Here is a 72,089-nt window from a genome sequence, read left to right as displayed (position 1 = left end):
ATGACAGGCATCCCCAAGGCTATGTAAGAGCTGACTGGAAATGTTAGATTGAGGAGATTTAAGGAAGTGATAGTCTCAAATGGTATGCATTCACCTTTTGTGAAGCAGGTGTTAAATTCATGGTCAACTAGTAACAGAATTGTCCCACAAGACTGTAGAGATTTGGTTACAACAGTCTTGGAACCTGGTCCTTAATTACAGTGGAGGATCTGGCGGAAAGATGAGGCTAGGACCATTGAACAATGAAGTAGGTCTAGAGGTATTGAAATTTCCCAAGACCAACTTCTTGGGGAGGGCAATTATGCTGATGTATGAAGACAGTCTCTATATGATGACCACACTCTGGCTCTATGCCATGCAGCAGCTTTGAATGCTTTGGACAGAATTGAAGAAGTCAGAAAGAGAACTGAGTCATTTACTAAAGTTATACAGGGCCCAAAAGAAACCTTCACTGATTTTTTACAAAGACTGACTTCAGCTGTAAATAAAATGATACCAAAATCAGAAGCTATACAAATAATAATTGAATCTTTGGCTTTTGAAAATGCTAATTCACAGTGCAAAATGATAACTAGGCCTTTAAAGGCAACATCAGTGCCCATAGAGGAATGGATCTGAGATACAGTCAATATTGAATCTCATAATCATGATGATTCTTGGATAGGAGAGGTGATTTCCAGAGGCTTGAAAAAAAAATTCAGATGTTTTAAATTGTGGAAAACAAGGTCCCCAAAACCATATACCCTACCTATTGAGAAAGTGGGAATCATATTTTTAAAATTACTTCCTGCTGTCTGGGGGGTGATGGTATCTCTAGGGGACCCTGTAAAAACCAAAACAATGGTTAAGTCTTGGGAGAACTAGCTGCATCATTTGTTACAAGTTTATGAGTAATGGAAAAATTCTGACTGGAGTGGTGCTTGAGGTTGGACCATTTTAGCTAGCCACCTTGGAATTGTCCTGAGCAGTTTGTTAGTCCAAAGCTCGTCTTTGAGTGGTATTTATCAGCTTAATGGCATTATAACCATCCAGGTAGAATCATCATTGTGGGGCCCCATCATCTTGTTGGAAACTTCAGAGATTTTCTAAGGAAAGCTTATTGTTCACTATGGAAAACTTAAACATTACTAGTTTCAAAACAGAAAGTTTAAATTTTAAGATAGTACTACGCCTAAAGAAAAGTTTTAAAGAGTCAAAATAAATTTGAGGGGTAAGAGATTTATGACAATAATAATCCCTAGATGTTAGTTTTCTTCTGTCCCATACCAAGTGGCTCTTCTGATATGAGAAAGAGACTCTGAATTTTCTTTTAACAACATGCTTGGGTTTAGAGGAGAGAGCCACACTCCAACTCCAAAGCCAGCTTTAGTTTTGTTGTTGTTGTTGTTGTTTTGTTTTGTTTGTTAGTTTTTTTCAAGACAGGGTTTCTCTGTGTAGCTTTGGAGCCTATCTTGGACCTCGCTCTGTAGACCAGGCTGGCCTTGAACTCACAGAGATCCACCTGCCTTTGTCTCCCAAGTGCTGGGATTAAAAGTGTGCACCACCACTGCCCAGCCAGCTTTGGTTTTTAATTGAGTCAGAACTACAAACATTTTGAGAGGTATATGAGATTTTACCCTAATGAAAGTAATTATACCATCAGGCCAGATTATTTCTTTTCTTGGTAATTTTTTTCTGGACAGTTTTCCCTTCTTCTTTAGATGTCTATCTGTCCAAGTGTCTTTGACTCCTTTAAGATGGATATTTTTATTTTCCTGTAAAGACAAAAATGGAACCCTGCCCCAACCCTAATTTGGTGAGTTCTTCCTTTTGACATGTTGGATCACCACATCACTTGATGAACTATCACCTCTCATAATCAAGAGGTCTCTCCTGTTCAAATCTAATCTTTATTAATTTTGATGGTATCCATAGCTTTTCTTCTCTCATGGAAACAAAAGCAAAACCTCTTCCCCAATGTAACACATATCCTGGTTTCAATTCTGAGGTCAATACATTTTAAAAGTATACAGGCTGATTTAATCCAGTAGTTTTTGTTTTCTACTGTCCAATATCTCTCTGAAACTTTTGTTCCTTTTTCATTAGCATTTAGAAAATTTTAAGTTAATAAGGCATTATGCAATCTATCTTTGGGTGTCTTTTTACTCCTTTCTTTTTATTTAGCATTTCTTTTAAAATGTGATTTTAAAACTGCTTGTCCTGTTGGATTGTGTGGTATACCTGTAATATGCTTTATGTTGTAATATGCAAAGAATGTTCCATTTTACTAGAGACATATGCTGGAGCATTGTCAGTCTTAATTTGCATAGGTATTCCCATAATGGCCATGACTTCTAATAGATTTGAAATTACAGAATCAGCCTTTTCAGAACTCAAAGCAGTTGTCCATTGAAATCCACAATATGTATCTATGGTATGGTTTACATATTTTAATTTTCTAAATCCTGCCAATGAAACACATTCATTTACCAAATTTCTTTTGTTTGAGTAGTCCTTTGGGTTACTTCCTGCAGGTAGTGGAGTTTGGTTATAAAAGGAACAAATAGGACATTTTCTTATAATTTCTTTGGCTTGTTGTCAAATGATGGAAAAATCCTTTTGCAAACTCTTGATGTTGACATGGTGTTTTTTTATGAAATACTAAGGCCTCCAGCATATTTCCTACTAATAACTGATCAATTTCATCATTACCTTGTGCTAGAGGACCTGGCAGACCTGTATGGAATCTAATATGCATTATATATTTGGCATGATTCCTGTTTCTGACTATTTCCTGTAATTGTATAAATAACAAAGTTAATATGAATCATCAAGAATAAGTTCAGCAGTTTCAATATGTAAAATAACTCTTTCTGCATATTGAGAGTCAGTACCTATATTAAGAGGTTCTGAAAAATTGAATACCATGAGAATAGCATATAATTCTGACCTTTAGACAGAATAATAAGGGCTTTGAGTCAATGTATTCAAGTTCCCTAATTTATAACCTGCCTTTCTGGATTTATTTGCATCAATATAGAATATAGGGACTCCAGATATTGGTGTTCCCCATACAATGTGAGCAAGAACCCAATTTATTTTTTAAATGAATTGAAGTCTTTTGGGATACTTGTTGCTAATCTCTCCAAAGAAATTACTACAAGCTCTTTGCCAATGTTCATTTTCTGCTCATCAAGAAGAAATTTCTGCATCAGTAAAAGATACTACAATTTCTGTTGTGATCATTCCTGTCAATTGATTAAGTCTTAATTTTCCTTTTAGAATCAACTCAGAAACCTTTTCTATATAGTTCTTTAATTTTTGCTCTATTTGTGTGGTAAAAATACCCATTCTAAGATAGTATCTTCGTTCTGCATTAAAATTTGTGTAGGGGAATGCATAGAGGATAAAATAACCTGAAGGCAATCAAGCTCTGGATCCAAACAATTCCCATGTGCATCCTGTAATTTCTTTTCTACCAAAGCCAACTCTCACTCAGCTTCTGCTGATAATTCTCTTAGACTATTTAAGTCCTTGTCACCTTTTAAGGTTTGAAACAAATCGCTCAGTTCTTGAATTGTTAATCCAATTGTGGGCCATAGCCAAGGAATTTTGAAAGTCATTAAGAGTCTGAAATTGATCTCACCTGATTTGTACCTTTAGGAGTTGAAATGTTTGTAAATCTTTTTTATATCTTAGGTAATTAATAGAATCTCCTCTTTATATTTTCTTGGGAGCAATTTATAATCCCCAACAAGGCAAAATTTTCTTTACTTCTTCAAACATTTTCTCTAAAGTATCTACATTTGAATCAGCTAATAAAATATCATCCATATAGTGGTAAATTATAAATTGAGGAAACTGTACATGAATCATTTCCAGCAGCTGTCATATAAAATATTAGCATAGGATGGGGTTGTTTAACATCCATTGTAGGAGAACCTTCCATTGATATCTCTTAACAGGCTGAAAATTATAAGTAGGCACTGTGAAGGCAAATTTTTCTCTATCTTTTTCTTGTAAAGGTATAGTGAAGAAATAATCTTTTAAATCAATAACTCTAATAGACCGTCCTTTAGGTATTAGAGAAGGCAGGGGAATTCCAGGCTGTAAAGAGCCCATTGACTGAATCACCTTATTCTCCATTTTCCAGATTTCTTTTTAATAACAAATACAGGAGGATTCCAAGGACTGGTTGATTCTTCAATATGTTGAGCACTTTGCTGCTCCTGTACCAGCTGTTCTAAGGCCTGCAACTTTTCTAATGTGAAAGGCTATTGTTCCACCCAGACAAGTTTGCCAGTTAGCCATTTTAAAGGTAGGGCTGTTGGTACCTTTGAAATATCAACAGCTGTTGTGCCCAATTTTTGTACAACTTGAATGATCAGTGACTGTTCTTTATAATATCTTTTAATAGTTTTTCCAGAAACATACATTAGTTTATGGTTTGTTTCTGAGATTGGAAGAATGATAATCAGGGTATTCCATTTCTGTAGTAAATCATATCCCTGCAAATTCACTGCTATATTAACCACATATGGCTTTAATTTTCCTTCTTGTCCTTCTAGAACTATACATTTGACCATCTCATGCTTTGTTTTTACCTGAGATAGGGTTCTAGTCCCTAAAAGCTGTACATTTTCCTCCTGAAGTTGCCAATTTAGATGCCATGATTCTGGTGCAAGTATTGTTATATCTGCTCTTGTGTCTAAAGACTTTTGATTACAATGTCATTCATTCATATTTTTAGCTTTGTTCTTTGATCATTATACAAGTGTGCCAAAATATTTGCTTCATGGTTTCTCCTGAAATTTTTATTTTCTAAAACCATTTTACCATCCAGAACAATATGGTTTTTTACAATAGGCATTAGGTCCTTTAATTGTTCTGGGGAGGAGTTTCCCCCATGGTGACAGGGAATGATTGAACCAAAATTGACATGGGGGCCTGCAAAAGGCCCCTCAAGGCATTTCCCAAATAGTAAAGGGTTGCCTTGCCTGTCCCTTGTTGATTTGCATTCAATGGTCCAATGTCTGCCTTTGCCACATCTTCTGCATAATCCATGAGGCAGGGGCCTTCTGTTTGGATTATTCTGAGAAAAAACATTGTTTCTAGAAATACCCTGCCTACAATCCCTTTTTAAGTGACCTTGTTCACAACAATTAAAACATTTTACATTTTTATTTTTCCTTAAGCCATTGGAAATTACCTCTCCTATCCATGCATCATCATGGTTAAGAGACTCAATGTTGACTGTGTGTTGGATTCATTCTTCTATGGGTGCTGATCTGATCTTTAAAGGCTCACTTATCCTTCTGCTTTGTGAATTAGCATTTTCAAAAGCCAAAGATTGAATTACTATTCATCTAGCTTCTAGATCTGATATCATTATATTTACAGCTGAAGTCAGCCTTTGCAAAAATTCAGTGAAGGTTTCTTTGGAGCCTTGTATAACTTTAGTAAATGGCTCAGTACTCTTTTCTGTTTCTTGAATCTTGTCCCACTGTATGACATAAGGACAAGGTGTGTTGGTCAAATGTAGCCTGACTATCCATATCAGAATAATGACCCTCACCAAGGATTTGATCTTGGGAAATCTGATAACCTCTAACCCTACCATGCTGTTTGAGGGCCTCAAGCTTCTGCTTTCAACCAACTGCTCTATTCTAACCGAGGACCATATTCCAACACTGTTGCAAATAAATCTTTCCAGTCCTTTGGAGTAATTTTGTTCCAAGAGGACCATGTATTCAACATCTGCCTTACATAAGCTGAATGCATATCACAGTAAACTATTGTTTCCTTAATTCTCTTTAAATCCAACATTTCTATAGGATCCCATTTAAATTTTCTACATTCTTGGGGATACTTATCTATTGGTAGTCTCTCATGATAGTAATTAAATAAATCATGGTTGGTGTTTTAACAACCATAGGCCACTCTTCTCTAATTTCATAAGGTAATGATGAGGTTGGTTCTCCTCTGAATTCTTCTATCTGTGTCTGAACGCTTTTATTATTAGTTTTAATAAATTTTCTAAGGCTTGTAATTTACCAGTAGTGGCTTTTTCTAAGGTTAGTATATTTTGAGTAGTCAGCTGTTCTAAGGCTCACATTTTATCAGTCACTTTCTTGTTCTCTTCATTGATAAATACTTCTAAAGCCTTTATCTTATCAGCCCAAATTGTCTTATTCTCCTTACTAACTATTTGTAAGGCTTGCATACATTTTTTAAGGTATGTATCTTTTCAGTTAATCCCTCATATCTGACACTTTTATCAAGCAGTTTTTAAGGATAAGATATGAATTGCCAGACTAATAACAATTATGACCAAAATTGTATTGATCTCAGCTACGTTGTTTATCTCCTCAGTTAATTTTTCTAGAAACCCTTCCATTGTAGCAGTGAGCAGGGTCCTAATTGCCTGCATTGTAATATTTCCAGTCATTGACTTTGGAAAGGTTTTAAAATTGTCCTTTCCCCTTATTCCTTACCACCTTTTCAATTATTTATTAGTGTACCATTTAAAAGTTGTCAAGTGACTCAAGAGAATTGTTGTAGATGTAGTAATGATTTTTGACCAGCAGGTGGAGCAAGTGCTACACCAAAGCAGCTCAGACTGTGGATGCGGAGTGAATGCTCACCAACCAGAACTCACCCAGCGCTTGTGCCCAGCGAGCAGAGCCAATTCAGGAAGACACCTGGTGTCTATAAGCACCCAGACCTTGGAGCAGGCTGGTGCAAGGAGCGTCAGAGCTGCCAGCACACATGGGAATTACTGGAGTGTCGGGCTTGGGGATCGCAAAGGCTGAACTCGAGGGTAGTGGCACACAGCACAAATGTGCAAGGAGACAGACCTGAACCTGCCCAGGGAGACAGTACCTGTATGTGCCAAGCAGAACCTACTCTGGGATGGTAGCTGTGACCGAGAGTCTTTGCCCAGGGAGGCAGAAACTCAAAGCAGGGTATTCACCCTGAGAAGATTCCTCTAGACTGCGGAGTGGTTGTGCCTGACTGGGAGTGCTCCTGCATTTTTTGGCTACAAACACCCAGACCATGGAGCAAGTAATGCCCCCACAAGCAGGGATCGCTAAAGTGGGGGCATGTAGTGCATTCCTGGGGATAGGGTGGCCAGGCTGCATGGGTGGGCACAGGCTGCCATTGGACACCAGGTAAAGAAGTAAGTCAAGGGAATGCATCACCTTTTATTAATAGGCAAAATCTATGAGCAACAATTATAAGACTGAAACAAGATTCTGGGCCACATCCCCAGCTACTGTGCTGTTCCCGCGGGGGATCCAGTTCTCCATTACTACCACTGCCTCTTTTGCCTTCCCTACTGGAATGGGGAACCTCACCAAGCTGTGCTTTTTCCCATGGCTCATTGCCAGCTCCCCCACCTTCTAAGATAATGTGCTTCACCCTGCCCCAGCTTTTTATTTGGTATTCAGGTCATGTATCCTCCAATAAAAACTTCATCCTTTGAGTGAAGCCACTCCTTACAATTGGCTACTGGACCAGTGACAGAATTTCCCTAACAGGTAGGAAAAAAATTGCTTTCACAGTGCCTACTTATAATAATTCTCAGCCTGTTAAGAGATATTAATGGAAGGTTCTCCCACAAAGGATGTTAAACAGCCCCACCCTGTGCTGATATCTTGTATGATAGCTGTTGGAAATGATTCATGTACAGTTTCCTCAATTTATAATTTACATTATATGGATGACATTTTATTAGCTGATTCAAACGCAGATACCTTAGAGAAAATGTTTGAAGAAGTAAAAAAAAAAATTGCCTTGTTGGGGATTATAAATTGCTCCCAAGAAAATCAAAGAGGAGATTCTATTAATTATCTAGGATATAAAATAGGTTTACAAAAATTCAACCCCCAGGTACAAATCAGGTGAGATCAATTTCTGACTCTTAATGACTTTCAAAAATTGCTGGGAGACATTAACTGGCTACGGCCCACAAACAACTCAAGAACTGGGTTATTTGTTTCAAACCTTAAAAGGTGATAAGGACTTGAAAAGTCCAAGAGAATTATCAGCAGAAGCTGAGTGAGAATTGGCTTTAGTAGAAAAGAAATTACAGGATGCACATGTGGATCATTTGGATATAGAGCTTGATTGCATTATGGTTATCATACTTTCTATACATTCCCCTACACAAATTTTAATGCAGAGCGAAGATACTATCTTAGAATGGATATTTTTACCACACAGAGTGAAAAATTAAAGACCTATGTATAAAAGTTTTTTATGTTGACTTCTAAAAGAAAAATTGAGACTTTGTCAATTAGCAGGAATAGACCCAGCAGAAATTGTAGTATCTTTTACTAATGCTGAAATTTCTTCTTTATGGGTAGAAAATGAATGTTAGCAAAGAACTTGCAGTAATTTTTTGGTAGAGATTAACGACAAATATCCCAAAAGCAAGAGACTTCAATTTATAAAGAGAACTAATTGGATCGTTCCTCACATTGTATGGGGAACATCAATTTCTGGAGCCCCTACATTCTATACTGATGTGAACAAATCAGAAAAGGCAGGTTATAAATCAGGAAATTTGAATACAGTGGCTCAAAGCCCATATGATTCTGTCTAAAAGTCAGAATTATATCCTATTCTCATGGTATCATTAGATTTCCCAGAACCTCTTAATATAGTTACTGACTCCCAATATGCAGAAAGTTGTTTTATATATTAAAGCTGCTGAATTTATTCCAGATGATACAGAATTGACTTTGTTATTTATTCAGTTGCAAGAAATAATCAAAAATAGAAAGCATCCCTTATATATAATACATATTATATCTCATATGGGTCTACCAGGCCCTCTAGCACAAGGTAATGATGAAATTGATCAGTTATTAATAGGAAAGGTACTAGAACCCTCAGAATTTCATAAGAAACACCATGTCAATAGCAAGGCTTTGAAAAAAGAATTTCCATCACTTGGTAACAAGCCAAGGAAATTATAAGGAAATGTCCTACTTTTTCCTTGTATAACCAAACTTTACTACCTGCAGGAAGTACCCCAAAAGGCTACTCAAAAAAATGAAATTTGGCGAATGGATATGTTTCATTTTGCAGTCTGAAAAATTAAAATATATACACTACACCATAGATACATATTACAGATTTCAATAGGCAACAGCTTTGAATTCTGAAAAGGCTAATTCTGTAATCATACATTTATTACAAGTTATGGTTGGGGCAGGATTTTTTTTTTGTGTGTGTCTTTTCAGGAGAAAGAAGGCATCCAGCTGAGGAATCTGAAGACTAGTGGACAAATGAGACATCTGAAGGAAAAGGATGAATCATTCAGAGAAAATGTCCCAAGAAAAGAGTAAATTAGCCTATCACATTTACAACAAGATAAAATTTCATAAATCTTCCAAAATGTTTGTTTCTGCTGTTTTCTACAGACATGTAATGCAAACGGTATTTTTGTAGTCCCAATTCAATTAAATAATTAAAGCTAGCTTTGAAGTTGGAGCATGGCTTTCTCCTTCTCTAACCCTAAGCATGCTTGTTAAAAGGAAAATCCAAAAATCTGTCTTATGTCAGAAAAGCCACCTGATATGGGACAAAGAAAAAACAAATTAAGAGACTATTCTATTGCCACTAATCTCATAATCTTTGGGTTTTATTTTGACTTTTTAAAACCTTTGTTAAGGTATAAATATTATCTCAAAATTCATAAAATTAATATATATATTTTCAACTTTTTATCATCATATTAATGATCATATGGAGTACTAACTGACTCTAGAAAAGGGCTTCATCTAACTTCCTGTATATGATTTCAGGTTTAAATCTCCATCAGGTAACTAGGAATTAGTTTTGGTACTCTAGATGTACATTAACACATATTGATCCTTTAAGCTCTTTGAGATCTACTGTATATGACATATAAAATGTTTAAGTTTTCTGCAGTAACCCATGATCATGCCTAACAGTGACCTCTGAAGTCTCCAAAAGGAGGATGGAACCCCACAAAGATGATTTTACCAGGACTACGGTATAGCTGAAGTTTATCTGTGTCCTGCCTGGCCTGTGGTCAAGACAAAACTCTCACAGACAGTCCCGCAGCCTTTTATAAAATAATCACCACAGAGGCTTATATTAAGTAAAACTGCTTGGCCATTAGCTCAGGCCTACCACTGACTAGCTCTTACACTTAAATTCAGCCCATTTCTGTTAATCTATATGTTGCAACATGTTTCGTGGCTTTACTTGTGTGCCGTTACGTGCTGCTCCTTGGACGGTTGGCTGACATCTCCTGACTCAGCCTTCCTTCCCCAGAATTCTCCTTGTTCATGTATTCACCTATACTTCCTGCCTGGCTACTGGCCAATCAGCATTTTATTTACCAACCAATCAGAGCAACATATTCACAGCATATAGAACATCCCACAGCACCTCCCCTTTTTCTGTCTAATCAATAAGGAAGAGTTTAACTTTAACATAGTAAAATTACATATAACAAACATTTATAAAGCAAGAATTAGTTATAATATCTAGTCTATTTGTATTTGGCAAAATTAAAGAAAATATACTATCCCATATTTGTGAGTCTAAAGTTTTATATCTAATTTATCTTTTATAATAAACAAAGAAAACCATAATTATAACTATCTAGTCATCAACTACATCAAAGACCTCAGAAGGATATAATATTACCTAAGTAAACAGGGAGAACATTGTAAGTAGCTTCCAGAAATCTAGAATGACAGAGACAGCTGGGTGCCTGGACAGTCACCTAAAGTTCTGCAATGTTGGGGCATCCATTCTTCAGAGTACAGGCCTAGAGTCTCTCAGTCACTTTTCTCTGTGTCCTGCAGAACGTCTGCTTCTTCTGTGAAGCAGGTGCCTGAAGGACCATTTTGTCTTGCAAAGTTCACTGGTCACCTTCCTATGGGTCTTGCATGTCCACTTTATACAGCATATTATCAAGCAGTTGATGCAAGGGCACTTTTTTGCCCGGTGGCTAACTTTTGCCACAAAGAAAACAAACTCCATAATGAGTTTCTTCAATGCCCATTATCTTCTCTGAAGTAGATTGGTGCTGCCAGGAGCAGACGTGTCTCAATGTCCAAAAAGTCAAAGTTCTTAAAACATTTTAAATGACATATTCTGTAGGTCTTTGAAGTGTTTGAAGATTACCTACCTAACTGAAATATATCTATGTGTATCTAGAAAACTTAACTAACATGACTAGAAGTTTGAATATCATAGATGATTAACTATTAATCTGTATTTCTTAATTATCCATTACAATTTAAATGAATTACATAACATAATACCTTAAACAAGAGTAGAAATATACAAAGTATAGCAAAATTAACTTTAAATTTGTATCAATAAACTAAAATCTATAGCAATGTAAAATTTTTATTCTATATTTCTATATCATATCTCCCTTTCTTTTTAGAAAGTAATTGACTATGACTAATAACAATTTGTAACCAACAACCTAAATAAAGACAAACATCCATAATCCATTTTTGGGGAATGTTGGCATAGTTTTTCTAGACTACTTCCTGCTGATAGAGGGTGCTGGTAATTTTATGGGGGACATAAAGAAAATTTTAGGATTATGTTCAAGTCCTGACTGGAGTAGTCTGTAAGGCTATATTCTTTGAGCCAGTTGCCTTGAAGTTAATTTTGGATGTTGGATGATCTGGGCCATGATGTCATTGGAGACCTTTCAGGGGGTCTTGGCTGGTCAAACATGATGTATCTTAACAGATCCATAGCCTCTTGCTTCCTACGGAAACATATGTTGCTTTCCAAAGCAACATATCCTTAGATCAAAGTTTTGAAGTCAAGATTATATATATATATATATATATATATATATATATATATATATATATATATATATGCTTAATTTAGCAACCTTTACAAACAAATGTCTTTCTGCAGTTAAAAATATCAAATACAACACAATCCAGATTCTCTGTGTAATATTCATCTTTACATGGCTTATTTTTATACTACCTTTACTATCTCTTTAAAGATTTTATTTTTTAAAACTATTTCTTTATATAACTGTCTATGTTTATTTTCTTCTCTCTTGCAAGCCAATGTACATTTTTATACACATTGTAAACCATTTAAAGTCTTATTCTATCTGAATCTGCCTTGTGAATCTATTGCTTTAAACTGCAGTGGTTAGTACTGGAGCAGCAGCTTTGGCTGCTAGCTCTACCTACCTCAGCTTTCCAACATGGCAGTGGTACATTTACCACCAGCTCTGTGAGCCATGCGTATCATCAGCTCTTAGAAGCAGTGGGTCCATGCCTCCATTAAAGCAGTGTGTAGCCCAGAGACTTTTTTTTTTAATCTGTACTAGCAAAAACTATATCCACCACGCAGCTTACTGCGCAGCTTGAAAATGCCTCTGTGTACCATGGTGGAAATCCGTCATACACTCAAGCCCACATGCCACTGCAAACCTGCTATACTGTAGCACACAGCTTGCCTGAGAGACACAATCAGGAAGCTGTTTTTAGCTCCGTTTTAGAATTTCTTTTTTTTTTTTTTATAGCTTTCTCAGGTTTTAGGTGGAAACTCTTGCCCCAGGCTTTGGCGCCATTTATAGGTGAAGTTTTTCTGTGTCCCCCCGGCCCATGGTCGGGACAAAACTCTCACCCACAGTCCTGCAGCCTTTTATAAAATAATCACCACAGAGGCTTATATCAAGTAAAACTGCTTGGCCATTAGCTCAGGCCTACCACGGACTAGCTCTTACACTTAAACTAACCCATTTCTGTTAATCTATATGTCGCCACATGTTTCGTGGCTTTACCTGTGTGCCATTACATGCTACTCCTTGGACAGCAGGGTTGGCATCTCCTGACTCAACCTTCCTCTCCCTAGAATTCTCCTTGTTCAAGTATCCTGCCTATACTTCCTGCCTGGCTACTGGCCAATCAGCATTTTATTTACTAACCAATCAGAGCAACACATTCACAGCATATAGAACATCCCACAGCAGTATAGTAATGCCACTAAGTTGAGAAACATCACTCAAAGATCGGCTTTGGACTACAAACTGCTCAGGACAATTTCAAGGTGGCTGGATGAGATGGTCCAGCCTCGCAGACTATTCTAGCCAGAACTTGAGACAAGCCCTGCACTTTCCCATTACACAGAGAATGGACAACAAATGATACAGCTAGTTTTCCCTGGACTTGACAATTAAACCAATTTATTTCTGGGTCCCCTAAAGATGCTGTTACGCCTAGACAGTGGGAAGTAATTTTAAGAATGCAATGCCCACATTCCCAAGAGGTGGGGTGGGCGTTTTTTGGTCATTCCATGAGTTATGGATATTTGTCATTTGTAGCATGAATCTTAGAAGGTCTTATTAATAAGATCAAACCTGAGGCCAGTTATTAGGGTGAAGCTGGAAGATCAGAGAGACAGAACAAGCCACAGCTAACCTCACCTGGCCAACTTCTCAGCTGGTCTTGTTTCCTCAGACTGGAAGCCTCTGTGTCCTCATAGCCGAAAGGCTCTCAGCTGAACTGTACTGCTAGAAGCCTGAAAGCTTAACCAGCCAAATGCTTAACCAGCCAAATGCTGCTAGTTTCTGGTCCTCATGCCTTATATACCTTTTTGCTTTCTACCACCACTCCCTGGGATTAAAGGCTCACTTTCTGGGATTAATGGCACATGTCACCATGCCTGGCCATTTCCAATGTGGCCTTGAACTCACAGAGGTCCAGAGGGATTTCTACCTCTGGAGTGCTAGGATTAAAGGTGTGAGTGCCACCATTTTCTAGCCTTTGTATCTAGTGGCTGTTCTGTCTCTGACCCCAGATAAGTTTATTAGGGTGCACAATATTTTGGGGAACACAATACCACCACAGTCATTGTTTAGGCATTTGGTTAAAAGTTGTTTTTGGTAATGATCAGGAAAAAAAGCTCAACAAAGGAGATTAGATTCAGGGATCTTGTTCTGGAAAAAAAAGGGGGGAGGGGGATACAATAATGATAGAATAAAAGGGTAGATTATTGAATCTACTTTTAAACTAAAAAAGCAACTCCTTGTCTTAAATATTTTATATTGGTATGGATTTTTGTATATTGATACAAATTTGAGGTTATTTTTGTTAGAACTTACTGTACATACATTTCTATTCTTGTTCAAGGTATTGTACCTATAAAGCTCATTTAACAATGTAATGTAAATTTCTAGTTCTTGAAAATTATTATTACAAACTATTTAGGATAATAAAGAAATGTAGGTTAATAGTCACCTATTACAATCAAACTTGTAGTTATGTTAGGTATGTTTTCAAAGTCAAACAGATGTATTTTAGATAGACAGGTGGTCTTCAGACACTTCAGAGACCTACAAAATATGGCATTTAAGATGTTTTAATAACATAAGGTTCTTTTTTATTTTTCATGACAATGAGACATGTCTGCTCCAGTCAGCACCAATCTACTTCAGAGAAGATGATGGACATTGAAAAAATTTCATATGGAATTAACTTTCTTTGTGGCAAAATTTAGCCACTGGGCAAGAAACTGATCTTGCCCTGACTACTGACAGTATGCTGCCCAAATTGGACAAGAAGGACACAAAAGAAAATGACTGCTGAACCTTGCCAAGGTGGGACAATCCTTCAAAAAACCTGCTTCACAGAAAAGTCTGTCGTATATTCTAGGCCTGTGGACTGGAGATGGATGCCCAAACATTACACAGGAACCTTGAGTGACTGTCCAGGTAGCCAGCAGTTTTTGCCATTTCTTAGTTTTGGAAGTTGTTTGCTCTGCACTTCCTGTTTACTCAGGTAATAGTATATCCTTCTCAGGTCTCTGATGGAGTTGAAGACTAGATAGTTATAGTTTTCTTTGTTAACAGACTCAGAAAATAAACTCACTAAAAATAGGTGTAAAGTGTATAAGACTGAGAGACATAAAAAGATAGTTTTGGTTGGTAATGCAAGTTAGGACAGAAAGTGAATTAGGTACAACACTTTGGACCCACCAAGATAGGATAGTTAAATAAGGAGTATTTTCCCTGAATTTGTCAAATGCTAATGGACTAGACATTGTTAATATTATTGCCTGTATGTATTTGTATATAGTTATTGCACTTATTGTATATAGTTTTTCTGTTAGTTAAAAACTTTGCTCTTTATTTGGACAAAAAGGGCAAAATGTCTGAGGTTTTGTTTATATTCTGACAAATAAAGCTTGCTTGGAATCAGAGGGAGGAGCTAGCCACTAGTTAACCATAGAGATCTGGAGGTCTGTACAGAGAGGAGCAGGAAGTGATAAGGTATGGCAGAGAGAGGAACTTGGCCCTTTTGGGCTGAAAAATGGAAAAGGTAGGAGCAACTGTGACTGCTCCCCTGCTTCTCCAGTTTTTCAGGTTTTTACTTGGATATCTGACTCCTATAATCTTTTATTGATAAGATTAATTAGATTTACACTTCAGGATATCCCATCATTCTATAATAGCAATACCCACTATACATCTGTCAATTCCACAGAACTGGAGGGGTGAACCCTAATCATATGGACTTTAGTAAGGATAGTATCAATTGAGTTATCAACTTTAAGGACAGATAATGCCAGTATAGGATGTTTGTATTGAAAATAAAAAGAGCTTACTCCAACAAAAGGACAAAGCACCCACTGCTGGGTGCTGTGGCACATGAACTCTCACGAGGATGAAGCAAAAGGATTGCCATGAGTTCCAGGCATCTAGGCTGCAGTAAGACCCCATCTCAGTAAAATAAGATACAATAGGGCTGGGTGTGTATGTGTGTGGCATAGCTGGTAAGTGGTTGTCACAGAGCATGAGGACTCAAGTTTGGTGGTAGATCTTGTGTTAAAAACAGCTGGGTCTGATGGCTCTGTTTCTAATCCAGTGCCAACAAGCAGAGACAAGTCAGTCAACCTAGCCTATATGGTGAGAGAGCAAGAATGAGAGAGAACAAGACATTGTGTAGTTCAAAGAGGGACATTCCTGATTCCACAGGTCTTAAGATAGGAAATCAGATTTAGAATGTGTCAAAGGGAAGACTAACTATGCCTTAATAATCATGATATGTTATCTTACTGAACTCTGCTGTCATCATCTTTATGGATAGGCAAGGGAGCTCAGGTAGGTCCTGTGGCCTTAGGATCCCAAGGGAAAGTCCCTTTCCTTCTCTGTGGTTTGATATTTGAGTCAATGAGCTAAACTGGCTACTACGCATATTCATTTGCTGTGAGCAAGAGCACATGAGCCAAGCAAAATCTGAGACTCAAACAAAGCCCAGCAGACTGCAGGTCTTCTGTGCAGAGAAGAGTAGGGCTGTGAGAGGGTGGAGGCCCCTGAAAGGGGCAAAGGTTCTCAGCATGTAGTTTCTCAGAGGAGAACCCTCAGAGCAACAGGTGACAGGACACTCCATGGTCATCTTAGGGAAGGGGGACCTCGACCAGAAAAGGCAAGAGGAGGGGCCCTTGAAGGAAGCCCGTCTGCAGGACTTACTTCACCAGTATGGGTTAAGACAGGGACAGGCTCGCTCCTGTGCCTGTAGTCACTTGGAAGAGCCATCTCAAAAAGATGCTGAGGAGGAAGAGGTACATTTTGGAGCAGCTTATTCTAATTCTCACACCAATAACCCTATGTTAATTGCTTAAAAGAATTACCCCCAGACTATGTTCATTAACAGGCCTTTGGGAAGTAGCTTATCTTGGGGTTTCACACATTCTCCAGAATTAGATTCTCAGTTCCATGTTTAGGAACCTCTTGCTGTTCCTTGACCTCCTGGCAGCAGGAGGCCAATTCCATCCATCATCCATGCTGGCAAAGTTCAAGTGAATTCTGTTACATGTACAGAGTTTAGTGGGCTGCCTGCTGTGCACACTCGGTTTGTCTACACATAGACAATCCTAAGGGCCAGGGCCACTCTCCTGCCTGCCCACGGTTTGTTTGACTGGTGTGAACTGATAGAGGCTGGTCATTAACTAGTAGGGAAGGTTTGAGTCTCCGGAGGTGAATCTCTTTTCACAGTGCCCTGGAAGCTTGGCCAGGAAGTAGATCTTGGGTGAGTGAAGCCTGCAGAGGTGGGGGCAGCAAGATCCGGGGCAAGGGTAGCTGACATGAAGTGATGGACTCAGCAGGAACGGCCCCGTTCAGCAAGGCATTCTGGAAGGTAAAGGAAGGGGAAAAGGGGTTTGCTGGGACAGCAAGGGGTCCAGAAGCTGGAAGGCCCCAAAGAGGTTGATGACTTCAAAGACTTAAATTAACACAGACTCTGCAGGGAGTCCACAAATCCCTACCCTTAGCCTTAAGCCATTGTCCTACATCATTAAAGAGAAAAGAAATAAACAAAATCCTTAAAGTGTGCTGTGTGATTGGCCACACCAGTCGACCCTGGAGGTAAGGGTGGGGTAGGGTGGGCCTCTTACTAGCTGCTTCTGGGCAGCTAATTCTGCACAGTAGTTCCAGGCCTGGGACTCTAAGGCCACTTCCCACTACATCACTAGGAAAAAAAGAGGGTCATTTTCCTCCTCCTGCATTGACTCCACCAGCCCTGCGTGACAACGGTCTGCAGGTCTCCTCCAGCTCTTAGTGCCCTTCCCAACACTCTTCCAGTGACTGCCTTGTTACCAGTGACCTCCTGGAACCATCCCTTACCACCACTGTCCACGGTGGTGCTATTTCATTCTTGAACTATTTATTATGCATTTATTTTGTCTTCAGGGAACAGTCTCTTGCCCTTCAGTGTCTGAATTCTTATTTTCAGTCTTCTTTGAAGACCCTGATTTCTGGACATTTCCTTCCAGTAGGAATGCCTCGTGTGTGTGTGTGTGTGTGTGTGTGTGTGTGTGTGTGTGTGTGTCGGGTGGAGGTGGCAGTGGTGGTTGTGTTGCAGGAGACCAAAGCATCCCACTTTGAGAAACAGCCCTAATGGATGCCACACTGCCACAAACTCAGCATGCAGAGGAACCCATTTCTTACAAAGCTGTGAGGCCTCATGCCTCTCCATCCCAGGGCTGGACTCAGCCTGTCCTTGGGCCTGAATCTGGTCCTGTCCTTCCAGTTTCTCATCTTCCCCACCCAACACTTCCCAGGGCATCTTGAAACTCAACGTTGATTAATTAGTCCACTCTCGGCCATCTTCTGAAAGTCTCCACTCGGGAAACCTCCCTTCTTCCTTCCCAGTCCAATTAAAATGTGGCCTTTATGAACCTTTCCCAATTCCGTGCTCATTCTCCAGTCCTGGAGAACCTGGGCCGTTTACTCTAGTGCTGATGTGCCCACCCCTGGACGGAGGCTCCCTGACAGCATCTGCTGAGAGATGGGACATGTACAAGCACCATTAAGAAGGGGCACGGATGTCTACTCCACAACACCAGGCTTTAAAGGAAACAGAAAACACATTTTTATTTTACGAAAGCAAGTAAAGTGTGTGTGCAGCTCAGCAAGCTTTCCTCGTAAGGAAACAGGCAATTACCTGCTTCCGCTTTAGGACCATGGGTGTTTGTGACAATGACTCGGTCACAGTTACAGGTGGCAAACAGGCGTCTGCTCTAACACACTTTACCACGGACACTGAAATATTAAAAGTCTTTGTTTTTAGACAGGGTCTCACTACGTAGCTCAGTCTGGTCTTAAACTCAATCCACCCGCATCAGTATTTCTTTTTCAACTTTTAGAGGTTAAACCATCTTAGCCTGCAGAATCATGGCTTTCTGACTTTGGCAATTTATTGTCAATCTTCAAATCACAGGTAATTTCACACCAATCAGCACAAGCCTCTCATTGCCAGCACTCGGCTCTTCTCCCAAATGAAAACTATACTTCTGAGAAAAGCCTAAAGACTGTGACAGAGGAACCTGTCTGTGCAGTCTGCAGTCTGTCCTGCCATCTACTGGCGGTCCTTCCTAATGCCAGTCTTTCCTCAGTTCTTGCCTTTTCAAAGCTCCCTCTCAGTGCCTGTCCACTTTCTCAGCCGTGTGTATCACTCCAAAGGAGTGCAAAGTCATTGAACCAAACACAAACACAGGGATACAAATGACAACCTCAGCAAATCACTGGAAGGGGCAGTCAAGCTTGAAGCCACACGACCCTGAGCTGAAGGGGACTCCTGAGATCGTACTGCTCAGTTCCCTCCACCCTCCCTGATCATCTGCACAGCATTCGGCGAGTGCTGGCCTAGCGTGCAGGAGGGCCTGGGCTCCATCACTGGCATTGGAGGGAGGAGGGAAGAGGGAGGAGTGTAGGCATGGTGGTGCTTGTGAGTTTGAGGCCTGAGACCCTGTCTAATAAAACAAAAGGCCCAGGAAGAACTAGTGCTAAAGATGGCCTGCCCAAAACATCCCATTGGCCTGATCCCACAGCAGGCTTGTCTACGTCTCGGTGACTTATCTCTAACACGGACACAGATGAGTGGGACAGCACCCCTGACACCTCACTGCCTGGACTGTCCCTTCACTGCTCTGTGTTTGGGGATCCTTACCCTTAGTGAGTCCATGTCTATAAAACGGAAGCACAGTTCCTACCTGGAAGTGCTGCTGTAAGACTGACGTCCGACCTATACCGAGCATCCAGGTATTGTGAGTTCAGACTAGGAGTCTACAACGTGTCAGAGATTGAGTGCTTAAGTGAGTTCCGCCACTCCCATTTGTCATTCTGTCAATCAGCCTGACAGGGTCAAATGTGGCGTGGGTGGGCACTCAGAACAAAGCCAGGACTGGCACCGCCTCTGGCACAGCTGACTTTGTGTCTGTATTTAGGGCACAGTTAAGTTCCATAGCTCCAGGATGCCAGCAAGAGTCGAGTATTGGGTAACTGTAGTTACAACAGCAGGTCACCTGGTGGCACTCTTGCCATTTGGCAGGCCTTTGGGGGTGGGGTGGAGTGATTGCCATCACCATTCCTGGGGCTTCAGATGGTTTGGGGGACCATCTATAGGTACCTGGTGACATGACAGCCACTTGCTCTTCCTGCTTGTACGACTACTTCACTTTTAAACGTTTGGCTTCTTCGAAATGGTCTTGCTATGTAGCTCTGGCTGGCCTGGGACCATTATGTAAACGAGGCTGGTCTTGAACCAGATCCTGTCCCCGCTTCCTCCTGAGTGCTGGGGTTACAAGGGTGTCGTTATAGCTGACCTCACGTTTACAATTCTTAGCGGAATAGTCACTTAATGCTCAAGATGCACAGGTGTTGTTTGCAGCTTACTGGCTACACCTGCATCCACTGATGTCTTAACTACTGTCTGCAGCCCTGTCTTGCTGGTGCCAGCCCTGTCACGGCCACCAAATACAGTTTTAACTAAGTCTCTATGATTCTACCTACCAATAAAGACTCATAATTCAGATGCTGGAAAGAAAACCTGTTAGATCAGAGAAGCTGAGAAACAGCCAGCTGACTTTCCTTTTCAGCCGGAGGCCCAGCGAGAGAGCGTCTCTGTTCTCCCAAATCCTCGAATCTCCAAGTCCCTCTCTACTCCTTCCTGTGTGTCTTCTCTATCTACACTCCTGGCTTCTCTATGACTAGTTCTTGTCAAGTAGTCACTGGCTCCATCCCGATCCAAGGTTCATTTATTATGTCTCAGAGTTTCACAGTGCGATCAAGTATCCTACAACACACAGGACAATCGAAACCTTTGTAAAGTTAAGCAGTCCTCTGCTAGTGGAGCTCTGTGGACATTTAAAACCTTCACTTATGGGTAAGCCTTGATGTTGCGGCAACTTGATACAAATGCTTAAAGCCTGGTTGTCAAAATTCTAAAGCTCCTATTTGTGGACATGTTTCCCCATCCCATGTCCTCCAACCCTTCAGCACAAGAGAACAGACTCGGCTTGACTGGGACATGGCCTGTGTGGCATGCCCACCACCAGGCCCGGGCCTCTTACAGGAAGCGCCCTACAGATACATACCATTTTGTTTCAGTTCAGTGTTGCAGAGGGGGTGGGCGATGGTGCAGGGGTGAGCACTGAAGTAGAGGCCCGGCCTTCAGCGCTGATGTGTTTGTGGCATGTCACGTCCCTGAAGCTCCAATTCCCAACCCTTAAAATAGGAAGATGGCACTCCTCTCAGAGCTAGTATAGAGTAAGCACTGGAGAGGGAAACATCACTGCCAGCCAAGCCTTGACACACACACCACTCAGAGGTGCCACCTGCAATCACTTTATGGCCAGACGTGATTACAATTTCCTCCAAATTAGGTCAGTAGGAAACAACATGCTTGCACTGTTTTGGCTCCCACCAGGTGGCACTGCTTCCCAACGAGTATTTTTTCCTGGGGAGTGGTGCCAGGACCCCCTTTCACAGTGGCTCTGAATTGGAGCTCCAAGAGGAAAACCAATGAAGCACCTTGCTTGAGTCCAGTGCACCCTACCTCAACCTCCCGTCCCCCCTGCACCCCTACCCCACCTACCTCCCATCCCACACGACAAATGCTGCAACAGCATTTGGGGATGAAGAGCTTCTGGTGACAATGAGCAGTGGCTGGGCCTGTGACTTGGAGGGAAGGGCGGGCCTTTGGAACCCGGGTGCTGGGCATCCAGCACTTCACAGAAGAGCTGATATACTCGTCCTTCCACACACCTTGAGCCAGGCATGACATTTTCAATAGGGTGGCATTGGGGGAACCATACACTTCTGAGATTTGGCAAAAAATTACTTTTACATGACTAGGCACAGTAGCTGTGATTTATACACAGTAACTGGTATTAAAGTGACTTTAGGAATCCAAGCTTTGCAAGCCAGTAATGAAGCTAAACAAGAAAGGATGGGCTGGCTAGCACGGCCTGCTGTCTCTGCCCGAGTTCACAGTGAAAGTCAATAGCACAGCTCTTCTTCACTCAGGGCCCCTGGTCACAGCTGCGGCTCCTCTCTGGGACCCCAGAACCTTTCTCATTGTAGCTGTCCTTGCTCCCCGAAGAGAGGAAGACAGAGATGCAGGGCCACATTTCCAGTCAGAGTTCCTTTTATCCCATCTCGTGTCTCAACCACTGTTCTGAAAATGAATGGGTGTGCTGTATGTGTACACACATTTGTATTGAGAAGAAACTCCCGAGGGTTATGGGGTTGGATTTTTGTCGAAGCGTGCTTCTATGTGCTTCATTGTCTCAGCCTTAGAATGCTCTCATCAGCATACAGAACTGAGTAAAGATGTCTCCCAGGCTTAGAATGCTCTCATCAGCATACAGCATGGAGTAAAGATGTCTCCCAACCTTAGAATGCTCTCATAAGCATACAGAACTGAGTAAAGATGTCTCCCAAGCTTGAGTGGATGCGGCTCTTGAGTAACAGATGCTATTAAAACTTGAAGTCTTTTAAAAGCTGGAACCTTTTCAGAAAAAAAAAAAGTATATTTTTAGTATATAAAAAATTACATGTTAAATTCACCTACTAAGCAGACTTATTTTATGGAGTAATGACGGAGTAACAGACATACACCTTGGCTATGTAAAACTGTGCATATCTACCATTAACTGGGAGGTTTCCAACTAGACAAACTCTTCAAGGTAGGTAAATTTTGTTGGCACATGGGGCAGACAACCAGCTCTTCCGACGGGTTTCTGGGTCCTCTTCCTCCTGTTGATAGAAAAGTCACTGCCTGAGGCCCTCAGTACTATTATGCAGATCCTTCTCTTTCTTCACGTGATCCTCTGAACACCGTTCAAGAGAAAACATCTCACTTCACACCTCCCTTCTCCTTGGACTAAGCTGGTTTTTACAGCAGTGACTTAGTCTAGCCCCTCTGGTCAAACTCTGAGCTTCCAGGCGTTCTTTCCTCAACCACTGAGCAGTTTTCTCAGACACCAGAGGCAACATGTTTTTCCTGTTTAAAACCTGGTAACTTCCAACTTCAGTCCACTCCCGTTCTCACCCCATTCTACTGTTTGCAACCTACCCTCCTCGTTACAACACCCTTTACCATTAATGTTGGGCTCCTCCTTTCCTGACGTGCACCACAGCCATTTGTCTCATTTTCTGTCACATGCTTCCTGTTCCCCATGCAGTCATGAATCCTGTCACACCATGAAGCTGGGCTCAACTCACCTCTCCCAAAGGCCTACAAAACCCCTCTGGAGTCACGTCCTGTGACAGCATCTTGGGAGATGGTCAGGATAGCATTTCAGGAGCCCTTAGTGCACAGCAGGAGCGTATGGAAGGAGCTATGGAGAATCTTGGAAAGCCAATGTATCTGCATGTAACGGTATGACTGCACGCCTAGTTAGATGCTCTGACAAGCTCTGACACACAAACCAGGGCAGCACAAATCAACGTTCCTGGCACCACTGACTTAAGTTGAAAAGAAAAAGAGAAGCCACCGGGATGTCCATCGACAGAACAATGGATCCATTTATCAATACTCATCCCTGTGAGACTATTTCAAGGTGTGAAAATGAGTGTCAGGAGTGCAGCATGGGCCACAAACCACATGAGCAGAGCTAGGCCCAGCGGGCTGTGAGAGAAGACTCCCTTTCAGACAGGTCAAGAAGAGCACGAGCAGATGGACTGGTGGGTGAAGGGCGAGAGCTGTGGGAGGCTGGTTAATGTAAAAGTTCATCCCTCCTGGGAGGGAAGCTGGTGCCTGTTGTGGCTTGAATGATAATGTCCTCCAGTCTCAGGCACTGGTGACTAGTGACAGTCTGGGGAGGCTTCGGTGGAGAAGTGTGTCACTGGAGGCAGGCTGTGAGAGTTCAAAGCCTCCTGCCATTCCCAGTTTGCTCTACTTCCTGCTTGCAGTTGAAGACAGCATCACACCCTGTTCTGGCCTCCATACCTTCAAGGCTCCATCATTATGGATTCTAACTCTCTGGAGTCATTAAGTTCAAATAAGTTTTTCTTCTATAGGTTGCCCTGGCCATGTGTTTTATCATGACACTAGTACAGTAGCTAACACAGTGCTCTATGAACAACCAAACACACATGTGGCCAGGCAACAGTCTAATACCCTTCACAGTCTCCTTCCTGCCCACGCTGAGTACCAGGGGTAGAGGCACTTCAGAAAAACCTTGTCAGCACAGCGGGCACACTGGTCTCCAACGTGTTAGAAATGTCTGATGGCTTTAAGACTTTGCCTCCCACAGACAAAAAAGAAAAAATAAAAAAGAAGAAAGAAATCAACAATATGAAAAAATTGGGTCCTTTGTGCTGTGATTAAGGGGGATCCTAAAGCAGATCTAGTTTCTCGGGAGACGGGCTTCACCCTGTTTACGAAGATGGCCATGACATAGTCTTCCCTTGCTTTGGAGGCTGCACTGCTGACCTGCACCAGGGAAAGACTGAGGAACATCCAGGCGGTAAGTCATGCTGGGAGACACTGCCTATGTGAGGAGGGAAATGAACTGATTCTTTAAAAGACAAATTACCATGAAAATCACTTCCAAGTTTATAAAACTTGCAATAAGGCACAATTCATAAGCTGTTTTCATTTTTTTTATTGCTGTTAATTCAAGGAAAAAGGTTGCATAAAATCCAATCTGTCCTAGAAATATAAGTGGCCTTTCCAGTACACATTTCAAATATCAAAGTATACGGTAAACATACAAATGAGGAGGAGGTAGCACACCTCCTGTGTACAGTACAGTATCTGAAATCATAAAACAAGCCCGTAAAGTACACCCGGCAAGTGAGCACAACAACCTACACAAGGCTTACTCTCCCCTGAACAACTCAACCACAGCTTAACAATTTAATAATGTGGTCCAAAAATACCCAGATCAAATAAAATATATTTAATCAAAATAATTTCCTTTACTTGAACTTCTTCTTTTTAAATTAAAGCTCTCATCTACCCGGTCACACTCCCCACTTCTCTCCCCATAGCGCCTCCACAGCGCCTCCCCCTGAAAGTTTCAGAATGTACATTGGTGCTATAAATATAAATGCTACTTCTGAAGTGTTGAACTAGCTTCTTTTTCTTCAAGTTTTTTTTTTCCTTTGTCTCACAATGTCAGGCTTCCGAACCCAGACCAAACATTTCAGTGCCTCTGCCACAGCCCGACTGCACTCCCCATTACACCAGCCAACCATTTCTCCTCTTTACCGAGGAATGGAAACCTCTTACCCTTTAAGCTTATGACTATGTGGTGGTACTTTCTCACTGCTCTTGAGAGTAGCAGTCACTGAAGATACATCCAATCTCCCAGATAACCTCAGTGCACTTCAGGAAATCAAAAAATTACCTGGAAGCAATTTAGTACATAGATTGGCTTTTTTAAAAAGTTAAAAAACAAAAAAACAGCAGCATTAAACTTAGTGACATGACACTGACATGATTAAGACCATCTCAACACACTCAGTCTCACATTATAGTCAAGCATAGTGGTCAACGGTCATGAAAGTGACTGGCTTATGGTTAGGGAGCAGACACCTGACTTTTGTAGAAACCCACAGCTTCGGTTCAGCTGCACAAACCACACACATGGAAACACGGTGTGACACTGTGACAGCTGCTGCGGCAGAAGATGACATCTTCACTCAGCTAGTGTCTGATCAGGTCAAGGTGGTAGACAACAAGTAGAACTGGTTGCTGACTGCCGTCACAGACACACGCACACAGAGAGCAGCATTCACACCAGTGTGTGCACCGTGTCTCTGAAGCAACAGGCTACGAGAGTCTGCTGGAAGGAAAAGTTCTCTCCTCTCAAGGAAACAAGGTTTGTCCAGGTCACATTCTCGGCTTCCCGCAGGCTGACTTCCTCTCTCGCGCTTGTTTTCATGTTATGTGGACAAGTGCTGCATGTACGTATTCGCGTGAGGTTTGTGGGACATATATACACATCTCGGGAATCTGACTTCTACACGTATGGTGAAACACGTTGCCCTTGGTTCATTTCGTCCACAGAGCAGGTTACAGAGTGCGGCAAGGACACTGCTGAGCACTCCCGCGGCAGGCCGGGAACAGGGTCCGAGTGAGCAAGCCGCAAGCAGCACAGCTTTTTTCCAAATCATACAACTGTCACCAGTGTCGTGAGAACAAATAAGGTCAACACACAGTCTAAAGATTCAGTAAACATTGCACACAGCAAGTATTCAGTGTAAAAAAGCACACATCAATATTGTTTGTTCGAAAGTCTGTCTGAAATTTAAGTTACACATATCATACAAGCCTGCTGTGGAACCAGGGGACCAGAGGCTCAGGAGCATCGCATTCTTTCTTATTTTGGACATTGGTACAAGAGAAATGAAAACGCCCAACTGCATAGAAATTTAGGAAATGTACAAAGAAACAAAATACCTTTCCTTTCCTCCCCTCCACACCCCATGACTCCCCACACTTGAGTGCATTAAGTAGGCAAGCTTTACTCGTTCAGTCTGCAGAATCCAACGTATCATTAGAAGGGGGGAGGGGAGGTGCGTATCTCAGTCTGTAAGTGCCTAAAACAGGAAAGACAGACGGCTAAGTCACCGCTCATGACTGCACATCACAAACCACTACACAAGACTGCAAATGGGCATGCTTTCAAAGGCCCTTCCTCAGCACTAACTCTGGTCAAAATGGCAAGTAAAGTACTCTCCCAAAAGCAATGGCCAGCCTGTGCTTCAAGGATAACCTAAAGCTTTGAGGATGCCTAATAGTTTCCTGATTCAAGAAGACCTTCCCTGGGTAACATCTGGCACAGTGACAAAGCTGGCCCACACCCACACCTAGTTAAGCGCATGCTCTTCTTTCTGAAGTTAGCACTTCTCAACTTCACTCTTGTTTCCTAACTCCTAAACTGGTGTTCAAATTATTTTGTTCCTATAAAAATGCAATGGACTCTTGGAATTTCTTCTCTTCTGTGTACTGAACTAAAGGGCAGCATGGGCACTATGTGAGCCAGCTGGTTGACTCTAATCAGACTAAAAACCTTTTATGCCAGATAACTAGCTTACATCTCATTTTCAATATTTGAAAACTTTGCTTCCTCTGTGAAAGAGGATTATAACTCTTCAAATACAGCATTGCAAGCAAGGGACTTAACATTTTAGAATTTAGATTTCCATGATATTCCTTGAGCCCTTGAAAAGTGCCTCTGGTGTTTATTCCTTAGTGACAAACTAAACTTCCTCTGACCTTTGTCGTGCTACGTGGATCTACACTAGAGTTTCTCTGGTTGCACTGTGATTTGTCACTGAAAATACAACCTCTGTAAACAAACACACAAACGGATCTTTCTGCTAAGACAGAATCACATAATCAAGAAGGAAGAAGAAACGGGGGACCTCAGAAACAAGTCCTCTGGGAGTTAGTGTGATTACCTTGTTGACTGGCCTCCATGGATGACTGCTTACAGTCCTGTGCATAATGTCCGCTCACACCACAATTGTAACATGAGACATTCCCATTCTTCTTGGGCCCAGAACCACTGGTGTTGGCAACTACATTAGGTGCTGGATATACAGGGTACAATCTCCCAAATCCTGCCATCTGCTGCATGCCATAGTTGGCTTGGCTCCCCATGACTGGGTCATGCACCAGTCCATTTGCATATGGAGTCTGAGGCAGAAAAAAAGGAAGTTGGTTCCCATTGCTCTGATGTGCTTGGTTGAGGTAGCTGCCATTGCAAATGGATGGCAGAGTAAAGAATGATGGGACTCGGTACACTGGTCCAGGCATCGGATTGGGATAATAGTAACTACTTAGCTGAAGGTTTCCATTGGTCCCACAGCTGCACCTTCGCCCACACGAACCACAAGGACCTGAGCCCATCTGCTGTGGTGGCACTAGGGTCCCATTAGCGTTCGTGTTCCCCACAGCATTGATGTAAGATGTGCTATCGCTCTGAGCAGTACTGTGTGTCAAGGCGGGGCTGGGGCTTGGGGCAGGGCCCGGGGTGTGGGTAGGAACAGCAGGAGGAACTGTGGACTGGGCTTGACTGATGCCTGCACCCGTTGGCTGGGCAGAAGTGGCTGTGTTGAGCACACTAGAATTCTGGGTGGGTAGCACACTGGCAGCAAGGGGTGAGCCTGGAAAGGTGTAGGAAGCTGGTGGCTGTGCAGCTGAGAGGCCAGCCGCTGGAAGAACTACCTTCACATTGGTAGGCTGAGGGACTGTTCCTGGGTTTCCCTCAATCTGAGGCACCATTTGATTTAGTCCTACCAGTTGGGATGCAGATTTTGTGATGGGGTCCGTGGTAGCCACAGGAGATCCCGGGAAACTACCTGGGTTATGGACAGGAATAAAGGCAGTGTTTGGTGATCCAATGCTCAGACTTCCGCTTGGCTGTTGTGGAATAGTAACTGTGCAACTCTCAGACGATCCCTGTGGTGGTGGCAATTTTAGTCTCTGCAAGGTTAGCTGCAAAGCAGGAGTACTACTGTGTGGAAGGAAGGAGGATGGGATAGGTAAAGGGGAAGCCAACAATTCCAGGTGTTTCTCTGATTCTCCAGAAGCTGAGGGGCCTAGGATTCCAACAGGGCTTGAATTTGTGGACTCCATCACTGTAGAAATCGCCATAGGGTTAGGAACAAGCATCCCTATTGCTTTGCCATCTGCAGATTTGGGTGAAGGAATGACAACTTCTGACTTCTGGGCACCATTGTGCATGACACAGTGTAGAGTTGGCATAAAGGGAATATGCGGATACTTGTGTGAGGTCAGTGGGGCTTCTAAAAGGCTTCCATTCTCGGTCCCCAGGGAGACAATCTGAACAGGTGGCTTGACAGTGACAGTCTGGTTGACAGAGCCATAATCTGTAAACCTGGCTGCTGATGGGCTCCCAGAATCTTCAGAATTGCTGTCAGTGTCTAAAGAAAACAGCAAACGTGAATTAACCCAGGCTGAATTCCTACTTTTCTTACTAGCACTAAAATTTCAGTCTATCTAAAATTAATTCAAGTCTGCTATGTTTTGCTCTGTCACAATTTTCAACTGCCCGAGCTTTCAGTATGCTTTAATCTCTAAAACAACAACAAAGGTCACTGGAGTGTGAGACACAAGAGATATGCATGCACTACTACTTGATTACTGAGAAAAGCATTAAACAACAATTTTAGGTAATCTACTTAATTCTGTACCATCAAAAACTCGATTTTAAATTTATCTCATGAATGATTCAATTTAAAGAGTATGATCAGAACAATATTTAACTCAAATGCTTAAGGTAGGAAATGGACTATGTACTTGTGCTACTATATATTCAATAGGGAGCATTTAAAGCTACTTGTATTAGTCCTACAATGAATATTCCGGAACACAAAAGGCGGATAAGAAAGAAAACACCACCATTTCTCCACAACTACACAGAGACACAACACTGTGCTTCACCTACGTACTCTTGTAGCACACCACGGTACACACAAGTCACTCCAGCTCCCAGACAGGGCAGAGAGGAGCCAAGGCACTAGCTGGTGCAGTGTTTACACGTGGTAAATACTGCACTGCAGTCTGCACAGCTCATTCAGTTAGATGGAGCACTAACTGTAAAAATCTTTCTGCTCGTGAATTAAGCAGGATTACACGTGGGACTTAGTGTTCATTAAGTCAAGAACTGGTTACATGTAGCTAGCAATGCTAAACATCCTTGAAACAATTAATTAACTTTCCTACAGAAAAGCTAAACAGAACCCACTTGACACAGAATATCAAGTATTATTAACTGAATTGTCTCAATTTATATTAGAAGGGAGCCGAATTAATGAGTGAATGGTTTTATCAAATATGGCCCCTAACATAAATTATTATACTACTCATTATTAACGTCAGAAAGAATCTCCCTAAATTAATAACCTCTTCAAGGCACTGGATGTGTACTATCCATCAGTGCAGAGTTCAGAACAAAAATCAAGTCCAAAAAGAAAAAAGAAGCCATCTTTCAGATGCTCAGTTAAATTTCCACATGAATTCAAACCTCTAGTCTCAGGCACAGTGATAACTGATTTTTGGAGCACTACAGGGATCAGGGGGAAGGATGTTTGTGTACTGACTTGGGAAAGCAGAAAGTCTCAGAGCATCATTACAACAACAGAGCCACACGCTTCTGAAGGCCTTTGTGTGCATCCCAGTGTGTGCCTGGGAGCACCCTGAGGGACTCTGTCTCTGGGGAAGCCGCCATGAATAAAGGGAATGTCCTCCACACAGGCCTATCAACTACAGATCTGAGAACAAGAAGGGATGCTATCAGAGTTACCCACAGATCCGACAACCAGGTGAAATCTGCTCAAGACTCACAGAATTATCTGCACACTCCACAGAACCAAGTACAATGTGCACCACAATATACTGAAGGCCCGTCTACTCTAGATAAAGCATAAAGGTCCTCTCAATGTTCCATAGCTCTGAGGTTATTTTTTCCTAAGAGGAAACTATGCAGAAGTGCAGTGTGGTCGCACATCTGTAGCACTGACCACTGCAGGCTTCATTTGATCTGACCGTGAAACAACCCAAGGTAAAGACCCACTTCAACTGTCTGCAAAGTCGCAGTATCCTGACAGGCTATGACAGTGACACAGAAGCTCAGGTCCCAGCAAGCTCAAAACTGTGCAGCAAGAAGCCACATCTGGCTGAAATACCACGGTGTTAAGAATTTAACAGAAAAACTGTCTGAGACTGCGCTCAGCATGGTACCCTCACTGTCATGAGGTCAGCCTTTAGTTGTGGGTGGCATATCTGAAGGACAGCATCCTCATTAAACACAGACCTTCCAAGGGTCTCTTACTGTCAGACCAGAATGGTAAGTCTCTCCAACGAGAACAGCAGAAATGTCAAAATCAACTTTCTCAGAAAGGTGAAAACTAACTAAAGGCCTGGAGCGATCATAGGGTGTGTAAGAGAAATCGGTCAATCTCTTATGAACGGAGATCCTTGTCCTACCCTCATCCCATCTCCTCCCCAGTCCACAGACAGTAGCTTTGAAGACCACTAACATAGCCATCACTAGAGAGATGTAGTGTGGAGTCCTCCCAAACACTGCCCCACAAGACCCGGCCCCATGTGAGCTGAGAGGTTGCTGTGCTGACCATGCCAGTCCCCATCCACAAGACAACCCTGTTTTGTTACAATCCCTTTCCCTGTCTATTGACTTCACATGCAGTGAATGGTCTTTAAATACCTTTAATAACAAATTTTAAGTCAACAGCGGGTTGTTTAAGAGATAACAGTTTCATCTGCCCCCACCTCTTTCTATCCCTCTGCTAAAAGCAAACCTCTGTCCTTTTCTTCTTCACTTTCAAAACTTTCTCTTCCATCATGTCGTGGACTAGACGGAGAACTGTAACTCTCTGAAGATGTTTCTCCACATGTGTCATGTCCAGATCCAATGTCCAAATTCATATCTAAAAACAACAGCTCTAAAGTTATGTTAAACAGTTATATTAATTTTCAAATGGAACCATTAGAAATTTGTCTTTGATCTGTGTTAAAATTCATTATTAAGTAGCTGATCAATACATATTTAAAACAAAGGCATAGAACAAGTCAATTTTACTAACTTAATCAGAATTAGTTTCTTGTAGGGACAGTCCAATATCACCACTTTGAGCTATGTTCTAAGTCTACAGAGTCTATCTCCCTAGAGCTTGCTAAAGAAATCCTCCAAGAGTAGGTGGTATATCATAATATATGTTCTGTTAAAACCACTAGCCATGCCAGAGTATTTAAAACAACAACATGCTTCTCATCTAGCAGACTAGGCAGCCCCTTAACTTCTACCCAGAGGCCATTCCTATGCCAAGACAAGGCAGGGTGACTGCAGTAAGGGCAACTATCAATTAGTGGCATTTGTTGTGGGCATACTAGGACAGAATATTCTTGTGTCCACTATGAGTCACTCCTACACCAATCCAGACTGTAAACTTCACTTCTGTAAACCCCACTGCTAACATAGCTTTTGTTACAGCACGTTTACTGCACAAATCCATATAAGCAGCTATGTCTGTGTGTACATGTATGTGTATGGGCATGTGCCTGTGCACATATGCAGAGACCAGGAGGGCGCCATGTGTCTTCTGTCACTGTCCACTTGCATCCCCGAAATGTAGTCTCTCCCTGGTCTGAGGGCTCGGGTTTTCTGTGAGGCTGGAAGCCAGAAGCCTCAGCAGCTGCCCCTGCTCCTGCCCCCCATTTTCAGGGTTAAAGGCTCCTGCAAGATCATATCCAGTTCATTTTGTGGGTGCTGCAATAAGAACTTGAATCCTCATTATTGTGCATCCAGTGTTCCTAACCACTGAGCCATCTGTCCAGCCCCCAAAGCACAGGTTCTTAGTAAGTTCTTAATGGTCTCTGTGTGGTAATGATCTATCTCTTAGAACGGAGTTATAAAGTGTTTTTTTTTTTAAAGGACATGATTTTACTGAGTAGTCTAGTCTGGCCTTGAATTGATAATATTTGTGCTTCAGCCTATAAAGCCCTGGGATTTCAGGAGTGTGCTACTACCATCACTACCACTGAGACATGCAAGTTTTCAAAGAAAATACACTGCCAACAGAGATGACTAATAGCACAGGCTGTTTCCTGGAAGCAGAAAACACAGAAGGGAGCAGTGAGAAATCTTTATTTTGTTCCCTTTCCTAATTCTGAGGTGCATGAATATACTGTCAGTCAAAGGAGAAATTAAAATTTAAAATAAAATTTTAAAAATTAAAAGTAAATGGTGACACCCATCTTAGACGGACCACACTGTTTAAAGCTGAACAATGCACTAATCAGAAGGACCCACTATCTCAGCTCTTACACACTATCTGCATTTCATGACAGCAGCTGCTCCACACGGGTAGAAAATAATTATTTCCAGTTTACTGAATTCTTAAAGGCTGTTCTTTGTTGGCACTGTAATCCTTCAGAGGAAAATAAACGGGTTTGTTTTCTTAGGTTGGGGTTGTCATACATCTGAATTACATAAAGACATCAATGAGACAAGATGCTCAGAGTACACTTTATTCATAGTCCTGCCTGATAAATGTGAGTCAATTACACAAATGTGTATCCAGACACACAAACATACTGAAAAAACAAAACAAAACAAAGCACACTCAAAACAACCCCCAAATAGGACAAGGTTTGACTTACTCAAAAAGCCTAATTATCATAAAACTTGAAAATTAGAGAGATAAAGGGGAAAGGAATTGGAGTTTGGGATGCTTCAAGGCTTGTAATGACTTAAAAATGTGTATTTTCTTCTGATTTAGTAGCACAAGGAGCAAGAAGTAAATCATTGAGCATCTCTTTAGTCAGTGCTAAGTCTGTTCACAGGCTGTTACGTGTGATTTACAATTAGGGGAGGAAGACGTTATTTCTGGCTTATACACAACAATGATACAACTTGAGAGGCCACACATCTAAGAAACAAGGATACAGAACCAAACCCAGGGATGGCTCTGACCAAAGTCCATGAGATGCTTTCTGGATATCTGGGCCGAAAAAAGATAACAGCTGCATTGCAGCATCTGGGGGAGCCCGAGTTCTGGAAGTGTGTGAAATCAGAGTGGGACCTCGTAACTGGTGGTGCACACAGGACTTGCTCAGGAGAGTACCTCAGCTAAACACGTTCTTTGAAAACAAACATGGAAGCAATGTGGAGAATGAGCCAGGGGAACAGGACAGGAAGCCCTGGCAGGAGTGATTTCTAGTCCGCCACCAGCTGACCAACCTTTTTCACCATCTGGAACATCAGATAACAAAGTGCTACCACATGCTCCTGGACCACATCCTTATGTAGGCAGGATGGGTTTTTCTAGCTCATCTTTCCCCCTTATGGTGGTCTGAATGAGAATGGCCCCTATAGGCTCAAACGTTTGAATGCTTGGTCCCCAGTTAGTGGAACTGTCTGGGAACAATTAAGAAGTGTGGCCTTTTTGGAGGAGGTGTGTCACTGGAGGTAGGCTTTAAAGTTTCAAAAAGTCTACACCACTTCAAGTTAGCTCTCTCTGCCTCTGCTTGTGGATCAGGATGTGAGCTCTCAGCTACTGCTCCAGCACCATGTCTGCCTGCCTGCTGCCATGCTCCCAGCCACTGTAGTCACAACTCACCGTTTGAAACTGCACGCCCTAAATACAACAGGTTTATAAGTTGCCGTGGTCATAGTGTTTAATCACAGCCACAGAAAAGTGAAGTCATCCCAATTTAGCTAATACAACAAACTGGCATGATCTGAGATTCAAAATACAATCATTTTTCTTTCTATACTATTTAGTCTGTCTCTATGATCACCTAGCTGAAAATACATCCTAATTTAGAAATATTCTTGTTACTTTTGTTATATCACAAATTAATATGCTGCCAGGACAGTAAGATTTAAAAAAACAAAACAAAAACCAAACCCAAACCAACCATTTGTGGAATCAGCTAGTTACTGTCAGGTGCACACACAGAATATTTTCCTAGAGGTCTATGGCTTTTTCCTCTTTTTCAATTTTTTCAATTAATACTACAGGCAAATAAAACACAAAAAGCAACTGATGAACTAGAAAAAGAGGGCTTTTCCATCAGATGAACCTTAATCCTAAAAAGAGGGACTTCAAGTCCCTACCTTAAAGATGGTTGGTAAATGGAAACTAAACAACCTAGTCCAACAAAGCTCCATAAGTTAAGTCATCAAATATAAAAATGTCAGTAACATTCTAAAATTGACTCTGCAAGAGTATGTCTAGATTTCCCTGAGGGTGTTCCACAACGCTGAGAGAAGACTGCCATAATGTCAGAACCAGCCAGCTCTGCAGTAGAGACTGGCTACTGCTGACACGACCCCTAAATTACCGTTTTGCCTTCAGGAATATCTAACAACGGCCTGACAACAGCTCAGGGTCCACTGAGATGTTACATTGCAGATGTAGAGAGGACACTGGAGAGGAAGCCTTCCTTACCTTTCCCAGGACTGCCATGAGCGTGCTGAGGAGCAGAGAGTCTAACACCATTTATTCTACTGCTCAATCTGTTCTCCGTTTTCTTAATTTTCTCCCTAAACCAAACCGATATATATATATAGAAAATCAACACTTGTAAGGCCCTCTATCAAAAACATTAAACACAGTATTACTAAAATCCTCCAGATATTTGTATCATTAAAAACAAACTCTATGAAAAACCTAGAGTGTCACCATTCAATGTGCTTCTGAGAGCTCTGCCCTCCACACCAAACACATTCTTTGATAGGAGCTTTCCTTCCATCACGTGCATGGTGATAATTTCAACTACAAATGTTAACCCCAAAACTAAAAGAAAAGTAAAAATCAATGGAATATACTGTACACACACACACACACACACACACACAGACACACAGACACACAGACACACACACACACACACACACACACACACACACGCGCACTAAATACATCCATAACCAGATACTGAATGCTTATCTTTCCTAATTTTTATTACTGAAAACATTAAATTCAACCTACTTTTCTATCTGTGGCTTCCCTTTCTTCTTATTTACTGAAGATAAGCTCCGTTTTTCAGCAGAGTGCTAGTAGAAATAAAAAAAAAAAAAAGACCTCAGCTACACCACACATTGCTGTAGGTATCCTTATTCTAGTATCAAACACAACAAACACCATTCTCCATCACAAACTAACAAATTTTGATTTCCAGCCCACTTCTGAAGTTACCTACAGAAGCACTAAATAAAATGTACACATTCTATGACAAATACTTAACATTAATCATGAGAAAACTGTTCTAAAACAGATCTCGACTTTCCTTTATCTGACTGTAGGTCTCCTTAATTGCACTCTGACTTTGCAAAGTCAAGCAGTCAAAAGCATACTAAGGCATACTTCCAGAAGTGAACATGCCCTGTGTCTTACACTCCTGCTCTGAGCAGCGTGGTGAAATCTCACTCTGTTCCACCCTCCTGGGACACAAGCACCCCTTGTCTAGCACATCTATGCCACATTCACTGCTGGCCTGAGAGCAGCTAAGCACATGAACACAACCACATAAATCATGATACTCTACTGTTACAACTTATTTTATAACGTTACTGTTGAGAATCTTGTACTAGGCCCACTTATAAAGTTGATCATAGCTTTGCACTCATGTATAGGAAGATACCGGGTTTTCAGGTACTCTACTGAGTTCTGGAAACGTTACCTCTGGGGACAAGGGAGACTACTGCCCCAAATAGACTATGATCCAGTGACTAGTATTTGCTATGGGTCTTCACATGCAGCTCAGACTGACATATTTGTCACACTTAAGAGAAGCCACAGACATTGGAATAGAGGGAACGAAGAATCAGGTGGCTTTAACAAGGAGACCATTAATTATGACAGTGATAACTTATAATTTCTCAAAATGCTTTTGTCCATAAAAATAGATATGAATCTGTGTATTGGTCAGAAACATAATAAAGTTCACAAATCAATCTTCCAGACAGAATACACTAGCAACATGGGAGTTTCCTGCCCCAGTATGTGGTGGTATATTATAGAAATGCACCACCAGCAGCCTCCTCTCATCACAGCAGGTCATAAGGAAGCAAACATCCGCTTAGCATACGCAAGAAAGTGGGTAACCTGACTAAACACTACAAGGAAAGGTCAGTGTGAATATTCCTATCATCATATCAAGATAGTGATTTAACAGATGAATAATCCTTTTGAGACCAAAATAATAATAATAATGATGATAATAATAATAGTAATAATAAATTGGAACAATTTAATGAAACCCTAGAACTAAAGACTTGAAGTGTCTTATTAAATTGTGGTAGTCTTACAAACAATCAAAGTTATCTAGATCCACCTTTTCAGACATCAGGAATTCAATTACACATATGGATAAAGGCTCCCACGGAAACATTTCCTCACTTCTTACCAGAGAAGCCACCTGACCAAGGCCCACAGCACTCACTCCTTAGGAAAGAAAGAGCAGCAATGCTTTTGCCAAATGGCCCCAAAGCCACCCTGACACATACCTGGTCAGCCGAGGCCACACAGGGCTCTGGGTGCTGGATGGTGGCACAGCCTTGGTTCCTCCAATCCACAGTTCCATTCTGTTCTGCATACTGCAAGGTAAGCCCATCCAACGGAGAACAGCTCGTACCAACACTGCTAACACAAGGAAAGACAATGACAGTGTCAAGTCTGTCCCCTAACTCAACCTACTCCCCCACCTCAAGGAAGAAGCTACAGGAGCCTTTCTCTAAACTCTCCTTTCTGTCTGTGGAGTGTCCAGTCATCAGCATATAGGTATATGGAAACGAGTATACTCGGAGAAGTAAGTGACATCGCTATAATTTATCAGCAAGAGTCTACTTGCCATTAGTGCCTGTGTGACTGAGGTGTCCCTGCGTCCACTGTCAGTCAGCTCAACAGAGACACTGCACAGCCTGGATCAGGCAAGAACTGCTGAGTGAAGAGCTGTATGAACAGGTACATGAAGGATCAATAGTGTGACGGGGAACCCCCTCAAAATACAGACAACAGGACAGGCCTAACGCATCCAGAGAATGAAGTTATTGGGGACAGACTGGGTGTTGAACACTGTTAACCAATACAGAAGACTGAGGATTCTTCAGAGTGTCTGAAAAAAACAAATGTAAAGTCTTCAACTGCAAAAAACGGGGAGAAGAATTCAGGGGATGGGGAGCTGAACAGGAGAACTGACAGGAGAAGAAAAAACTCACATGAAAACATCAAAGACAAGCAGAATGTGTGAACAGCCCAACTCATAAGGACCTCAGTGACTTTTACAAGATGGCTCAAGAGAACAGAATAGAAGGAATATCTGAAAACATAAGCTGGGAATTTTGTAAAACCAAGACATAAGTTACAGATTCTAGAAGCAGAATGCAAAAACAGCTACAAAGTCTATTACAGACAACTAAGAAAACCCCAAAAGCCCCAGGAGGAAAACACCAAAAGAACAGCAGAGATCGGTTCAACAATAGGGTGACAACTTCAGATCCAAGAGCAGGCTAAGTGACAGCCTTGATTTGAGAGAAGGACCAAGGGAGCTCCAAGACCATCTACAAACACAGGAAGCAGGCACCCCCAGAACCAGCAAGGGCCCTGGTACAGAAAGCAGGAAGCCTTGTGGCACTCGAGTGAGCAGGGCAGTATTGTTGCTATGTGAGCTCGAAATCACATAATGATTTTATGTGGTCTGCCAGAGATCAGAGGTGGCTGATGGGATTTGTACACAACAGGTGAAAACTATATGACCAGAAGAAAGTCAAGTATAGACTCAAAAAGCTAACAGCAAATAACTGCCAACCTAGAATCACTATCAAGCAAAAAGACTTTAAAATGAATGGGGACAACAGAGATGGAAGAAGAGTGGATGGGGTGGGGGGGGAAGGGGGCGGAGGGAGGGAATGGGAGGAGAGGAGGGAGGGAAGACTGTGGTTGATATGTAAAATAAATGAAAAAATTTAATAACAAAATTTTAAAAATGAAGGCAAGCTACATTTTTTTCCTTCAGATTAAAAACAAACTGCACTCAGAGTTAAGTGTAGCTCAGTGGTAGAGGGCTTGCCTAGCATTTGTGAGTAGCTATGTCCAACATCTAGTAATACAACACACACACACACACACACACACACACACACACCCCTGCATTTACCATATACAGATATATTTCAGGAAACAGTGCTTTCATTTAAAAGGAAAGCCATCATGGGTGGGTGCTTAGGGACAAGAAGGAACAAAAAGGGACCAAAATGAACACTAGAAAAGGGTGTCACAAAATTTAAAACTATGAAGAAAATGAAAATGCATGATGATTGTGATTTATAACTCAGAAAAAAAAATGAAGTCCCAGTGCTCCAAGTTCCTCAGATCATCTGCGGAATGCTGCAAGCACAGATTTACACTAGACTTGAAGAGGGGAACGATGCACAATTGGGGGGGAAACCACCAGAAAACAAAACACATTAACTGTGACAGCGCCACAGGAGAACTTCCTCCAGAAGGCTGCAAGGAAGGGGACAAAAAAAACAGCAGGCAAGACAGCTGAACAAACCGTCAAGAAACACACCGGAAGCTTCACTCAGTGTTAGGTTAAGGTGCACGAAGGCATCCTCGCTTTATTATCAGATACCTACTTCCCAGCGGGGCTCTTCCCAGCGTGTTTCTTGTGGATTATGGTGTGCTGTAACACATCTAGGGCAGAAAAAAACAGAATTATTTCAGGGCACTATATGCTCTCCTCACTGCAGCAGCTCCCCAGTGGTGGTCCCTGCTGAGGACTGCCACCCAGTTCCCAGCATAAGGGGAGTTTGTGCTTGTTTCTGTGAGACAGGGTCTACTACACAGTCCAGGCTGACTCAGATTCCAGCTCTGCCTCACACTCCTGGATGCTGGACTACAGGTGTGCACCACCACACCCAGCTTACAGAAGATACCTTAACACATCTTCAATTACCTGATATGCTACCAAATAACCTCAAATGTGCATACCAATCTTGCTCAAAATTATGCAAATTTAAAATGAGCATGTTACTTCAAACTGTATTTACTTCAGGTAAAACTCTTTATTTCCATTTTAAAAAGGATGCCCATATTTTTAAGTCTGTAAGAAACACACATATCCATGTACCAGACCACTCTCCAGTTGCTTAAAAAAGGAAACAACCTGTGGGATAAGGCCGAGGGTCCCCCTTCACTCCACTCCTCCCCTCTACAGAGGTTAACTATCTCTAACTTGTTACGCACTCCAGTGAAAGCTCCATTTTAACTACTTGCATATGTATGTACATTCAGAAACTCATATGGGGCTGCGGAGTGTTGACTATGCTACAAACATCCTTTAACTCCTGCCCAGCACACATATCACTACTTAGTTGAAACACTCAGGCAACTCTGCATCTGTGGCAGCCAGCACATGGGCAGGTTTCAGAGACGCGGAAGCAGCAGGCAGCAGCCACGATCTCCAGCTTCACTCCATCTTGTCAAATTCTGTGCAAACGCGTTGGCAATTTACATCTCGTCTATAACGTCTGCGCTCTCACTGCCACTGTGTGTGGCGTCAGACTTGAAAATGACTCACAGGCCTCAAGCATGTGCACTGTTGTCTGTCTGTCCTTTCCTCCAATTTCTCAATTACCTGTGAGGCTATACGCCTATCAGCTTGAGGGGTTCGCCATCCATGCATTCCTTAGATCTTTTACTCACATGTCTGTTAGGATGCCTTTTTCACTGATTTCTGTTCAAGGATCCTTCTATGTCTTCTTCCTGTCAAATCCTCGCTAGTATCTCATCTGTGGACTGTCTTCTAAAATTATCTGGGCTCTTTGGTCATATACTAAGTTCTTGCTTAGATTAGTCAAATGTATGCTCAGGACCTGCTTACTAAATAAAGAAAGCATTCTCTCCCCAGGTTTACATACCAAACTTTACATTTTACAAAGAGTCAAAGTTTTGTGCGTGACAAACGGTGGGGTCTGACTAATACATACGTCACACAGAAAGCCAGCTGTGCCAACCATGGAGTGAGCAGCCTCTTCCTTGCCCACTGTACTGTAATGCCACTAACACACCCCAGGCCCTGTCTGTAACTGGGCTCTCTACTCCGTTCTGACCCTGTGTCAGTGTAGGCAGACTTAGTCTAGTGAGTCTACGATTACCTTCTTCTTGACTTGAAGCTTCTGAGCTGTCTTCTTTTAAGTGTTCTAATATCTTAGAAGTCTTCAGAGAGGACTGTAAGTTATCTGCAGGAAATAATTCAATACTACTAACTCTAGGAAAATTATAATGGTGAGATAAAGAAAGTAAGTATAATGACTATCCCTCTGCCCCAAGAAGAGGAGAGAGAAGGGTCACTGGAGAAAAACCTTTCTTCAAGAGTGCACAGGTCTGTCTGAGTGGGGTCCTGGAGCAAGCTGCTCCCCGAGGCTCACTCGGCTGGAGCAAACCATCCACACCTGTCAGTCCCAGGATGCTCACTCACCAGAGGACCAAATGGAGAGTGGGCCTCTGCTATCTACTGTCTAAACTTTTTGAGACTTCCAGTTTGTTGTACACTTACTTTTTAAAACCCCATAACAACACTGTGGTGATACTGAACTGCTACAACACCCCAAATTTCTGTTTTGTTACAGAGCAATGACTGTGGGTCAGCCCTGACCCACGGGACACACTCTAACAGCAGTGGATCCCAGACAAGGAAGACTTAAGTCACTGAAGAGTGAAATACTGTTTGCTCAATATAGTTATCTATCAGCATATAGGACACTGTTCTCTGCCCCAGGGTAACAAAAGGTAGAGGTGTTTTTGTTTTTTTTTTTAAAGGTGTGCAAATGAATCCTGACAACACTGTGTTATTCTTTAGCAAAACAACTCACACATGTATAGACTGCTGACAAGTTTCCCCACAATCCAAGATGTGTACATTCAACAGTATTTTACATGTTCAATCTTCAGACAAAATCTGCCAGGCTCCTTAGCTTTGCTCATGAATTTAAAACCTTGCCAAGCCTCAAGAGACTTTGCCTTATGTATATGCATACTTCCCATGTGGGTAGCTTTCCTGGGCAGAGTGATAATCTGGGGTGGAAGCTTAACTTTGTTTCAACGCCTTTTTAGAATGAACCAGGTGCTACTGGTAAGAGACTATTTAAAAAAAAAAAAAAAAACTCACACTTTGACTTGGGGAGAAGTGTTGACTGTTAAGTCTACAGAGCTCTAGAATAACCATGACTTTAAAAAGCACTGTCACTATTCAGACATAAATTCAGCCATGGAGCCACACAGTTGTACATCTTATTTCAGTCAGCTAGTCACCGAACTATCCTTTTGATCCTCACTGCTAACGAGGTTCCAAACATTTAAGGCATACACATGCACACCACATGTGCTGCTCCAGCAGTCAGTGAAATCTTGAAAGTTAATACACTGTTTAATTGTTAGTCACACTTTTCATCTCTAAAACTGGCATGCATTTTCTTTTTCCTTTAGGTATAGGAAAATGACAACTAAAAACAAAAGGAAAGATTTAAAGAAAAAATGTTCCTCAAAATATTGGCTGTGCTTAAAGTGAGTAGAAAATATCTATGGGACATATCAGCATTATTGGCAAAATATCTGTTTAAAAGTCAGGCTGAGGAGAATTTGTAGAAAACTGAACACAAGACAGGATTGATGAACACTGCAACAGGAAAGCAAAACAACACATAGAAGCAAGACTGTGAAACTTCCTGAAGAGGTGATGTTTTGGTCTGTACTCAACAGCTGTGGTTAAGGGCAGTGCAGGGATAGCGATGGACAGATACCACAACAGTAAGCCACAGGCTCTAGAAAGAGCTGGGCTTTCAAGCAGCTACAGTCTAAGGGGTCCAAGGGAAGCTCAAAGACTTTCACTAACACCTGGGTTTCTTACCAATTTTAAAGTTTTTAATCACAGAATTAACAAATACAACTTATCCCCAGAATAGTCCTGGATAAGGTTGCATTTACGTGAACAGCAGTGGGTTTTTTTTTTTTTTTGGGGGGGGGGGTGTTCCAGACAGGGTTTCTCTGTGTAGCTTTGGAGCCTGTCCTGGATCTCGCTCTGTAGACCAGGCTGGCCTCAAACTCACAAAGATCCACCTGCCTCTGCCTCCTGAGTGCTGGGATTAAAGGCCTGCGCCACCACCATCCAGCAGTGTTTTTTAAGTAGTAGATCATGAACAAAACAGAACCTATCTAAAAACAACAGAAAGGTGGGGAAGAGGCAAGAAAGGACAGCATGCGCTGTCTGGCACGGGCTGGTCTTTAAATGTTGACTGTCTAGAGTTGCATGAGCTGGGTAAGGCTAAGGGACTCAACTGCCAGCACCGGACAGCACAGAGGAGGAAGGAACACTGCACACCAGTGCAGCCAGCAGCTCTGCAGCCAGAACTGAAGCTCTGCCAGGGAACTGAAGGGCCGACTGTCCTGGTGGTCAGTCTGGTGGTTCTACGGCCCCTGCTGCACCATCTTTAACGGTGCAGTGTAAAGTTCACTAAAGAGGCCAAACATTTCTTAACTGCATGTCTCTATTCCTCAACTTTTAACTAAAATTCTTCAAGTCTGAACAACAAGATGGCACAGTAAGACACAAAAACCAAGCAAACAAACCCCATAAAAAAACGAAACACAAAACACACAGAAACACTTCCCAGATCTCCACGGAGGAACAGAGGGCACTTACTGAGGCTGTGTTGAGACTCCGAGGATAGTGACCGGAAAAAGCTGCGTACTTTCTGACTCTGAAGAAAAGCCTGGGACGAAGTTGAAAATAGCTGCCTGTGTAAGGAGAAGAGTTACATGAACTACCATGACATATCTGTAGTCTCCTTCAGATTACAAAGCCAACTTAAGTGACGGCTGCATTCAAGCAGTGTGTGCGTGTGTTCGTGTATGAGGGTTTGGGGGGGGGGGGGGGTCAAGCACAAGTATGTGGGGTATGTGGGGGGGTTTTGGGGGGTAGTAAGCCAAACCTTCCCCCAAAGAAAGCATTATTTTCTGATGTATTTCCATAGGAGTGAGGAAACTTTAACAAAACCTATTTGTAAGAATCTACTAAAAAGATTTATTTTTTATGGGGAAGTTTCAACCTGACCCCACCACTCAGAAAAAGGCCTGCAAAGCCTCCCTCTTCCTCACGCACGCTACTGTTCATCATCTGGCTGTTCTATCAAGGGACCGCCTCACATTCTGAGGAGAGGCTGGGAAACTTGGGATGTCAGGAGTTCTGGAAGATAGGCAGCACAGTGTGACAGCTCACCACCACATCACAAGGCACGGTGAGTCTGCACCACCCCGTGACTCTAATTTGCCCTAGCAAACAAGGGTCCTGCAGGAGGGCCGGAACCGGACCTGCAGCCCTCAGTTAGGGAAGAATCGGCCACTGACTGTCCCAGCCCTCTTTTTACTTGCTTTTCCTAATTTTTTTTTTTAAAGATTTATTTATTTATTTATTATGTATACAGTGTTCTGCCTGCAGGCCAGAAGAGGGCACCAGATCTCATTACAGATGGTTGTGAGCCACCATGTGGGTGCTGGGAATTGAACCCAGGTCCTCTGGAAGAATAGCCAGTGCTCTTAACCGCTGAGCCATCTCTCCAGCCCCTCCTAATTCTTTTTTGAGACAGGGTTTCTCTGTGTAGTTTTGGTGCCTGTCCGAGATCTCAGTCTGTAGACCAGACTGGCCTTGAACTCACAGAAATCAGCCTGGCTCTGCTGGATTAAAGGCGTGTGCCACAGCTGCCCGGCTATTCTTGGTAATCCTTATTTTGAGACAGGGTCTCAATAACAGTCCAGAACTGCCCTGAACTCTTGTACCTCATGCTAGCCTGGATGACTGAAGGTCCATGCTGCTGGGCCAGGCTCCTCTTGCTTCTGTTTATTTAGATTCTGTTTTCAATGTCCTACTTGTAGAAGTTAATTAAAAAACAAAACACAACAACAAAAAACTATTCTAAGGACTTTTTTGGAGATAGGGTCTCGTGTTGAACTCCTGAGCTCAAGTAACCTTCCTGTCTTGGGGTCTCAGTGCTGAGGACTATAGGTGCATACCATCCACGTCCAGCTTTGATAACTAACTTGGAAGTACGAAATGGCGTAACATTCCAAATGTCCTTTTTCCTACATGGCTACAGAGCTATCCCTGACAGTTAACCAACAACCTGGAAATTATCTTCCAATCTTAAAAGAGATAAATGGGACACAAAACAGACTGATATACCTAGCATCTGAAATTTCATTTTAACCATCACAGCTAAATAACACAAAGACAAATTGTCACTGTTAATTCCTATTTCATTAAGAGCTAAGAAAGTCATAAAAATCTAAGCAGATATATAGATAAAAATTCATGATTCCACAAAACAAACAAACAAACAAAAAAACCTGCTAGCCTTATAGGAAGATAGAATGAAAGCAAACCTAAGCCATGAGACAATTACCCATTTATGAAACCAGCCAGTTCTTAAAAATGGGGCTCAAAGCTTGCCCAGCTATAGAAAGCCCTGCTCTGAGCAGGCACGGCTCTGAACATGACGATCTTACTATTTTAGAAAGTAAGCCAACTTCCAATCATCTCTCCTCAGCAACTAGCCATAAATCTGGGAATGTTTTAGGTACAAACACTGGGTTACAAGGCAGAAGGGACAGACTTTACAGCCACTCAAAATGGTGTAAAGATGGATGTGCTGGAGCTACGTGTAGTCTTGGTACTTGAAGAGCACCAGGAGGAGGAATGCTAGCGTCTGACGCCCTGCACTGGTCCACACAGTAAGTTTCAGGCCAGCCACGATTACTCTGTATGACTGTCACAAAGCAAAACAAGAACATTTTAAAGAACTAAATAATTTTAATTTGAGAGGTAACTTAACTGCAGATCTTAATTAGAGGGCAAAGAATAAATTAAAATGTCAACAAAAATTATCTGGGCAAGAGGGATCTTTTTCTTTCTCTTCTGAATTTCCTTATGGTCTTTATTGAGTACCTGGTAGATTTATCATAAACCACAAGACTATGCAAGGACAGAGTCATTGTACATTGAGCACTATGCATTAAGACATACTAAATTGAGATTATGAAGCTGCATCTCTCTCCACTGAGAAGAAGCAAAACAGTTGAGCTTCTGTTCACTACTAGTTAGTATAGATAGTCTAGCTAGGTTCCAAGCACATACTGAAGCCAATACAGACAGGGACCAGTGCACACCAACCTTGTGGTCCATTTAAGGGTCATATCTGTTACCATTCACACACTAGAGGCTGTCATCTGGCTGGTCCATGCTCAGTCCCAGGCAGGCCCTAGGCCCATGCCACTAGACACACCCTAGCCTACAGTTCAGCTGGATGCAGTTCTCTGAGTACTGTATCAGCTGCAGAGGCCCTCTGTGAACCATCAGCACCTCCTGGAGCTTGCTGGAATCAGAATGTTCTGCTCCCATCCCCCCCTCCCCAGTACTGGAGAATAAGGACCCACACTTTCACAAGGTCCCCCAGAAGTATACAAGCCCTCTGAAGTCTGAACACACAGGCACTCAAGAATTCAATTATCCACCTGCTAAACCTTTCCAGGGTGTCATCTGAGACTTCACAAATTAGCTGTAGAGCTTGTATGTCCTTATTCTTAAACTCAAGGCTGCAGCTTTCTTCACAGCTGTCCTGGTGGAAGGTGTACTCATGTGCCTCTAAGCCCTTGACCTGCCAATCAACCTCTCCTTCTCCATTTTACCCAGTCTACAGCCATTAAGTCACCTGCCAACTTTTAGATCCACCTTCCACATTCACGTTCAGTTTTGGAACCAGCCTCAGTTTCTCTCCCTCTCTAAGTCATGGATCAGTTGGTAATGACGTGGGTGTCTGCAAGGGTAATCACTCTGGGATCCATCTCATCCCAGTCATTTTCTCCCAGTCACACTTTGGATTTCATGATTCAATGGCAATAGGTCCCATTCCAGATTCTTGCCTATCTCTATTGGGGAGCAAGCACTCTTGCCTTCCCCCTCCTTGGCCATACCGATCCCAACAACACTCTGGGACACAGCTGCAATTAGGAAGGCAAACCAGAGGGGCCTCACTTAAGACTGACCCTGAGCCATGTGGTCATAATTTCACTTAGTCTTTAAATAACTAAGTTTCCAGTGAAACACCAACTGTTTCCTTGGCACCTTGGAGGGGTAAGCTGGTAACTGTCACGACCATGCTCTAACCCCCACCATGTAAGCAACTGCTCCACTCCAGGACGTATGTCTCAGACATCCCATGCCAATACCCAATGTGACTCTTTGTGCTTTATGACCTGGAACATTCCCATGATTCTCAGCACTGTATATTCTACATAACCGATTCACTTACTCCACTCTTCTAAGTTCAGCTCAGATTTGAATGCTCACTTTTCCAAAACTGAACTACTGTCCTAAAATCGCTTGCCTTGTGCTACTGTTCTACCTAGGAAAGCCTCCATTTAGGACAAATGCAACCATCCACTTTCTTTATACTTAGACTGGAATTGCTGAAAAGATGTCTTCTAATAAATACAACAGGGAAGCTGATGTCATTACAAACCTACTTACTTGACCTTCAGGTAATCCCCATTCCCCATAGCTTCTCAGTTTCCTTCACTCAGTTATTCTCTTAGCTTTTGTACATGGTGCATTTTTTGTTTTGTGTTAAAGACAAGGTCTTACTATGTAGCCCTGACTGGCCTCAAATTCTCTAAGTAGACAAAGCTCGCCTCGAATTCAGAGATCCATGTGTCCAAGTTCTGGGATTAAAGATGTGGGCCACCACATCCTGCCTACAGAACTGTAAGTCCCCTTTCCTCTCCAGCATTTGATCCTTCTGTCTCTCCACTCCTATGCAAACCTTGTATGCCAACAAAAGACACCATTCAAATTCCCATCACAAAACACATTAACTTGTTTATACCTACACCCGTGCATACTATTGCCCTGTTGACCCCTAACCCATGGGACATGGCTCTGGGAGTGAACACAGGGAGGGTTTAAACACACCAGCCACCATATTTAACCCTCATCTAGGCAACACATATACTTCCAATGGTGCAACAGCTTCACGAGAGTAAAGACCTGATCTTAACCAGCACTGGGTTCCAAGAAAGCAATGGCAGTGAACACGTGCTGGGGAAGGTCACTTCCTTTGACTCCCTGGACTACTCAGTCTCTCCCAAGCCTAGCTACTAGACAAGGACATCTTTAATAAAAGTTTATGGAAAAACAACAACAAAAACCTAAGAGGTTTAACTCACAATTCTTCAGGTTAAAAGAATCAAATTTATGCTGTTAGAGAAAGAAAGAACACAGTAACAAACAGGGCTGCTACCTTCAACTTTGAGCCCAGGCCTATCCGGAGGAAGGGTCTCTGACCTCCCTCCCTCAACGGCCTGTCCTAAGCACTTGTGGCCAGAGGCTGGTGGCTGTTACCTTAGGATGGGCTCCAGGTCAGGGTGTCGCCGCTCTTCCCTTTTTAAAGAACCCTGATTCAGGGCTCTTAAGATGGTCTTGTCAAAAGTCTCAGAAGACAATTCCTTTGGAAGCTACAAGAGAAAAACACAACATCCAATGCTGAGTATCTTCACTTAAATATATGAACAAACATAAATAAACTTTAAAAGAAATGCCTTCTCCTCATTAGCCATCCCAAAGCACTCTTTCCAAGGCATCAGGCTGAAGTGGTAGAGGTCTGCTCTACCGGAAGCAGACCTCATGGGGCTTACCCAGGTGCACAGCATGCCTTCAGTGTACAGCATGTGGATCTCACACTCAAGGCCCTCTCCCCCATTGGTGACATCCATAGAGCTGCCAGCTAACCAGGCATTCTGCACAGTACAGCCGGCACTTTAATCCCGGAGCTCTATTCTGAAAAGTGTTATCTCTGCCTCTATAGTTACCAGTTTTGTGCTTCCTGCTTCTCACATTTTAATCTCAGACAATGTTGGACAATTAAATGCTACATGCCAAATAAAGAACAAAGTTATGAAAGCTGGGTCAAATTGTTGCAATTTTACTGACATCAAAAACACTCATCAGAGCTCGTGGTGGTTCAGCAGGTAAGTATTTATTTGTTGCTCCAGTATAAAGACTTGAGTTCGATCCCTAGAACCCAGGTGAAGTGGATGGGGAGAAGTGACTCTTCCACGCTGTCCTCTGACCTCTCCATGTACCAGACACTGCACAACCCACACTCATAATTATAAAAAACCAAACAAAAAACATAGTGGGCGTGTCCAATAAGCAGCTGTGCTAGACTCTGTAAGAAAGTATCATTTGGCCAAGAAAAATATTTAAAGGAAACCAAACTCTTATCACATTATTTAATTTGTTTAACTAAAAATATTCCTAAAAACTGGGTTCTAAAACTAACTTTCTAAGTCTGTCAAGAACTCAGTTTGGGTTTTCGTGATTAACCTCTGAACTACTGTCACTTCCACTAGAATCAAGACTAACTGAAGTAAGAGCAGAGTGATAACCTAAGGAGCCAGAGACAAGAATCTACAGAACTTGGTTTACAAAGTAAACACTCTGCTAGGAAACACAGTGCTCAAACAGAGCCACAGAGAGGGCAAAGGTGGCGGTCCTGAGGTCGGGCACAGCGACTAGGGCACTGGGATGTTTGGACAATGTCTGCTAACCACTATGGGGAAATCACAAAACCAATGGCATCTACACCCTACTATGGAAATCATGTCCTCCAGCCACCAGCCTGAAGAAACAAATTCTGAATCGACACATTTTCCAAATAAAGAAACACTATTAATTTCAAAATTGACACTTTGACCTTAACATACTAATAAAGATTTTTGACAGTAGGTATTTATTACAAATTTGGAACATTAGTAAAAAATGTTCTTTAGTGTGTATAGTGTGTGTGCAAGTACATGTCTGAACATGTACGTATGCAAGTGTGTGTACACACAGGGATGCCACAAGTTGACACCAATGTCTTCCACTATTGATTGCTTCCCACCTCATCTTTTGAGACAGGGTCTCTCTCACTGAATCCAGAGTTCACCAACAAGCTAGACTGTGTGGCCAGTGATCTCAGAGTATTCACCTGTCCTTCAACACTCCAATACTAGGGCCACAGATATGGCTGACTACACTCAGCTTTTACATGGGTGTCCTTGCTTATGTGGCAAACACATCTACAAGAAAACTATCTCCCCAGTACACTGACAAAGAACATCAGCCTTGGCAGAGAAATCTATTTCAGCCGAGGACTCTATCATGCAAAGTGCCACGAGTTAACGACAAAGTTCACATTACTGGGCTGAGTAATGGACATGCAGTCATTAGTATGCAATCTAGTTTATTTTCATGTTGCTTTTGTCTTTTTTCCAGAGCCCACTCAGTTGGAAGGGAAGTTTATTTGCTAAAAATAAGGCGTTGTGTGTCTTTTATATTCTATTTTATATTGGATTTTTCTCTTTATATCTTAGTTTTTAACAGATCTAGTCCTGCGTTGGCCTCTGCACAATCTCAGAGTAAAGAAAGGTTTTGTATCTAGATACAAATTTATCTTTGAAAATGCCAAAGCCTAATGTGCAGCCATTTATCATTATTTGATTTTTCTTGTTAACAAAGTTAGCAAGAATAAATGGTTGATTCACATCAGGGAGTTGCAGCCTTCACCTCAAGGAGTCTCCTAAAAGGGTCAGTGGTACAAGTGGGAGAGAAGTGTCCTTATTTGCAACCATCTTAATGTCCCGTTTTGTGGCTTTGGATCTAACCTTGATGACAATTTTCTTGGTCAACACACATCTCTTGATTAGAAGCCTCAAGATCATCACTGACATCACGGGCAGGTTAACTGACAGTCTTTGCAAGTATGATCCGCTATCCCCTCCTGTGTATTAGCAGCTTTGCTGGAACTAGCTCATCATGACTTTGGCATCCAAGGATCTTCAACACAACAACCTAAGTTGATCAGTCTTATCTCCATATTAATGAAAGCCTGTATCTCTTCCCTTACTTCATTAAGTAGTACACCATAAGGCTGGCCCTCATTGAAGAAGTCCTTTACTCTGAAAAGGAGCCATTCAACTTAACTGTGCTATAAATGCCAAACTTGTCTTTCCTATTGATCCACCGCCTATACACTTTAATAGCCTACAACTGTAATGTCAAGACCCTGAACTGAAAGCCAGGTTGCCACCTTTCAACATTTGGAGGAGAGACCTCGGGCTGAGGGCAACACTGTCAGCTGGATCACAGGATTCTGATTTGGTTTCTAAGCCACACAGTAGGTTGGATCCAATGCAGCTTTGCCAATCCTATTCTTCAGCTCAGGGGTCTCTAAAGTAGACTGCAGGTGCCATGCAGTAGTTTTCTCCTTGTTAGACATGGCTGGGTCTGGTGTGATGAGTTGCCTCAATCTGGGAACTGCTGTTCAGCTGAGGAAAACACTACACGTGCAACCAGCAGTTGGTCCATTCTAATGCCAGGACAGTGAGTTTTGATACTCTTTAAGAAGGACTGCAGTTTGCCTACAACTGTTCCTGTACAGTCATTATAAAACCTCCCTCCAACGCACAGTACATCCCACTCACTCTAGTTAGCAAGCATCCAGACTCCTACTCTGTTCTCAGAAACTGTGGATAAGACAGTAAAGAAAGAAATAAAAACTGAGCTGCTGTGGTAATATGAAAAACAAAACTGGAAGGGGCCAGGACATGAGGGCAGAAGCTGCTGTTCCCCAAAGAGAGAACTCGGCAACCCCTAACACCAACCCCACATTTCTGGAAACTAGTGCAGCTCAACAATAAGCACACCCATTCACAGTACACTACACAGGTGCTCCGAAGGACAGGTTCTGCTCTGGATTTCTACAAACAATGCTGAAGCCGGGAGCAGGCAACTTGAAGAATATCTGACAATATGTGACTATATGAATGGCAATTCATTTCTATAAAGACAGTGAAGATTATCCCGGGTAAGAGTGGTGTTCATACATTTAAGAAAAGCGCTTTAAGAAATGCTGGCTAAGCAGAGGGATTAATTATCACAACCCTGAAGAATGAATTAGGCATTTGGGGGTTTTGTTGTTGTTAAGCACTTAGCTTTTAGAAAAACTATGTGACAGAAGAAATGTAATCTGTCAAAACACACCACTGCTGAAGCTTGGGGAGACACAGAAGAAAGGAGATTGCCAGAAGCCAGGCCACAGCCTGGCAGAGGGATCTGTGCTGCTCACTGAACTCTTGTAGGAAGAGAGAGAAAGAGGTGTCACCCTCACACACAAGCTGGCATCAAGTAACCTGGCCTTGATAGGTGGCAGTGTCTTTACCCCGGCTCTGTATCCCGTGGAGCTCACTCTCCAGCACTGGAGCTGTGCCACTGAAGAAGAAAACAGAAGACAGAAGGAAACAAGAGCATCCTGTTGCCAAATCCAACCGGTGGCTGCTCATAATTGCTTATTTAACTTACATTAAACCCTGGTAAATGTATCCTATCAAGACACAAGAGAGCTAGCGATAAGCAGAAGAGGTTCACAGATGTATGCAAAGGAAAGCGGGCCAGCCCAAGTCCTCTGCTTAGTCATCAGAAGTCCCAGCGGCCACTCTCCCTGCTGCCGGCTCTCAGCACCTGGTGGCAGGGCCACGGCCATTCACTTCCCTGACACCTTTCTGACTGTTCCCCTAAGTCTGGCAGGAAGAGGCCAGTGGTCAGAATGCCCACCCTTCTATCACAGGCTTCTTTCCCACCAAACTGTGTAGGACTGATAAGCTGGAGGAGGGACACAGGTCCCGGTGACTAGAAATGAATGAAGCTCACTCCATCTTTACATGCCATCAGTAACTTGAATGGGTCAGGGAGTTCTCAGCCATTAACTGAGAGAACCCAGAAACCTACGTAAAACTAAGTACTACTGGTCAAAACAAACAAACAAACAAACATATAAACAAACAAAAACAAGAAACAAACACACACCAATAAAATGACTTCTAAGGGCATTCTGCTATACTCATAGATGAGTGCCTTATACAGTCAGCATCAGAGAAGCTTCCTCCTTCAGCAGATGGGAACTAATACCCACAACCAGACATTATGCACAGAGATCTTGGAATACACAGTTCTAAATGGAATTTCTCCATCTAATCCCTCTTCCCTGAGTTCGGGGAACCTCACAGAAGAGGAGAGAGAAAAATATTTAAGAGCCAGAGGGGACAGAGGACACAAGAGAGCCAGGCTCATATGAACTCAGAGATGAAGCAGCACACACAGGCCAACACGGGTCTGCACTAGGTCTTCTGCATATATGTTACAGCTTTCAGTTTAGTGTTTCTATGGGATTCCCAGGTGTGTGAACAATGGGTCTCTGATTCTTGTGCCTTCTCTTGGGACACTCTCCTTCTGTTGCTTTGCCTTATCCAACTTCAATGGAATGGCTTTTATTTTATTTTGTTATGTATGGTTGTTGTCTCTTAGAAGCCTGTTCTATTCTAATGAGAGACAGAAAAGGCGTGGATCTGGATGAAAGGGGAGGTGGGAAGGAACTGTAGCAAATGGAGGGAAGGGAAACTAATCAGGTTATATCGTATGAGGGGAAAAAAATCTGTTTGTTTTGTGTGTTTGTTTCTTTGTTTTTTGAGACAAGGTTTCTCCGTTTAGTTTTGATGCCTGTCCTGGATCTCGCTCTGTAGACCAGTCTGGCCTCGAACTCACAGAGATCCACCTGGCTCTGCCTCTGAAGCGCTGGGATTAAAGGAGTGCGCCACTGCTGCCCAGCCCCCAAAAAATCTATTTTTAATAGCAGGGGAGGAAAAAAAAAAAGAGAGAAAATTCAGTTTAAAATAAGCCACAGGAAAAAGAAACTATTCAATTGACTTAATCTAGACAGACTAACAAATCCAGCAAACTAACATTTTGACAGTGTATCAGAGAGTCAGTCATCAGCATTCTGCTCAAAGCCCTCAGACTGGTGAAAAATCAGTCCCTTGCAGAGTTAAGAACCAAGTCACACACATGATCTGAACAGAAGACACACAGAGTGACAAGCACACAGTGTGAAACCCAGCAAAATCCTCAAGTGTCAGGTGCTATCAGTTCAGTAATGACACTCTCACACAAAACTTGGTAACTGAGTTAGGGCTATTTCCTGCTTCCGGATTTTTCAGTTTTATTTCCCTGTTAACAAACTGTAAAGTATTTGCTTACTGAGCAATAGTAATTTATTGATCACACAGACCTAGTTCCCCTTTTACTGTTTCATTTTTCAATTAAATCTAATTAGAAGACTTTATTCAATGGAACAGGTAAGGATGTGCACAAAACACATCTGCAGGAGACAATTCCATCATCATCTCTTGTTCTGGATGGGGTGGGAGAAGGACAGACTCCAAGGAAGAAAAGGAACAAGATTTAAGAAAAGCCCACAGATGGAGAGCTTCACACAGTTGTTAGGTACCGCAGGAAATAAGCCTCGTAAGTCTCACTGCAGACAACTGTCTCACTGCAGACAACTGTCGCAGGGAAGAGTCCGTACCTTAAGAAGAAACATCTCTGCAGGGAGCTAGGAACGGGGACCCATTTCCTAAAGTGAATCCCTTTGCCATTTATGCTGGCAATGTAAGGTGAGAGATACACAATGTAACATTTTCTACAACTCACATTCTTTCAGTTTGGAGTCAACCTATGTGTGTTTTCATTTCTTGCTGATTCCTTTGACACTGAAATTTTAGGAATCTTTATATCATATACAAATCTTAACAACAAAATCTATAATTTTACCTTCAGTAGAAATTCCTGTAGCTCTTGGTAGGTTTTTGTTACTGTTGTGACTGAAAGGTCAGACCAATTTACCTGATTTAAGAAAACACACATATTGTATGGTTATTGCTTAGGCAGGAACTGGCTAGGGAAAAAGCCATGTGTAAAATAAAAGAAAGGCCTTACTTAAAATTTTAAGATTAGCAATTAGAAATATAAAGTTCATCCAGCATTATCATAGCTTCTATAAATGTACACTGACGTTCTACTGAAAAAGTTTTCCAATAATTTCTTTTAAATTGCACTTTTAAAAAAGCAGTGTTAAAACGTAACTGTATTTTAGTAATTTTCAGGAACGTTTTGCTTTTCCAGTTAAGTACAAAAATGACACAATGACAGGGTAAAGCCAAAAGATAAATCCTGTCCCTGATGCTCACTAATGCACACTTCCAGGAGAAACGGTCAAGGCAGACTGTCCCTTTGGTACCATTTTACAGTTGAGGGAGACTTATCTCTGAAAAGATATCACTTTGGCTCCAGATGTTTTAAATCCTAGCAAGACGCGTTGTCAAGTCTGATTACCTCCATTTTCAGATGGAGAAAATGAGCTAAATGTGACCTGAATGAACACAGGATCTAAGACTGGGCTCGGCTGTGCTGGCTCCTGGACACTAAGAATTCTGTGGGCTTTAATTTCTACTGTACAACTGTTTGACTTAAGCAACTACCTAAGATATGCTAATATCTAAGTCTTATCATTAATCATATCACAGTTAGATAATTCGTACAAAATTCCACCTAGCAACCCTGTTTATTGGCTGGTACATTTCTTAAATGATGATCACCTACATGGGTATGTAGATACCAGGGTAGGCATGACAACTGAGTCTAGTTCAGTCTCATGTCAGAGTCACATAAAGCCCAGCAAACATGCAAGAGTTTCTACCAGTCACCATTACTTCAAAGACTGGGACTTGGGCCTGAAACAAGAGTAGCTGGGTGTTAAGAAGGCTCTCTAAAGAGGGAGCATTTGAGCCAGATGTTAGCTGTGCTTTGGTCCAGGGTAAGGAGAAAAGTCTTACAGAAAAGCTGTGCACTCCAACAACTAAAGGAGAAGCCAGCATGCAGAGTTTCAAGAGCAAAGAGCCAAATATGCCAAAAGTGAGACAAATGGAAATTGGAAATGGAAACCATAAAGTCAAGGATTTTTCTCCTTCAAAGTAGAAGTTAAAGTTTTAAAATCCATTCAACAAATGTACTGAGCAAGGCAGACACTGTAGGATGGCAGGAGATGAGGATGAGTGCTTCCAGAAGATGATCTACTCAAGGATGAGTGGGAGCTGTAGTGGTAGCAGTCTGCAGAGGAAAGAGAAAACATTCTACCAGAGGACGAGAAGAGTCTTCAGGAAAGAGGGACAGCCAGAACGTGGTAAGCAGTGCCTGTGGGAAGACCTGAGTGAAACTGCAGAGAACCCTGGCTTCACTCCATGGAGCTGCAGAGTACGTGAGAGCCGATCTCAGAAGGCTCCACAGTGAAGCTGCAGCCCAGAGGAAGCAGGTGGAAAGTCTTACCCTGGCAGGAACAGAATCTGACCAGACCGGGGTTCACAGCCAACAAGATGACAAAGCCACAAAGCAGGGATGAGAAACTCCACGAGGAACAGGGAAGCGGGGCAGTGATACCAGGGCAGAGAAGGGCAGTGGTCTGCAAATACTTGTGAAAATATTTGCTTTTACTTTTTAAAGATACACCTTACACCTTTAATAGTCCTCCCCAAGTCTAAGGTTCTTATTTCTAAAAACCACCATATCTGTCTGTCTACCTGCCTGCCTATCTTTTGTCTTTGAAGTCACAAACTGGCTAGCAGTTAGTTCTTCTAACTTATCGGGGCAAACGGTGCATCTTTTGGGGGCGAGCATAGCTTACTTTGAAAGTGTACTCCCAATATTTGTCAGCCCTCTTTCTCTGGACTCCTTTCAACATTATCTTCTCAATGTGTACAGCTGAAAGAAAAAACACACACATTCTGACTGTGTTAGAGATCACACACATGTTCAGTTACGTAAAGTAATCCTGTAACTTGACAAATGCTAGTAATTAAGCTACTTACTTAAGCTTCACAACTGGCCTTAACTCACAAAACAAACAGATACACACCAATACGCCACATATCCATGAGTGGACGTTTTCTATGTATGTTAAGACACTGAATGCCCAAGAGTGTCAAACAGTCAACAACAAAAACAAACAAAATACCCAAAGACATTTCACTGAAGATTTTTCTCTAAAGGTAATAATGAAAATCCTTATTCAGATTATCACAATACAGTACTTTGGGATCAACTAAATATGTATGGCTTATTCAATTATTTATATATAATAGGAATAAGTTAGAAAATATCTAATTTCTTGTTTTTTATTTGTGTAAGTGTTTTGCCTGCATATATGTGTGTGTGTCCCACAAGCATGCCTGGTGCCCACAGAGGCCAGAGGGGATTTTGTAGATCCCAGAACTGGTAAAATGCACTACAAACTGAGCACTGTAAGGAATAAGGAAGAGTTACTACAGAGATGGAACAGTGGACACAGGTGACAGTGAACATGAAAACAGTCTATTCACAAACTCAGTAACCATACAACCCCCCAGCCACTCACTTTATAGCTCCTTCAGTAAACTGTCATCATAGAAAATAAAACAAATGGAGGTGTGACCTAAAAAGGCCACTCGACAGTACAACACGAGGACTTGAAGACAACAGACAGACCAGGGAAACAATGCTTACTTGATGCTGAGGCTGCAGCATCAGAAGCTGACAAGAATGAACTTGATAATGGTGGCAGAGAAGAGGCTGGGAAAGGAATGCACTGGGGGTGGGGTGGGGACGGGGTCACTGACGGATTCAGGGGAAGGATGACAAAGGGACAGGGTGGTTCACTGTGCTTTAGAAGAAGTGTGAGACTGAGACTGTTACACACCACGGAAGGGGAGCAAGCAGAGAGCATGAGGCACAACACAAACGCAGCAGGGAATGCATTCAGAATGAGCAGTGAGAGAAGTAACAGCACTTTGTCCAACTTTCAAAACCTACGATTTGAGGGCCTGCTTCAGGCCAGCCTATCCTTTGTGCTTCAGAAATATTGAGCGTGAAGGGAGGGAAAAAATTCTCAAATACCAGATGGTAACTCTCAGACCTGTGTAATGTTACAATGAGCGGAGAGGTGTGGAAAGGTCTGTGTTTCCAAACACTGCCGTATGAAATCACATAAAAGATGAAGAAAATAAAACCTTCCTGAACTGATCTGTGTTGAGAAACAGAGCAGCCGGGGCTGTGGATGGAGCTGCCCTGGCAGAGTTCCTGTCTAGAAAGTACTAAGTCCTGGGTTTGTTTGATCCCAGAACAGCACAGGTGAAGGCATGTGGACTGTGGACAAGGCCAGCTTGGATCATTTAGTTTGCTGTTTCAAAAAAAAAAAAAAAAAAAAAAAAAAAGAAACAAGACAAGAACAGAGGCGTGTGTGATTCCATTTCTGCAAACTGTTGGGTTCTTGGCTTTTTGTCTGTCTGTCTGTGTGTCTGTGTAGGGCAGAGGTCAATGTGGGCTGTCTTCGTTAATCATTGTCCACCTCATTTTGAAATGTTATTTTACTGAACCTGGAGCTCACTGGTTCAGCTAAGTGTCTCAATGGTCAGCTAGCTCCAGGGAGACTCTGTCTTCATCTCCCAGCACGAGAATCATAGGCTGTGCCTTGCTTTTTGCATGGGTGCTAGGGATCAGATTTCCAAGTCCTCATGCTTGCAAAACACTTGATCAACTGAGCCATCTACGTTCCGAGCCCTTAGTGTTCACTGTTTAGTGGAGGGGGGCAAGATGCTGCTCCTCGTTGGCGATGTGGCTTTAGCTTCATCTTGGATTTCAAGTTATACCTGCTGTCACCTCTCTTAACACTCCTCAACTAAAACCAGAGCACGTATTACATATCATGCTTTTAACAGAAATGAAGGAACATACACATTTTCACCTTAAAATTAACTGCTATCATTTTAAATAGTCTTCATTTTTCTCAATTGTTTTATGAGAACAAAAATATTATAAAATCAAGTTCTACATCAGGTCACTCTATGTTCCGTGAGCTGAATTGAAGTAGTTTATGGTTGAAGCTTAGTTGGGGGAGTACTATGATTGTCTTAAACAGAGGTGGTCATTTGATAAACATTCCTTCATAACTAAACAGACGTAGTTCTACCCAGGAACACCGCACATCAAAAAGACTGTAACTAAAAGGAAGCATACTGACACAGATTCAGAGTTGTGACTGAGTATGTCTTAAGCATCCTTGGCTCATCTACAACCTACGTACATGGCAGCCCACATTTTGTTTCAAATTTTCTCTTAGTATGGGCTTATGGACTCCCCAAATGCAAAGAAAAAGAGCACTCAAGCTCATTTCTTTTTAGATGAAAATGTGCTGTCATTCCCATATTAATGTGGGATATGAAAATGTGCCATTCCTCTTTAAAACTGCATGGAAAATGGATTTGTGAACAAGTTCTTCATCCTCTTACTATGAACTCTGTTAATTTTCTTTCTTTCGTTCTTTCTTTTTTTTTTAGTAAACACTGACCACGTTCCGTAGATGAAACACTTTACTAAGTACTTAAGGAGTAGGATAAAGTCTTTGCCCTCCAGAAACACACAGAGGTTTCAGAGAGAGCCAAAAAGACAACTGTCTGTGACACAGGCCAGCACATGGGAGAGCACATTCCAAGGCTGCAGAGAAAGGAGATTCCACAACACTGAAGGTAGAACACTGGGAGCACTGCTTTTGGGCAAAAGTCCAGGGCCAATAATACATAGGATTTCTCTAAAAAGAAAAGAGTTAAGAATTAAATAGTATTGGGGCTAGTGATGCAGCTCCGTTGACAGAGTGCTTACCTGGCATGTATGAGCCTGAATTTGCTTCTGAGCACCACATAAACCAGGTCTGGTAGCACAGGCCTGTAATCCTAGCACTTGGGAGATGGAGGCAGAAGGATCAGAAGTTCAAGGCCAGCTTTATTATATAGTAAGTCTGGGGCCACCTTGAGCTATGTGAGACCCTGTCTCAACCAACCAACCAATCAACCAACCATCACCAGCAGCAGGAACTGCAACAACAAAACCCTGAGTGTAAACAATGCCCTGCCATAAGTTCACCACAACTGAAGCAAGCATACCTTCCCGCTGAGCTCTGTGAGGGGCCACGGTGAGTCCACCTTGAGGTATTTGGGCTTGTTCTAAGCCAGCCTCATTACTCTGTATATAATCACCACAAGCAGAGTCGTTCTAGAAGAGAAGATGATGTGTTAGTCTCTATTAGAGTAGAAATTTCTGAGTCAAGTCCTACCATCTGAATAATGACTGTACTAGTTACCAGTGATCAAACATTAAGGGAGAGAGACACCAAGTTTTAGAGTCACAAGTAGCAGTATCAATGTTCATTGTTATTTAACAGTAATAATCGTTTCAAACATTTACTTTCCCAGCTACTTTAACACACAAAATCAAATGTTGCTAATCAGAGCTGACAGTGGTGTCCATTCTATACCACATGAACCAGAATCAAAAGGACATATAAAATGAATGGTACACTTTATGTTAATTTCCCAAAGTAAGTGCATTGGTACTTTGTATGTTAATCACTATATAAAATTTATTTACTGATTGGTTTTAATGACAGTCTATCAGGATGCTCTGTTAGGAAAAAGTATTATCAACAGCACCATTAACACATACCAAATCTTTCTAAGAAGCACTATGTATGGATAGTTTACCATCAAAGTCAAATCACTCAGAAACTATTGGGAGCGCTGACCCTGAGTCCACTCGGCCCATTAGTAGTGAACTACAGGTGTGTGCCTCAGAGACTGAATGTTTACAATAATAAGCAGCACACCAAGCTTACAGCTCTCCAGAATTAAAGCTGTGTTATGTGTCTGTTTTTATTATAAGATGCTGGAAAAGCCAAACCCCAGAAAACAGCCCTGTCATTTCTCTGTCCTAACACCTTACCTCATCCTCTCACCCAGAACCTCAAAATACCACTTACATCAAGATCCCTTGTTTCAAGAGCCAAACATGGTAAATAACACACTGACTTTTTAATTGTGTAAAGAAACAACACAAATAGAGGACCTTCAACTTCCCAAGGATCTCATGTAAGGTATATCATCCTGCTGCCTAATGCCCCAAACTGGTCTGACAGTGAGTGTGGGATTCCAGCTGACAGCTCTACTTATGTGTATAAACTACATTAAGTACTCTTGGGAACTAAGACTTACATCTGCTTTCTAGAAACCTGAGGCACTAGGATTGTTTACAAAGAACCATGTAATGAGGTGAGCACAGATCTCTTCAGTGGCAACAGCTGAAACATTTGGGCCTCACAGTCTTTACCAACATGCAATATTATCGGTTTTTAACAATAAACTCGTATTTATCCTAACTCAGATCCTAAAATCATTCTTACAGTCAGCATTTGCCAGGGAGATTTTGGTAATTAAAATTTCAACACTGTTCTACATACTTTAAAAAATCAACAGCAACGATGTTGACGTCATGCGGACGATATGACTCAGTGGCAGAGTACCTGCTTAGCATGTGCAAGGTCTTAGGTTTCATCCCCAGCACCATAAAAAACAAACAAAAGCAGAATGAAGCATTCTAATCTTCTCAAATAGCTATTACTTCAAAGAGCCTTTCAGTTTCAATTACTTCTTCTCCTTTTTATTCCTTACAATTTTATTTTTAATTCCATGTCTGTATGTATGGGTATGTGCACGTGAGAACAGGGGCCTGAGGGGGCCAGAGGTAGAAGATATCCCTAGAGGTGGAGTTACAGATGACTTGGGTCCTCTGAAGGAGCAGTACGTACTCTTAACCACTGAACCACCTCTCCACCCTCACTCCTTTTCTTACAGCAGATTATTTTTCTAAGTTGGTTTAAGTTTAAAAACTATATACTTTCAAATGTAAACAAATGAAAAATATGCAACAGTAAGTTTCTACAAAGAAATGCAAATCAGAACCACAATGAAATCATTTTACATCTACCAAAATGGTTATTGTCTAAAATAGGGGGAGAAGAGTTGGTGAAGATGTGGTATAATCAATGCCACCAAACCAAACACTCTAGAAAGAGTAAGGCAGCAAATCTGTAACAAATATCTTAGAATAGTTCATTAACAATACTGCTTCCACAAGCATTATACTCAAACCACAGGAAAGTAGTTTGCTTCCCAACTGAAGTCACAAGTCTAAAAAGTTAATTTTAAGAACAAAAATGTCAGCCATGGTGGCACAAACCTATAATCCTAGCTGCACAGGAAGCTGAAGCAGAAGGAGCGTAGTTTCAAGGCCTGCCTGAACAACTTAGCAAGACTCTGCCTCAAAATAAAGCGAAAAGGGGCCAAAGAGTTTAAGTGTCAGATAGAGGGGCTTATGCAGCCCTGTTTAATAAATTAGGACCTAAGTCTATCAACCCATGAAATATCTGCAAATCATTTCTTTTTATCCCCAAGTCTCAGGAGTTTCACCAATACTGTGAAAATCATTCAGATTAAATTTAGAAATGATTTCTAAAGTTTACAATGAGCTATGGAAGAACATAATTGTGGAGTTTATTAGCACCAGATGTGAAAGGCTGTCAGTCAGGCTGTCTCCATCTTCACATGTCACACAATATGACATTCAGTGGAGGAAAGATGCCATGTAATCTGAGAACTACTGTTTGATGTCACTGTATATATAGGAACAACAGCTACCTCCCCCATTAAATTCTGGTTCCAACCTTTGTGGAAGAAATAAGCCAAGGAGAAGCTGAGAAGGACTTACTGCCTTTCTGTTCTCCCCAGCAGCCATGGCACAGGAGGCAAGGGTAGTCTAACCTTAGCTCAACCACAGGCAGTCTTGAGAACCCACAGCATCGTATCTTAATTGAGCTGCGACCGTGAAATGGACACATCTCAGAACAGGCATGATATGGACTTCTGCTACGACTGTGGCCTCTTCTTCTGGTGGCTTATTAACTAGCTCTCAGATGACTCAGCAAGCAGGTGGCAGAACTGCTACTTCAAAGCTTGGGTAAATACACCAACTACTGAAGAGAGTATCAACGACGATATGTACTCTGCCAGCACAGTCCACACCGGACAAAGCCACAATAGCTTCGTTATATGTGCACTCTTCTCAACATGAAACCTGGAGTAACAACGGCAAGCTATGCAGGACTGGAGGGAACAGGATGGCAGGGAAACTGTCACTATCACTGTCTATGTACCTTGGGGGACTCTGTGCACTTATTACTAATTTAAAAATTAAAACTGTTGATCTCAGTCCATCAGGTGGGGGGAACAGAATGTGTTAAACTGAACCATTAAGAAAGTTCGAGCACAATAATGCTGATACAGAAGCTTATGGTGAGAAGGAAGAGGGAAATCAGGGCAGCAGGTTTTACCCAGGAATTGGCCTTGATGTTTCCCTTGTATCACTCTTCATGCTTCTGCTCCTTCAATCTAAATCCTGCCAGCTATTAAGATGTCTACCCTGGACACAAGACGACAAAGACACAGGAAACCAACAGATAGTGAGTCCTCTGTTGTACCAGGAACAAGGAACACGGACCAAGGGTTGCTTCGCTCCTGTGCCAATTTGATCCCCACAGCAAGATGTTCCGGTGAGGTGACAAGAACAATCTTAGGAGTACAAAAGGACCTAGACACACACACATGCCCCCCTAGTCCACACCTACGTTCCAACTTTATCAGAAGAAGCCCAAGGAGTCCGAAGTAGGAAGCCAACTAAACTCAGAGCATTGGCAGCACAGGTACCACCGCCACCAGGCCTTCTAGGCCCCCCAGCAGAGCCACAGCTCCCCCCCACTTCAGTCCAGATGAGTTCTTGGCATCACGTAGACATTTAAGCTTATAAATTTTAAGGGGGCCTTGACCATGATACACAGACAGTTAAGTGTGTACAGTTTGGGGAAATTGTATTAGAATTGGACACTTAAGCACACCTGTGAGAACAGCCACTTACTCCCCATCAAGGGAAACAAACCATTTCCCTAAAGCAACAGCTTTTCTGTTCACCACTGCACTGAGAACCTCATTTCAGATGGGCTTGTTCTCAAGCAGTACTTTGGTTCACACAGCCACACTTTCCCCTCCAGGACCATTTAAAACAAAAATCCATTTTGTTGTAGAAAACTATCCCAATTTAGACGGTCTTAATAATAACCATAAAAATGCCACATGACTTCCCAGAGTGCTCATTTCAGTGACCAAAGTCAAGTTTTTCACTTTCTAAGCACAAGCATTCCCCATCTCGGCCCTCTGCCGCTCATATACACACCACTGTGGAGAGCAAACATGGTGGAGACCCTCTACACAGTCAATCACCCAAACAGTAAGACAAGTTCAGAACTAGGACCTCTCCTACTAGTAAACCACCACTTCCAGAGTGCCCCCATTTGTGCATCAATACAAATGAGACCAAAAAAAAAAAAAAAAAATCACTGTTCAATGCTTCCGGTCTTAAAGCAGTACTTTAATAGCTATATTTGAAAGCAAAGCTTAAGAAATTATGACTGTGCAGATTATGATACAAGAAATGCTGACAAAAATAAATAAATAAATAAAAACGGAAAATTTAAAGACCTAGCAAGGAAGGTCAATTACATAAGCTTAAAATAATAGTAAGAATTCTAGAAGTACCCACACTTCAAGAAAATATATGTCCTAGTGGAATTCTGAATTGACAGACTCTCAGAAGACTGGTAATCCAAGAACACCACAGGAATGGAGACAGCATGAACCCTGACTTGAATGAAAGGCAGGATGTGTGAACAGAGAATGGGCAGCTGGGACTTTAGTTAAGGACCTATTAAAGCCCAGGGTCCATCAGTCACTGAAAGCAAATGTAGTGTGACTAAAGGCTGATTTACAAAGATGTATCTGGTGGCAATGCCCAAAAGTGAGGTGGGAAGCCAAAACCAAAGGACTAGTTTGGATATTATAGTAGATACCTTGCATCAAGACCCAAAAGAACAAGGCATCAGTCCTTCATGAGCAGGATAAAGAGGAAAGACAACGAGGGGCCAAGGTACAGCATGGGGACTGAAGTACAACAGGAGCACTGGGTGAGTCTGGAAGTTCTTTGAATCAGTAAGTGCTATTATTACTTAATTAATGTGTATTAAGTTAAAAAGAAGTGGCAGTTGGCCTTCAGGGGGATATACAGCACAGACTCGAACACAGTTATCAGCTCCCATGCAAACTGGTGACAACCCAGTCCTTTAATCTGACCTTCAAAGCCTTCTGTAGCCCAACGCTTCTTACCTCTCCAGATTTCTCTTCATCCACCACAATTCCTGTGCTAACCAATCTCTGACTAACCCGTGTTATTTCATACATTTTCCTCACGTCACACCCATCTTCAGGACAGTTACACAAAACAAGAGGAGGACAGCTTGATCTTATGGTGGGCACTGTGAAGCTTGGAAAGTGACCTTTTCAAAATCTCAATGTGGACTGGAGAGATGGCTCAGTGGTTAAGAGCACTTACTGCTCTTGCAGAGGACGGGGTTTGATTCTCAGCAACCACATGGCAGCTCACAACAACCTCTAACTCCAGTTTCAAGGGATCTGATGCCCTCTTCTGGCCTCCAAGGACACTAAGCACACACATAGAACCCATATATACAGGCAGTGAAACAAAAAATACACACATAAAGTAAGACCTCAGTGGCACTACTCCTGGATGAGCACAAACACTGCTAATGAGCTACACAGCAGGGAATTGAAGGTCAAATACTCTCTAGAGCACAGGAACAAGAGGAAACGGACCCAGGGCTGCGTTCCACTGCCTGTAACAAACACTCCACCAACAGCAACTTCCCTTTCATGTTGATTGCTTACAAAGACAAACCAGAATTACCACAGGAGCAGAGAACTCTATAAAAGCACTGTCACACAGTGCTCCATCATGAGAAATAGAGCCGGTACCATGAAAAACATTGCAATATGGTCTCACTATAAAGCCCTGGCTCCCTCACACTCACTGCTTCAATCCCAAACACTAGGATTACAAGCATTACAAGCATGAGCCACAATGACTGGCTTTGAGGGGGAAAAAAAGTTAGCTTAACATTTCTCAAGGAATGGAAAATATTAGACAAGCTAAAAAAAATTATACAATAGCTTTGATGCAGAAATGCTCTTAAGTACGCAGAGATCCTAACCTGTGCTCCGAACTGACGAACTATGTAACTTAACCAAACTATAAAATGGCTTTTTTTAGTACAGGCCAGCCTGCCTAAGCCTCCTGAGTTGCTAGCTTATAGGCATGCACCACCATGCTTCACTCCAAATAAATTTAAATTAAAATTTCCTAGTTAAATGTGAAAACTGATGAAAAATATAAGTAGATTACAGATGCACAGGAGTTAATAACTAACTCAAATTATGTATTTCCTTCCATTTATAGTCTCAAATTCAACACTTAAAGAAATGATTAGTAAGAGGATTTCATCTTTGGGGTTTTAAAAGATTTTTTACAATGTAAGTATTAAGAAAACAGTTTTCCTAAATAAACCTCTCTCAAATACTATCTTTTCAACTATGTAACCTTCTTGAAAACAAAATACTATCTTTTCAACAATGTATCCCTCTTGAAAACCAATCTATTCAGAATCAGAGCAATAAGAATACAAGAGCACTGTACTTTGTGGGTTTTAAGTATTAAAAACAAAAAGACCCCACTTTCCTGAAAATAAAAAATCATGATGTAGTGTTCAAGAAAACTACACTAGCCTAAAAATGTGTTCAAAATAGTATGTAAATTATTTTGCAACTTGCTACTTAATCCGATCACCACAACCTCAAAACGAAGTCACTCTCCGTTTCATAGACAATATGAAGCTCAGGTTTAGGTTGGCTGACTAAAGTCCCTGAGCTGGGAAGGCAAGTCCCCTCCCCTTAAATGGCTTTTATGGAGCATGCTCTCCTGCCCCCCTCCTCTCTTTCTCCGTCTCTGAGATCTCCACAGAACAAAGGTGCAGTGCAGGTGTGGAGGGGTCTTATTAGCTGGAGGGAGAGCACTTGCTTCCTTCTACACCTCCAGCATCCCAGGAGAAAGATCACTGCATAAGGAACCATGTACTTATCTTGGTAATTATCTGCCAACTAAAATAATGACTACTAAAAAGTCTCTTCCAACAGAGCTTCTATATCACAGCTGCTGCTTTTATTCTTTGCTGCAGCCAAGCAGACCAAATGATAACCAACGTGGTTTGCTTCTTACACCTTTGCATGCCTAGTTAAGGGATAAACCTCTAAAATCAGGCAGTGCATGCTCATGAATAGTTTGAGTGCCTTTAATCACCCAGACACAGGAGCATACCTGTCTTTTCAATGAACTAATACTAAAGCTAGTATCTCTAAAGCTACACTGGGTTTTGTTCCTAAGTCTTTATGGTTTACCTTCCTAATAGCAGGAAAGACTTATGTTTAACATCATGTGTTTTCAGCTATTTTCCACTTATGAGAACTCCAACAAAGAACTATACAAGTTTCCTAGGACACTGTTAGTAAGTATTCCTACTACTGTTCCTTGGCCTATTTTATTTGTGAAATCACATACGAGTTAATGGCTGTCCACTGCAGCTGGGAAGAAAGTGAGATTTATGTGCAAGTCTCCTAAAAGGAACACCAATACTGAAATTTTAATACTAACAGAATTATCCAAATCCCATTTTAAAAGCTATGAACTGTCACTTCTAGGAGTAAAACCACACTGTACTTGTTTCTCTGATATGGACTAGTGTGCACACTCTGGGGATAGCTTGGGGACTTGTCACCAAGTACTAACACAGCTCATAATAAGACACTGTGTGCTGGACTTGATCGCCTTCAGGCACAGAACTAATATAAAGCTGGCATTAAAGCACATGTTCTACCCATAAATGTCATTAGCTTTAAAAAAAAAAACAACAAATCCACTATATAGTTATTAGGTACAATTCTAAAACTAGGTTCAGTATTCTAGACCAGTATACTTTAGCAAAAAAATTAAGAGTTCATTTTTTTTCTTCATCCATTGAGGACAGGTAAACACACTTCCCTTGGTCACAAACACTAATAAAAGGCAAATATGGTTCTTCAGCAATGAGAAGCTGCATACCTGTAACCGAAGTTACTTCCGGGGCAATTAAATGCATCCCCACGAACTTCCCCTTTCCCGGTTATCGGGTCTAAACCTTCACCAACCTTGGGCCCACGTGGTTCTCCACCTCCACCACCGGCCGGGCCGCGGCTCCGGGCCAGGGCGGGGCCAGCGCTCGTCACGTGGGCTGCGCGGCCGCCATCTTGCGGGCGGAGGAGGGGCAGCGTGCCTGGCCGCGGTCCGTGGGCCGCGACCGCGCGCGACCCCAGCGCCCTCGGGCGGGCGGGCCCTGCGCCCCGCCAGCGGCCGGCGCGCCCAGCCTTCTCCCCGCGGAATCCGCCCGCGCCCTACCGTGCGAGCGCTTTGGTCAGCCAGCGCCGAGCAACAGCTGGGCTGGACCGCGGGAATCCGCACGTGAACCAGCCCACCTGCACCAGCAGCCTCAAGAATGACAGCCTGAGAGCATGGAGGTCCGCTCAAACGTCAAGGCCGAACCAAGCGTCCGGGAGGGCTTGGAGACCGACCACACAGTAACTCCCCCACTTCCAAAAGGTGGGATCTTAGCATTTTCAGCAGACATAAACGGCTTGTTCACCAACCCTAAACAACTGCTGGAGAAATACGCTCAGCATACCACCAAGTGCTAAGCAATAGCCCGTGTCTCGTGTAGCACATACAAATCCCTGTAGGATTTATTCCCTACTCCCACTTCCTGAGAAGTGATGATGTGCTGAAATTAATGGCAGCATGCCCAATCTTTGTCCACTCCTCCCAGCATTCACTGGTGGCCAGAAAAGGCCATGCTCTGCAGTCAAGATAAAAATCTCATTACTCTGATTAGCACATACCTATCCCCTCAGTCTGCTTTACAACACTCACTTTAAAAGCAAAGGAAGGAGACTCCTGGCAGTTAAAATCCTGCAATCAGTAATGTACCTGTGTTGGTATAGTGTAAGTGCAATGATGTAAATTGTTCCATTGTGGGGCATTTTCATCGGACCAAATTTAAGGTTATCTTTATATTGTCTCAAGAAAGCAAGTTAAAACATTTGCACATTGATCCTGAATTCATGCTTTCTTCTCTAAATTTAGCAGCTCAGTGGCGTATCTTTTCAGGCATATTTAGTGAGTAGGCTTAAGGGTGAATTAAGCTTTTACCATTACTACACACACGTGTATGCTGGTAATAGAAGATGGTATGATTTTATAATCACCAAGAAAATGCACAGTACTAGCTTTAGTACATCTGGCTTTTGTAACATTTATAATAAATCATGAACTTGTCGCTTCACAAAAGCGTCGTGGATAAAATGAAGAACCTGGCCTAGATTGTCTCTAAGGCCTTTTGAGATTGGTCCTAAATGCCCTGGGTCCCTGAGTAATGAGTCTATCCAATCATTACTGAAACACAATGCTCAATTTAAGTTCTAGGATACTGAATGATTTCAGATACATGTTAACTTTCAAGCAAGGAGGGAAGGGAAATCACCCTTCTTAAAGTGGAAAAGCATGACATCCAAATCTATACCTTTCAAAAGAGCTGATCCACAAAAATAAGATCTTAATCTAGTTTTTACTGCAACTGAAACCTATCACCACCCTCCATTAAATCGTATCCTTACGCAGTTTACGGGGCCTAAATTGCTTTCAAAACTGTAAAAATTCTTTCATGTTTGCGACAAGTGGATTCCTATGTACTAAATGTGGTGTTTTAATAACTCTTTTAGACATCGTTCATGCCTATAGTAAAGATCTAAGATCACCAGACCCAAATCTGGAAGCAGAAGTCAAGCCCCCTTAGGAAAGCTTACTTGGCAGTTTTGTTAAAGGCTTGGTCAGGCGATCCTGGGATCTCCTTTTACCCAGTTGACCAGTGTTAGACCTAGGTCGGCCAATTCATACATCTCCATAGACCCCCCCCTCCCCAGGGAATAACAAAGTTCTGAGTAGAGGCCAAAAGACCTATTCGAACTTTTTTTTAACTGGTACACACTAATCATTAAAAGTCCCTTATGGCATAGGCAAGGTCAGTATCCTGGGAGTGCCAAGGGGTAAGGCGGTTTTAAGCAGGCTGACAGACTAGACCACCCAGGGCTAGACTGCGGATGACAGGCCCCTCTAGCGCTTCGTTTTTCCCTTGCACCTAGCGCCCACAATGCTCAAAGCCCAAAACGTTCCACAAGCCTCCTCATCCGAGGTCTCGAGTCAGGGAGCTCCACGTTTTCCGTGGCAACTCGTGCACGTAGAGACTTCTAGAGCATTCTGTTATGGCGGGTGGCTTGTATGTGTATGCGGGTGACTGGAATTGAGCCGCCCAAGAAAATGAGAGGGCTACCCCGGGCCGAGGCGTGGTTATTCCAAGACACCCGCAGAGGCTGGGGTCGGAGCTGGATTCTGGGGGCTCCGAGGGCGCGGCCGCAGCCGCGACCGCACCGCCACTCCTAGGCATCTCTGAGTGCCTTACCTGCGCCCCGGAGCCCGCAAAGTTGCACGGCTCCACCTCCGCGTCCTCGGGCTCCACGCGGAGCGCGCTGCGGAGCCTCTCCAGGTGCTCCCTCAGGGTGACCCGCTGGTGGAAGGAGAAAGCCGGGTGCAGCGAAGCCATGGTGAAGAGCAGCAGCAGTTCCTCCTGGGCCCTGAAGCCAAGCCCGCCTCCAGTCCCCAGCTCGGCACAGCCGCCGCCTTCCGGGCCGAGGCCGTCCTTCTCCGCGTCCTGCTCGCCATCGCCACCCGGCTCGTCCTCCACGCTGCCCCGCGAGCCCTCGGCCCCAGTGGCGCGCAGGCTCCTGAGCACCGCGTCCACCTGGGGCAGGAGGCGGTGCAGGCGGCCGGCGGCCTCCCGGTTCTCCGAGCCCAGCAGCGCCAGGTAAACGATGAGGCGCGAACGCACGGCGGGATCTCGGAAGTCGGACAGCGACCCTGGGTCCGAGAGGCCGTTGGCCTTGGCCTCGGAGTCGCGCAGGTAGTGGTAGTCCTTGCGCGCCAGGTCCTCCAGGCACGAGCCGAGAAAGCGCAGCTCCAGCGGGTTGCACAGGTCCAGCAGCCCGCACACGAACTCCAGGCGCTGCGCCGAGCCCAGCACCAGCCCGAACCACTCGTACACCCGCTCCTGCTCGCGCAGCGCCGCCGCGTGCCCGCCGCCGCCCGGCATGCCCGCGCCCGCCGTCGGCCCGTCAGCAACAGGCGGCTCGAGCCCCCGGGGCGGCGGCGACGGCGGCGGCGGCGGAGGGGGGCCCCGCGACAGGCCCGTGGGCGGCGGCGGCGGCGGCGGGCGGCAATCGCGGCGGCGGCGCAGCGGCGCCTTCGCGCCCGGCCTCGCGTCCGCCTCGGGCTCCTCCGCGTCGGGTGGCGGCTCGCTGGGGTGCGTCGACTTCGGCGGCAGCTTCATCCTCAGCATCCTCGGCTACGGCGGCGCGGACATGCGAGCGAGGGAGCGGGGGCGGCGGGAGGAGCCGAGAGCCCGGGCGGCGGCACGGCCGTCAAGAACGCGGCCCCTCCATGCCGCCGGGGCGGGCCGGGGGCGGGTCTCGCCGGCGAGGGGGGCGGTGGCCGGCCGGCGTCGTCGCCCCCGGCGGGCGGCGGGGCGTGCCCGCGGCGGCGGCTCCTCCCCCGGGCGCCGCGCCTGCTGGGCAGCCGGGTGCGGGAGGAGCAAGCCGGCGAGCGCGACCTCCTTCCGCCTCCTTCTCCGCACTGGGCAGGCGGCGACGGCCTGAGCGGTTCCTTCTCGAGCCAGCGCCGGCAGAGCGGCTTGGGGAGGAGGTGGAGCTGCGGGGCTGGGCGGAGACGCTGGCGGGCGCCGCGCACTGCACTCAGCCAATCAACGTCCAGAGTCGGCGTGACGTAAGCCCCGTTCCTCTCCTGGGAGCCGCCCTCTCCGAGAAGCCACGCCCAGCTGAGGCTAGGCTGCCGGGCTGCGCGGCTCCCGCGCGGTCCTAATGCTGGGTGTGTTCCAGCGAGCTGAGGACTTGAGCTTGGGACCCGGGCGGGGTGAGCTCTGCCGGAGCGGAGAGATGTGTGCGACGTTCACGTCGGAGGAGAGAAATCGGCTTGGCTTTTCTTGAGGCATCTGGCCCTGTCCTGGCTGCTGACCATGTCGCGTCAGCCGCCGCCCGGGAGCAGGACCAGTGGGTTCCGCCTGGTGGACTTGGCGAATGTGAGCCCCGGAAATTCCCACATTCTAAAACTTTACCAGGACCTTCGGTGTGCACGCCGGGACGCAGACCCGGGAGCTGGGCTGGCGTGTGAGCGGTCTGGTGCAGCCAGCGCCACGCTCAGGCTGGTTGCAAGGTGTTGATTTGAACCTGGCACCTGGCAGAGGGGACCTTGCGGCCGGGGATGCCTGGGCCTAAAGGTTGCTTCTGGCTTCCAAGGTTCAGTTTAAGTACACCCTCCTGCCCCAAGTCTATGATTTAAAAAGAACATGTATTGGCTACGTTTTAATTTCTGTCAGCGAACATTGGAAATCCTTGTGCTGGGTGTGAATTTTCTGTAACCAAAGAATTTACTAAGATACGGTCAGGACAAGGCTTTTAACTTTTCAAGTAATATTACATTTCTAAGGTTTGGAGACCTCCGAAATGTCTCTTTTATGGTGATATATATGCTATCAAGAGGCCTTGATTCCTCTCAGAGTCCTCAGGGCCACCCTCACCCTACCCACCCCCACCCCTCCCGCGGTGCTCTCTCTGGTGCTGAGGCCTAAACTCCCATCAGAGTTCCTGAAATGCTTTTTTTTTTTTTTTTTTTTTTTTTTTTTTTGTCAGCAGTAAATAAATCTTGTGTGTCCTGGAGGGGGAAATCAGGCTTTTTTTTTTTTTTTTTTTTTTTTGAGGGTTAATAAAAAAGCAGGCT

The 72,089-nt window shown here is 43.0% G+C and overlaps 1 protein-coding gene across 3 annotated transcripts; it reads right to left on the bottom strand.

Moving 5' to 3' along the window:
• Positions 1 to 22,443: 22,443 nt before the first annotated feature.
• Positions 22,444 to 70,748, bottom strand: Zcchc2 (zinc finger CCHC-type containing 2). 3 transcript variants are annotated; one of them, XR_009383347.1, is made up of 15 exons: positions 69,703 to 70,748; positions 59,255 to 59,363; positions 55,966 to 56,042; positions 54,060 to 54,131; positions 47,754 to 47,866; positions 43,005 to 43,099; positions 40,462 to 40,545; positions 38,941 to 38,998; positions 36,811 to 36,946; positions 35,294 to 35,358; positions 34,751 to 34,845; positions 31,097 to 31,225; positions 27,212 to 28,699; positions 26,208 to 26,347; positions 22,444 to 22,552 (listed from the first exon to the last, which is right to left on the bottom strand). XR_009383347.1 is itself a non-coding variant. In XM_059281151.1 (14 exons), exons 1-14 carry the CDS (start codon positions 70,633 to 70,635, stop codon positions 26,280 to 26,282), a joined length of 3,522 nt encoding a protein of 1,173 aa, XP_059137134.1. In that variant the 5' UTR covers positions 70,636 to 70,748; the 3' UTR covers positions 26,002 to 26,279. The 3 variants fall into 3 exon arrangements, 2 of the variants coding, with proteins under 2 accessions (XP_059137134.1, XP_059137135.1); XM_059281151.1 differs by lacking the exon at positions 22,444 to 22,552 and having other exon boundaries at positions 26,002 to 26,347; XM_059281152.1 differs by lacking the exon at positions 22,444 to 22,552 and having other exon boundaries at positions 26,002 to 26,347; positions 36,811 to 36,943.
• Positions 70,749 to 72,089: the final 1,341 nt, after the last annotated feature.

The sequence above is a fragment of the Peromyscus eremicus genome, chromosome 15 (assembly GCF_949786415.1).
Source record: "Peromyscus eremicus chromosome 15, PerEre_H2_v1, whole genome shotgun sequence".
Taxonomy (NCBI): Eukaryota; Metazoa; Chordata; class Mammalia; order Rodentia; family Cricetidae; genus Peromyscus; species Peromyscus eremicus.
Note: the sequence above shows the minus strand (reverse complement) of the source record. Positions and strands in the feature narration are given on the sequence as shown.

Bases quoted from the DNA above. Each gene is read 5' to 3' on its own strand.
- Zcchc2 (XM_059281151.1), bottom strand. From the start codon at position 70,635: ATGCTGAGGATGAAGCTGCCGCCGAAGTCGACGCACCCCAGCGAGCCG. The intron at 40,546-43,004 runs GTAAGTGCCCTC...TATTTCCTGCAG, and splicing joins GGAGTCTCAACACAGCCTCA to ATAACTTACAGTCCTCTCTG. The intron at 36,947-38,940 runs GTAGGTATCTGA...TCCTTGTGTTAG, and splicing joins GGGAAGAGCCCCGCTGGGAA to CAGTGTTGGTACGAGCTGTT.